Source organism: Neomonachus schauinslandi, chromosome 1, assembly GCF_002201575.2.
Source record: "Neomonachus schauinslandi chromosome 1, ASM220157v2, whole genome shotgun sequence".
Lineage (NCBI taxonomy): Eukaryota > Metazoa > Chordata > Mammalia > Carnivora > Phocidae > Neomonachus > Neomonachus schauinslandi.
This window is the reverse complement of record NC_058403.1, coordinates 104,922,666-104,985,284: the sequence shown is the minus strand read 5'-3', so window position 1 is coordinate 104,985,284 and position 62,619 is coordinate 104,922,666. Positions and strand designations below refer to the sequence as shown.

The following is a 62,619-nucleotide window of genomic DNA, read 5'->3' as shown; positions in this document are numbered from 1 at the left end:
TATTTATTTGAGAGAGAGAGAATGAGAGAGAGCACATGAGAGGGGGGAGGGTCAGAGGGAGAAGCAGACTCCCTGCCGAGCAGGGAGCCCGATGCGGGACTCGATCCAGGGACTCCAGGATCATGGCCTGAGCCGAAGGCAGTCGCTTAACCAACTGAGCCACCCAGGCGCCCAGCAACCAACTTTTAAAGAAAAGTTATTTGTCTCAATACTCCTAAAGTAAGTAATGGTAGATAGACAAGGTACAGGATGTTGGTAAAAGTCCCATTCAGGAAAGGGGAAAATGGGAAACACACAGTGGTGACTGGTCCATAGAACATCTCCAATCCTATTGGATATCTATAGCAAGAAATCTATGCCCTTGGACAGTTAATCTGTCAGTTCCTGTTTCTGTTCAGTAGGAGGACCTTCCAATTCCATTTCTTCCAGGGGTCATATTTGAGGTGGACCTTGTAGAAAATACCTTCTCTGGAGCAGTAAAATTTTAACAGTCTGAGCAGCCTAGATCCAAGAGTGGTGAGTCCAGAATCTGGTGCCATTTTTCTCTTTGGGGCAACTGACATTCTGAAAGTCATAGTGGAAAGGCTGAGAACTAGCTAGAGTTTTCAACTGCCTCAAGGGAAGTGGTTAGGGAATGGAAGGTGAAAGATTTGTGTTCAGGGCCTGAGGAAGAAAGACTTTAAATTGGAATTCCAAAGGGCTACACCCTGGAAGTAACTTTTAACTCATAACTTTTAACTATTAATCCCTGGACTAAGGTGATCTGCCCTTAATCCAAGGGACCCCCAATGAACAACACCTTCTCATATTTGTATTCATGGTCTCTTGTGGGCCCCTCCCACATAGACGCTGAGCTTGGTCATGTGCCTTGTTTTGGTGAAAGACACATTAATAAGCATGATGCAAGCAAAGGCTTGCATATAGAGGCTTGTCCTCTTGGACTGCTCCCTCTTGGAACCCTGAGATTATCATGCTGTGAGAAAGCCCAAACGAGTCCTGAGGAGAAGCCTTGTAGAATAAAACTAGGGAACCCAGCCAATAGCCAGAAGAGAGGCCCAAGACATATGGCCCTAGTTGAGCCAGGCCCAGCCGTTTGAGCCACCCCAGTTGAAGCCATAGGCATCACCAAGCAGAGATGAGCCACATGTACTATTCCCTGGCTGAATTCCTAAGCCAGAGAATCCAGAATCATGAGCAAATAAGAATTGATATTTTAAGTCACTAAGTTTTGGGATGGTTTGTACACAGCAATAAATAACTGAATCACTACTAAAAGAATAAAGAATGTAGTATTTTAATTGGTGGAAGAGAATAGAATTAAAAATATTTAATCCAAAAGAAGGCATGAGGGGCGCTTGGGTGGCTCAGTCGTTAAGCATCTGCCTTCGGCTCAGGTCATGATCCCAGGGTCCTAGGATTGAGCCCTGCATCCGGCTCCCTGCTCAGCAGGAAGCCTGCTTCTCCCTCTCCCGCTCCCCTGCTTGTGTTTCCTCTCTCGCTGTCTGTCAAATAAATAAAATCTTAAAAAAAAAAAAAGAAGGCATGAAATGTAAGGACCATAGAACAGATGAGACAAAGAGCAAACAGTAAAATGGTAGATTTAAACTTAGATACTTGTTTCTAGGTAACTCCATGTAGGAGTAGGCACAGACCAAGATATTGTCTTAATACAGTTTTTAAGCCTGAAAATTCTGTTTTACCTATTAGTGTCTGAATTCTTTCCATATCATTCCTATCTTAGTTGAATGGCCATGACTTGATGCAACTTGAAATAAGCCTGCTGAGGAGGTACTACCCTTAATCTATTTTTTGCTGGTGTGTCACCCAGTCTGGTTTAGAAGAGTTTAAGAAAGCTTGAAACCATTATCTCTATTATTACTGCTGCTTAGCTATTTTTACAGGCTTTCATGTTTTGTAAGGTAATAGTTGGCTTTTTCAACCCAGAAAGTCTCCGAATTGTGGAATTCAGTTTAGATTTCAGACCACGGGCAGAGAGCATCTCTTTGCAAGCTGTGTTCCCTTCTCCCTTTCTGCCAGCTGTTGGGGATATAGCCATAATTAACTTTGAGTAAAAGGGTCTTTCTCCTCCGATATATAGTGATTATATGAATTTAACGAGGTGGTTCTTCCTCCACCACTGAAAGGCTATTCAGTATAGGAAGGGCTTACCATCCAAGACATTTTACAATCCAGGAACTATAGCAAATTCACGTGCGGTGTATATTTTAAAGATGAGTACAAGGTGCTCTGCAAGTTCCATGAAGGCAGGCATGGCATCTGAGCTGATCGGGGCCGTAGCCTAAACCTAGCTGCATGCCTGGCACACAACAGACACTCAAATATTTGTTAAATGAATAAATTAGTCACTACAGTACTTAAGAGCTTTCCAGGACATACTCGCGCTTTTACTGTCAAAGCGCCAAAGCCAGGTTTCCCTTCTGTTAGGCTACGTTTCCAGTCAAACAGGCGCACCTGTGACCGTGTCGGGTAGGCTGCAGACCCGGGTGCGCTGCTGGGCCGACACGTCAGGCATGGGGCGGGCGACCCCGTCTGGCCGCAGCGGCGGTAGCAGTCGTTTGCCTCCTCTCGGCGTTCCGCGGCGTCAAGGGCAGGAGGCGTCTTGCGAGGAGGCAAATAAAGCCAACGGCACAGAAACGGCTCGTTCCGTTTCACATCCTCTCTCGGGTGCCTGGGTGTCCTCGGAACACAGTGACCCTCCATGTGTCTGCAGGCAGGTAGAGCCTGCCCCACGCGTCACACACTTCCCCTCCTCACAGCCGCGCGCTCCCCAACGCGCGTACACCTGGACCCGCCGGTACCCAGCCGGCGCGCGGAAGGACACGCCCCCCTCGCGGGAGCACGCGGCCGCCGCTCGCACACTTCGCGCACCTCCCTGAGAGCGAGCGCGCACGCGCACGTGGGGCGGGCCTCCTTCCCAGCACCCACTGAGCGCCCGGCCCTCTCACCCCACCCCTCTCCCCCGCTGCCCAGGCTCCGCCTCCGCGACGGGGCAGCCGAGAGGAGGCGACCGGAAGCCACTTTAAAGCAGAGCTCGGGGTGACAGGCGAGCGAGCTGGATCGGGAGTGCGGTCGCGGCTTTCTGCACTCCGGCGGCGGAATGGCCCGTGCGCTGCTTGTCGCGTCTCCGGCCTGCGACCCTTAGACGCCCAAGCCCGCTCTCCGCGCCAATCCTCCCGCGCGGACGCTGCCAGCGAGCCGGCGGTGCGGCGACTCGGCTCCTGCGGTCCGTTCTCTCAGGCTGCGCGATCAGGTAAAGGGCTCCGAGTGGGCTCTGAGGGGCGGACAAGAGACCCTAGCTGGGATGGCGGGCGCGGACGGGGGCGCCGGCCTCGCAGCCTCTCAGGGATCTAGGGTGATTGATATTTAGACTGTGCTTTTTTTTCTACCGAATTTACTCGGATCCCGTCAGTACCGGGATGGGATTGGTTTACACTTCTTAATCACTTACGGCCTCGGGCAGGTGTATAAATTGGAGGAGGACACTGAAGGGTTTAGTTGGGGTCGCCGGCGTCTCCGCGATCCCACTTGGTCTGGGTGGGCGCGGGGGGCGCGTCTCTGCGGCCTCCCCCGCCGGGCGGACCCCGAGCGCTCTGAGGCGGAGGAGCACTTCGTAGATTGAGGGGACGGGCACAGGCATCTGAGGGGAGCCTTCCGGCAGACCCGCGTTCCGGCTGCAGCCCAGAAGTTTGCAGGCTGTTTTCAGATCAACTTTGAAGGCGCAGAAGACTTCGCCTTCCTCGCCGCACCCCGAGAGGCGCGGACCGCGTTTCCCCCTGCGCTTCTCGGCTTATTTCTGTGAGCCTCCGAGACTCGCAGGACGATCCTCTCAGAAAGGTGGGTTGAGGAGGCGAGGAAGAAATTAACTGTGGAAGGCGCCGTGAGGGGTTTCTGGGATGGAGGGAAGCGTGGGCGGGGGTCGCTCGTTGGGACGAGGCTGCAGCGGAGGGTTCGGGGGCGCTCCGGTGCCTTCCGAGGGGGAAGGAGGAGGTGGGATGCCTCGGAACGCCGGGAATTGGCCGAGCCGGGCGGCGCCTCGGCTGCGCTGCGCGGAGTTGGCGCGGCCTGGGGGGCGGAGCTGCGAAAACCGCCGCGGCCGGCAGGAGGCGTCTCTCGGACCCGGGCTGGGCGTCCGGGAGTCGCGCCGCGGCTGGTGGGCGAGAGTCCTGAGTTTGCAGCGGTGGTTTCTGTGCCCGGTGCCAGGGACCGGGAGTGCCGGAGGACGGGGGATATCACGAGGCGAAGGGTGGAGCGGTAGGTCGCCTGCCGCGGGGGACCGGAGGAAGTGTCCGTCCAATCTTTATTTTTCTGTTATGCAAACTAATTGAGGAACTAGGTTCTAGTGACTTCCCTACTCCAGCCACTCCTCAGTTCTCTGCCTCTTCCTCAGTTTTATTTCCGAGCCTGACGGAGCGCAATAACAGGAAAAGTTACAGTGTGTGTGTGTGTGTGTGTGTGTGTACACACCCCTAGAAATAAAATAGGTTCAGTGTCTCTTTTCCCTTGATTGGATGTGATAGGAGTGGCGTGTGTGTGTGTGTGTGTGTGTGTGTGTGTGCGCGCGCGTGCGCGACGGAAGGCACAAGCGGGTTTAGTGTGGTGGAGAGGGAATACCACAATCTGTGCCAATTGTGCCTTGAGGCAAGAGCACCGAATGATGAATAATAACGCCTGGCTTGGCTGCTTTCCAGTTGATTTATGTCTTATGTCAAGTCCCTCCTTGTGAAGCTTTCCCTAACAATGCCAGCTCACACTGAACTCTTTTTCTGCCTTTTCCTTTTGTACTTACCGTGTGCACTAACACCTGGTTATATACAGTTGAGCATTGAAAAAAAGGGGCTTGAACTTTGCAGCGTCGCCTATATGATTTTGTACAGTACTATAAACATATTGTCTCAGTAACGTTTTCTTTTCTTTAGCTTTGTTGTAAGAATACAGTATATAATACATATTAACACGAAACGTGTTAATCAGCTGTTAATTCTGGTCAACAGTAGGCTATTAGTAATTAAGTTTTGCAAGAGTCAAAAAGTTACAAACGGATTTTTCCAGGGGTGGGTTCCCTGAACCATCCCCACTCTGGCCTTGTTCAAGGGTTAGCTGTACTGTTTTGTTTATTTCTGAGTTTGATCATTATGAACTTTTTATATGTAGATTCATGAATCTCTCCAATGAGATCTTTAATATTCATTTTTCTGGGGAGTCAGTTTTATCGTTTTGTTGTTGACCTGTAAAGGCTAACAGAACTAGTCATGTAACAGGTGCTTTTTCTTCAGTGATTCAGTTAAAAAATAGTATAGAGCACCCACTGTGTGCATTGTGCTAGGCATGGTACTGATCACCTGGGAGGAGTATTTGATGAAGTCATGGGCCCTTGCATCAATGATCTCTTTTTCTTTTAGTCAGTTGGCCAAGAGAGAAGATTAACTGCTCTTTACCAGCTCTTCCACCTCGTACAATGCTTAGTAAATATTTTCAGAATTGGTTAATGAATGTTAGCTTGTGGAGGAGACACCATTTGTCATTTTACAAAGTTTCCTTTGCTTTTTACTTTAAGTTTTAGTTTTTTTCAAGGGGTCTGATTCTTTGAAGAGAGCACTTTTTTTTTTGGTCTCAGTAGTTCATTAGGAATCTGACATTTAGTGTGTGTTTTATATTCTTGTATTTTTCTATAATATGCTTTCATTTGTTTTAATAGATAAAATCATATATGTAACTTTTCTGAAGACAAGGATAACGAGGCCCTTTCTGAATTATGAAGTTGTGTTTGGTTTCTAAGATAGCATATAGTGTTTGCTGCTGTTAGGTAGCTTCTGTTGCTAAACAAGCAACTGGTATACTTCCTCCAATAGTAATAATGTTTTGGGGATTGTAAAAGTAGACCCTTAACATCCTCAGGGAATATATTAGAATTTAGAAATGCTTCAACATGCTCCTGGCTTTCTCTCATATAACATTTCAATTGAGAGCACCTGTTTCTTGAATATATCTTTATACTTTAAATTCCCTCACTATTTAACTTGGAATTTTATCCTTCATTTGGTGAACTTTTTTTTTTTTTTTTAACAAACAGGTTTTATCACCTCGTGGGATAGGTGATAAACAACTCTGAAGAGAACACAAAGCAGAGATGTGGTTTCCGTGTTGTCATCTATTAGCCACACTTATTTCTACCCCTCACCCCCCAACACACCCTAGACTTACAGTAAAAATTCATACCCCAGCAGAATTACCAATTGTATATTGTCCACAAATAAATATCAAGAGCCTACTGGAAGGTACTGTCTCTTTACCTTTACCTGCTGTGGGCTTTTGAATAGCCTTGGCTGCTTTGGAGCCTTAATTTCTCAATAAAATTTAAAATTGACCCATAAAGATGAAATATGGTATAAGAGGAGTGACTTCAGGGACTTAGACTAAAACAAAACATTTTGATGAAGGAATGGGAACCAGTTGTTGTCAGCTTGTAAGTGATCATCTTCTTTCCTTTCCTGGTAGGATTTTTAGACTCTGAGGAGCAATTGGAGCTAATCCACACCATGGAAATGGAAACCACCGAACCTGAGCCAGACTGTGTAGTGCAGCCTCCCTCTCCTCCTGATGATTTTTCATGCCAAATGAGACTGTCTGAGAAGATCACTCCATTGAAGACTTGTTTTAAGAAAAAGGAGCAGAAGAGATTGGGAACCGGAACCCTGAGGTCTTTGAGGCCAATTTTAAATACTTTGCTAGAATCTGGCTCACTTGATGGTGTTTTCAGATCTAGAAACCAGAGTGCAGATGAGAGCAGCTTACATGAACCTATAGTGAAAAAACCCCTGGAAATCAGTCCGTCATGTCCACCAGCAGAAAATAGTATGTCTGTCCTGATTCCTGATGGGACAAGTGTTGGGGGCCAAATACCAGAAGCCCATCCTTCCACTGATGCTCCAGAACAAGTGGTTCCAATCCAGGATCACAGCTTTCCACCCGAAACTCTCAGTGGGACAGTGGCAGATTCTACAGCAGGGCACTTCCAGACTGACCTTTTGCATTCAGTTTCAAGTGATGTTCCTGCTAGTCCTGACTGCATAGACAAAGTCATGGATTACATTCCAGGGGTTTTCCAAGACAACAGTTTTACAATTCAGTACATTTTGGACACCAGTGATAAGTTGAGTACTGAGCTCTTTCAGGACAAAAGTGAAGAGGCTTCCCTTGACCTTGTGTTTGAGCTGGTGAACCAGCTACAGTACCATACTCACCAAGAGAACGGAATTGAAATTTGCATGGACTTTTTGCAAGGCACTTGTATTTATGGCAGGGATTGTTTGAAGCACCACACGGTCTTGCCATATCATTGGCAGATCAAGAGGACAACTACTCAGAAGTGGCAGAGTGTATCCACTGATTCCCAGGAGCACTTGGAAAGATTTTACTGTAATCCAGAGAATGATAGAATGAGAATGAAGTATGGGTATGTATTTATAACTACTTTAAAGCTGTTGTTAAATCCTGTAGAGAAGGTCAAGAGGCTAAATGCTTAGTAGGGTGGTTTCTTTCAGTAGTAACCTAACAGGTTTTATTCTTTTGGCTGTATGCTATCCTGATTTTTCATGTTGGTTGAATGCAGACTGTTTACCTAACCAGACAATGAAGGTTTTATGATTTGAACAATTCAGATGTCACTCTGTGCACTGTGTGTGTGCCTGAGAAGTTGCATATACATTGAATGCTATGAATCAGATACTGTTTTTTTTTTTTTTAATTTATTTATTAGAGAGAGAGAGAGAGAGAGAGAGAGAGCGCTAGAGGGGGTAGGGTTAGAGGGAGAAGCAGACTCCCCGCCGAGCAGGGAGCCCGATGTGGGACTCGATCCCGGGACTCCGGGATCATGACCTGAGCCGAAGGCAGTCACTTAACCAACTGAGCCACCCAGGCGCCCCGAATCAGATACTGTTTTAATCACAGAAGAGATCTTGCTTTTGAAAGAAAATCCAAGGTTAATCTTATAATAGCATAAATAATGAATACCAAATTTATCTATTTTGAAGTTTTGCATATTGAGTAGCTGCTGTTTTTTAAAGGGAAATGGTATTGTTTGGAGATTTTTGTGGCCCTCTTTCCATTTTGAATGGTACGGTTTTTCTGTGTACTTCTTCCCAAACTTCTGAATCATGCCCAAACATGTTAAATTTCTTTTGGTTTCCTTAAAGCTTTTTACCATTAAGTTTATTATTCTATTTATCTTACAGATAAGATTGTTCTACAATTCAGGCTGTTTTCTTAGACCTGAATAATAAGTTGGAGGGAAAATTTATGTTAATAGATATGTTTATCATTTACATAAAAAAATTATCCTCAAGTTTTTGTATGCAAGGCATGTACATAAATAATTCAGTTCTTTTAAATGTGTATGCCCAAGCAATAGTCACTCATAGGGAATTGAAACTTCCACATCTGAATTCCTATTTAATTAACATAAAAATGAAGAGGAAAATGATAGTTGCCACTTGTGAAGTCGCTAGTGTAATAATGGTGGTATAGTAAGCATTAATCTTTATGTTTCTAGTTTCTCCTATAGTATAGGAGTTAAAATACGTGATATTAATAGCTATTTGTCTATGACCAAGAGAAAGGATTAAAATTATATGAGGGGAGAAGAATACATCTGTCCATGCTACCTGACTTGGGAGACAATGAGGGCAACCTGACAGCTTCACAGATGATGAATGGCCTGATGTAGTATGGAAAGGCATGACCCTTAGGAAGGAAAAATTTGCTGAGCATCCTAACCCACAAGTCCAAGAGAAACCCTTTTTTTTTCCCTTTTAGATTTATCTATTTTAGAGCGAGCACGCGCACATGCACAGGTGTGGGGAGTCTGGGAGGGACAGAAGGAGACAGAGTTTTAAGCAGACTCAGTGCTGAGCTGGTGGGGGGTTGGATCTCATGACCCCAAGATCACAACCTGAGCCTAAACCAAGAGTAGAGCACTTAACCAACTGTGCCATCCAGATGCCCCCAAAAGAAACACTTTGTTAAGAGTCATCTTTGTTCATTGTTCACAGATAACTTGGGTTACACTAATCCAAGTGTCTGGAGAGTCAGCAATCAAATGGTGTCAGTAAAGCATTTCTAAGTTGTCTAATTTTGTTAGTCTTGATGTTAACCTGTGTTCAACGTAGTGCGAGGGCATTGTTGACATCGTAGAAACCAGGTTTTTGTTTTGTTTAAACTTGCTCCCTTCTAATATTAGGTAAGTGTTTTTCTCTTAATAGTGCATTATTTCAGTTGTATAGTACACAGATTGGTGTGTCTTTTTAGCAACTTAATTATCATGAAACTAGAACTTTGCATCTTGTGTTTCAAAAGGGATGCATGGAACAAGATAAGAAACACTATAAGACTAAACTTAAGGCATTATTATATAGGAGCCCCTTGGGATAAAAGTAAGATAATAGCAAGAATGTAGCTTAAATCATGGATGGCTCAGTCGGTTAAGCATCCAACTCTTGGTTTTGGCTCAGGTCATGCTCTCACAGTTGTGGGATTGAGCCCCTCATTGGGCTCTGCCCTCAGTGCATAGTCTGCTTCAGATTCTCTGTCCCCCTCTCTCTCCCTCTCTCTTCCTCTCTCTCAAATAAATATTTTTAAAAAAAGAATGTAGCTTTCTAATCATTAATGTATTATCTTGATAATATTAGGTATTCAAGATTCTCTCTTGCTTGGGTAGCAAAATTCTCAGATCCTGTAATAAAGCTAAGTACTTTTTTTTTTAAAGCAAGCATTGGAGGAAAGAAAAATGTTTTCCATTTTATCTCAAAAATCTTTTAATAAGGTATTGTCCAAAATCTGTATTGCCCATGAGCTAGCAATTCTAATTGGTATGTCAAGGTAATTAATTTTATATACTCTCAAAGCCACTGTAATCCTTCCATCTCCAGATTGCAAAACTGCAGAATAGTGGCCTCCCACTTCACTCTTATGAAGCAAATTTCCAGTCTGCTGAGTACTTCAGCATCTTGGTACATTAAGTTTCTGTCTGTTTGAATTGGTCAGGAAGAAACTAGCAGGATTATTGTCCAACACATTACATTCTGTTACCATGAGCAAGGCAAGACAGGTATTTTGATCTCAAAAAATCCAAGAACTCTTAGGTCAGCGGCATATTGGGTATTATATTCTTTGGTAAAATTATTTGGCTAAAAAATTAGACCTAGATATAGACCCATAAGTATATGTTGTTGGATTAGTTATAAAGTAGTTGGAGTGAGTGCTTGATTTCCAAATTTGTTTTAATGAAACTAACATTCATTTGACACTTGAGAGGAAAAGTATGAGTGAATTATTGTAATTACTAATGCTGCTGCTACATTGTTAATGATAGTAAGTGGTCCTGCTCTGATAAAAATAGCAAAAAGTATTAACAGTTAATTACTAGTAAAGTGAAGTTCTCCATAGACACCAGTAAGAAATAAGATTGTAGATAGCTAAGTGTCAAAAATTAGGCTTTTGGGAAGCTGACCTGTGGTCATTGCAACCTGGTTTTCCTTGTATTCCAAAACGATGTTGTGTTTCCTGGCAACAAGATGCAGATAACGGCATGTTGAGCCTTGCTGAGAGATTCACAAACAAGCTGGAGCAGCCCAGGTTCACATGGTTACCACATTATTTGGCTAAAGCTATTAATCTCTGTGGTCAGGCCTGTAAAGCTGGTCTATCTGTACAGATTGCACATAACCAGGAAGTGTGTGTTCAGCTGTGTATATGCCCAAGTCTGGCCCAGCAGTCTTTGGATTCAGAAATAATGAATGGCAATTGTTTATCCCACTTGTTTCCAGCAGTTTATATGACTTGGAAAATCATTATTATATACCATATCCCTGTTATTTCACTGTATGGAACTTGGGGAGAGTTCATAGTTCTGGGTCTCTAGTAGAGGCTAAAGTTCATAGTTTCAAACTGTAGAGATAAAATTCTTTGTTTTGCAAATGTATTGGATTTAAGATCTAAATCCAAATTAGATGTGCAGTGTTCATTTTATTCTCAAGAAGGAAATTGGAAAGGAAGTTTAGCTAGATAAGGTCACAGGTCCCTTCCAAGTCTTTAGTCAAGATCCCTAGGTACTAATAACATTTTTTTTAAAAAAAAAGAGGATTTCAATAGTTAAGCTTATTTGGTTCATTATAATGAAATTATTTTAATTATTCTTTTCCAATTTTGTCTTTATCCCAAAGTATGATACAATCCCACTTTGCTTTCTCACTCTGCCCTTATATATCTCCAGATATTTATTGCTGACATCAACTGGTAACTAGTTGTATGTATGAACTCCCCATATTTAGATGCCAAGGCTTCTTTTGCACACGGGATGGGCTTAGGAGAATTTCCAAATTCCAAATACACAGTTAAGAAAACAACATTGAATGTTGTGTTTTCGATTAAGAAAACACGGTCTCTGACAATTTAAGCACTCATCCTTAGTAGAAAATGATACTAAATGGCAGGACTAAGCAGTTTTGAAAGAGCTTTACTAACTGTATAGAATACTGTCGTGGATAATTGAAATTGTGAAGGATGTGCAAATTTCTCTTTAGCAACTGAGATCACCACTGTTTTTCATATTATATTCATGTTAAAGTGTGCCAGAATACAGAATAGTCTTCTAGTTACTACCACCCGTGAAGGAAAGGCACTCTGCAAACTTTATTTGTAGGTAATCTGTAGGTGAAAATAAGTCCCAAGTTAAGTGATTATTTCTAATCCTGAATTCCTGAAAGAGGAGGAGGGTGAAGAAGAAAGTTGCAGAAGACTAGACTCCATGGTTAATTTTTCTCAGAGGCCAGTGTTCTTTTTCTCCTCTTTTGGAATTAAAGCTTATTGATATGAGAGGGAGTTTTATTAGTTTATGGTTTAAGCCTAGAGTGGTGTTACAGTTTTTTTTTTGACTTTTTTTTTTTTTTAATTTTTTTTAGAAGGTTTTTTTTTTTTTTTTTTTTTTTTTTTTTTACTCTAAGGGACAATACCATTAGATGACTTCACAGAACTCCATGAAAGAAGACAGGGAGAAGTGCTATTAATGATAATATAGGGCATATGCTGCTATTTTCTATTTGACTTGCAGAGTGGATTATCTAAAGTAGAGCAAGCTCCTGACTGAACTATACTGGAATAGTTAAATTAGCCAAGTTAGCTCTGGCCTGCACAGCTGTGATGATATAGGAACTAACTCATTATGTGTTATTGATAACACTGGAGAGAGTAGAACAGCTGAAACATACTATGCCTTGTGACTTTTTGGTATTTCTTGAATATACACAGCTGGATGAGTTTGAATTTATTTTAAAAATTCCTGCCTAAGAGAAAGAGAGAGCTCCATAAGCAAGAACTGTGTTTGAAGTGACTTTCAAAATGTGTGCCTTCTGCTTTAGGATAAAGCAATCCAATGAATTATTTTCTGTACCTCTTTATGCTCTATTTACATATGAAATAAAACTAATTGGCTTCTTTCTATACTAATCCAGAGAAGTTACTGGGTCTCTGTAGAGCTATCATGGGAATCAATAGCAATCATCCATTTATTCCCTTTCTGGGTTTTTGTTAATAAGCAGATTAGACTTTTTGAAGCAGCTGTCACCTGGCTTCAGGTTAGGGTCAGTCTGTTCCTGAAGTATTTACAGTAATGAAAATGAACCTTGCAAAAGCCAAAGATATATAACTTTTAAGTCAGAGAGTTGAAGGAAATAGCTTATAAGGTTATCTGGCAGTCCCTAAAAATAATTGCATGATACAGTATGCATTTTCTTGAGTTGACTCTAGAGCTTTTATGTTTTATTGTAAATAAATGGGAAAAAATAAGAATGCTCCATTCATCATTTGAGATTTCATTCTGTACATGTGGACATGCAAAAACTGCAATTTGACTGATTAACTCTACTATGTTCCTGTAAATCTATTTCCTACTGTTACACTAGAATTTCTGGATTCTGGATTTGCATTCTACCATAAAGCAAGTAAATTTATAAATTCTATCTGTGCATCTCCGATCTTAGTTGGTGATCCTTAGTTTTATATTGGGCGTGGGGGCTCTTTCTAAAGGGTGAAACAGTATGTAGCTCATACAAACCTGGGCTACTCAAGAAATGCTACTAAAATCCAGCCATTTGAGATTGACTAGTTTCCTCTGACCTCTTTTATTTCTTATCCTCTGACTTGAGACCACCAGATTTTGCATCCTTTGTCTGATTATAATAATTTTGATTAGGACCTGAGGTCCTCTTAATGTAGATCAGCAACCTTTAATAACTATTAGTGTCCTGTTTGAGAGTTGCATTTGTCTTTTTGTGGAAGGAAAACTTAAGTGTTTGTGTGTATCATTTTTGCAAAGGAAAAAACATGTTTTGAACTATAAGATGATTCTTGATTATTCTAGCACAACTTTATAAGCCTGGTTCTGATAATTAGATACCAGTAAGTTTTGCAAGAAATTCTCTTCATAAAAGCAGCAGAATTTCTCTTTTAAAATAAAACTGGGAGTCTTAAACTGAAGTGAATATGAGTGATTTTGTATCTTTTTGGAAGATACCAGAGTGCAGAGGGTTGAGCTATGTTCTGTTTCATTCTGGGTGTGAAATTTTTAAGTATTAGCTTAAGATCTTGGGTTGAACTGTACTTTGCAACACCATAAGCACAAACTATACAAAAGAATAAAATACTTCTAAAGTTCACCATTTCTAGAAGCAAACAAGTTACATTTTAGATATGAAGAACTTCTTTAACAAAACCAAATGTATTATTCTTATATTTATAGATTATTTATGATAGTGCTTTCTAGGGACCAGGAATTATACTGCACAGACTTGCCTCTATTTAAAATCCCTGTGTTAAACCTAATCCAGCCCAGTCCCTGACACATGAACTAAAAGCCTTGAAATTCTAATACAGATTAATTCCTTGTTAATAAGGAAATTTGAAATTGCAAGGGGTAAGTTCTGAAATACATTTTGAAATCGGTGGGGAAAAAAAAGGATTTTATGTATAATAAATTCCATTTATTCAACTTGGTAGTTTATAAGGTTTATATTTGATTTGTGCAAAATTAAGGTATTGCAGTCTTGTGCTAACTATAACCAATTCTGTGATCAGTAACTTAAATTTTAGAAGTTGATGATATTAATAAACTTCTAATTGTGAAACTTACAATTTTCCTTGCTGAACTAACCTGTTCTGTTGCTAAGACAAGCATAGAAGGGAGTTAACTAAGCATTCCTATTTGCTGTGTCCACACAACAAAATGTGTCTGTCTCCTTGATCTTTCTCTGCTATGTGCTGTTTACTTACTGGTAACACCTACTTGGCCAGTAAAGAACTTTTGCCTGGTCATCACAGTGAAAGGGTAAGCTCTTAGTGAGAATGTCAGTGACTATTCCCTTTTACATTTTACAGAAACCAGTGATTTGCAAGTATGTGTGCCACAAAATGTGTCAGGAGTGTATTAGAATCTCCCATGACTAAGTTATTTGAGAAGGAGTTCAGGAAATTTGTATTCTTTATGCAAATGGATGTCCTTTATTTTGGCTCTTGCTTCTGAGCATAAGGAAGGATTTGTGAATACTCTTTATGTGAAACATAGCACTTCTCATATGACTGGAAAATATGTTTAGGCCATACTTACAGGAATTTCTCTTTGTTACAATTTTTTTTCTTTTTGAGAGTGCCTGGGTGGCTCAGTCGGTTAAGTGTGCCTTAGGCTCAGGTCATGATCTCAGGGTCCTGGGATCAAGCCGCACATCCGGCTCCCTGCTCAGCGGGGAGCATGCTCCTCCCTCGCCCTCTGCTGCTCCCCCTGCTTGTTCTCTCTGTCTCTGTGTCAACAAATTAAAATTAAAATTTTTTCTTTTTCTTTTTGGATTGAGTTTTTTTTTTAACTATCCCTTCTCATTTGATATATAGCCATAGAGTTTGGGTGACCTTCTTTACTTGAAATTTTTACCAGCACTGAATAGTCAGGGAAGAATGGCAGGGATAGAGGCCCAAGGGTGATTTTGCTTGCGGTAGTGTGTATGCTTTCAGAATCTTGCCTGCACCTTGTGATCTTCACAGCTCCTGCAGCTGATCAGGGCGTAGAGAGGGCAAATGGCACAAAATACTCTAAATAATTTCCTGCTGCGGTTGGTCTTTGGTTTCTGACTGTCACCTGGCTTTGCTCTTTCATTTCCAGGCATTGAGAGAATAAAAATAAGCACAGGAGAAATAGTAGATTTGCCTTCTGAGGTAATAAAAGAAAGACATCCTTGAATGGGGGTAGAATATATGAAACAGAAGGCACTTTGCTTGCTTACTTTCTGACGTTTCAATTGTCCAAATGCTGCCACACATCAGAAGCATTGTATAAAGTGTTCTACAATTAGTTACCAAAAAATAATTTAGGCTATTTTAACTATTGATAAAATTGAATCTGTCAGAGAAACTTGGTTTCATAGAATCCTCTCCCCTAGAAAAAGTTACTGATTTAAAGCCCTATTGAAAGGTTTTGTGGTCATAGTTTATGAAATGTAGGTAATAAAAAAAGTATCTCCTAATATGTTTTCTGTAGGAAGTCTTTTTTTTCTTTGAGAAATTTGCTTTAAAAAACTCAGGAAATGATGAATTCTCTGTATGGTTAGTTTGCACACATTCAAATCTCTAGTCTTGAGAGCTTCTTAGTCATCTCTGGGTTCTCACAATAAGCCATCAAACTGTTTATTTTTAATTTGCTCATTTGTCAGTTTATCTGTACTAAGTGGGGAAAAAAGACAAGGCTAAGTTGAGAAAATTCTGAATAAAACCCTTTTTTAAGGTGTTTGTAATTTTAAAAGATCTATAAATTAAGCTAATTGTATTTTTTACTGGTGGTTATTAGAGGATATATTTATGATAATTATAATTAGTATTTCATTTACGTGTAAATGAGTTCTGAGGTATTTGAGGTTATTTGAAAGTAATTATTTTTTTTTTAAAGATTTTATTTATTTATTCATAAGAGACAGAGAGAGAGGCAGAGGGAGAAGCAGGCTCCCCGCTGAGCAGGGAGCCCGATGCGGGACTCGATCCCAGGACCCTGGGATCATGACCTGAGCCGAAGGCAGAAGCTTAACCATCTGAGCCACCCAGGCACCTGAAAGCAATTATTTTAAAGTAATTTTAGCATTTACATAAAATTGATTTTATAATCAAGTAGAAAAATTGTATAAACAAATATATTTTAGCCCTCTTCCAATGCTGTCAAATTCTATATTCACAAAATTGAATTAATCAGTATGGTGCCCTGAGTACATGGCAAACAGTTTTTACTGTCTATTTTGAGGTAAGATGAAAACTTCACAGTTTTAAAAATATTTCATTTTACAAACAGGATATTTACTCATCTTCATAAAAAGCTGTAACTGCATAATTTAAGGCAGTATAAGGTATAACACACATTTTTAAAAAATCTATTGTGTGCTTTCTATCCCAGCTGTTCTTGTAGAAATTAAGTTTCACTTCCTCTTCAGGCCATGGTTGAGAGGTATGTCTCACTTAAGTTGCCTTCTAGGAGCCTCAGGACATGTGACTGAACTTGGCTCAAAGTTAAGGCTGTATGACATTTCTGATGTCTTCAGAGTGCAAAATTTAATCCCATGCCTCTGTAAATAGATAGCAGTGAGATCTTCTGATTTCATAGGTGTAATTTTTATTTATTAAAGATTTTAGGCTTATCCACATCTTTCTAGTAAGTAATTCTTTTGTGTTTTTTCCTTTGATCTGATAGTTTTGTAATAACAAATAAAAAGCCCAACATAACAAAATTTAGCAGGTTCTTTTCCTCAAGTGGATATTATAATTTCCTTTTAGTGGGACAGAGGGTACTTCAGTGTATGGTATTTTTTAGGGTTTAGGAAGCACTTAGGTGTACTCAAATGTGTCTTAGTACAAGGTTTTTGAGAATGAACTATGTTAGTATTTGTTTACTTCCCTACATGCTCTTGGAGAATATAGAATTACAAAAGCTTAAAGAATGAAATGGTATTCTTTCATTCTTTCAAAAAAATTTGCTTTTTTTCTCCTCTTATTTATCCTGTCATTTTTTATTTCACAGTGTTCATTTCTATAGTGACTTTAAGACCACAGTTAGATTCGCACAATTTGTAAATCAGACATGGTGTTTAACACACAACACAGATCAGTGTGATTCTAGACAGCATCCACTCACTAACTTTCTGCCTTCTCATTCACCTGTTTCCAAGATGTCTCAGGAGGCACCAGAGAGCAGCGCATGCAGTCAGAATTTTGCCTTAAAATGATCACCATTTTAAGAATTGATTCCTAGAAACTCATTGTATCTTAAAGTGAAGAATATTTTTACCTACCCAAAATCATTTGAGTATTTAGAACCATAAGCTAAATCCGTGATCCAAGTTTGTTGTTAATTGTTTTACAGAGTGAGCTAAGCCTCACCAATCCTGTCTTGATTTAGTCAGTCTCCTTAGAGGTGGACAGATTTAATTGTCAACATTTGATTCTTAGCCCACCCATAACTACTGAGGGCCATATGCGTAATAATGTAAGCTTCTAATTTTGATTTGTAGGCATGTCTGTGTCTATAGCTACTTCTGGATACAAAGGGGGAAAATCCAGTTGGTACTAAGACCCATGTCATAGTGTAGAAGTTAGATATAGAATTTTAACCTCTGCTAAATATTGAATGATGTTGCCTTGTATGTAAGCATTTATAGAAAAATTTTTATTGCCCCAATAACTCTGTGCTGTTTGAGTCAGTATTAGCAAAAATCTTAATTAGTAACAGAATAAATGACAGTTTACTATGCTTCTGAACCATAAAGTTAGAATACGTAGTCCTCTGAAGTTTAATAACTACACTGCTCTCACAAAATACGTTGGTATTGTATATGCCATGGCTTTGATTCTCATCACCTTGTAACATATTTGAAGGGATATATAAGCTGCTAGATATTCCAGCATTGCTAAATGAGTTCTGGAAACATCAAAGCCAGGTATCAAAAGCCAGCTATATTTTGTGTGCCTGTGAAATTTCTTTAGCAGCAGCAAACATGTCCCATCTGTCATGCCTGTCTCAAGTCCATAGCAGAAGAGCTTAAATAGTCTCTATACTTCATTTGATCTTTATCATTCTATTGTTATGACCCTCAGTTTTGGGAGAAATTTTCATTCTACATCACAGTAATAAGAGGACCTATTAATTGTGTCTAGTTAGTCGGCTGATTAGGGCAGGTATTAATTATTTTGAGATCACAGGTTTATCTCTTAGAGGATGGAAGACAAATTTCTGAAATCTAGCCCCTCTGGTTAAAACTGTTCAGAGTAGGGTCCAGAAAATTTATATTTAATTGTTGCTAAAGTCTGAGTTCTGTATTTTAGTTGCATCATCTTCCCACTTAAACGTGTTCCACCTCCTACAATTCCTGTCTCATGTAATGGCACCTTATCCAGTCATCCAGATCAGAAACATGAGACACATCCTAGACTCTACATTCCCTTCAGCCTCACATGTAATCCTATCTTATGCAGTTAGATTTTGACTCTTAAATACCTTTCAAAGCCTCCTTACTGTTGCCTCCTTAGGTCTCTATCATCTTTTGTCTAGTGCAGTTCTAATAGTTACAGATGGCTAAGCATAAGAATGATTATTAATAATAAACATGCTAATAAATATTTAGCAAATAAGTGCCTGTCTCCACCCTTCCCCCCCCCATTCCTCCCCCCCTCCTACTAAAGATAAAGAAATCAGTCCTCCATACCACCACTACTGGAGTAGTTTTTTAAAAGGCAAGTCTGAACTTTTTTGAAAATACACCAGTGATTCTTACTGCCCACAGAATCAAGTCCTGACCTCTTAACCCAGCATACAAAGCTTTTCATTATCTGGCCCCAGCCCAACCTATCCAGTCCAGTCTTATCTCTTATCATCCCCCTCACACACACATACACCCTGACCTCCCACATGAACTGTATGTACTGCACGCTCTTGGATCTCTCGTGCCTTGTTTGGTTGGCTTCTTCACGTGTCAGTCACTCTGCATGTGATGTCCTGCCTCCCATTGTCTGCTTGGTGGCCAGCCAGACTTGGCTCTCATTCATCTACTCTAGGATACCTCCAATGAATACCTTTCCTGACCCCTTTTCCAGCAGAGGTAGGCCCTCTGCCTCTGAATTGTTCCCAGAGCACCTTTGTGCCACATTTCACACCATACCACTGGGTTTGCTTGTATCTCTTTCTCTCCTTACTGACTCTGGCCCTTTTCATCTTATCCCCAGCACATAGCCCAGTGCTTAATCAATGTGTCTACCTAAGATTTTTTTGTTTTCACATTTCTTTCTTGGTTTCAAACAACTTACAAATACAGAGAAATTGTCTAAAATGGTTACATTCCTTACTGAGCTCCCAAATGCATAATTCCAACAACTATTTATCTAACAGAGAGATCATGTTCTTACTAATTTCTGTTTCATTCAACTTTCTTTTTTTATTTTTTTATTTATTTGACAGAGACACAGCGAGAGAGGGAACACAAGCAGGGGCAGTGGGAGAGGGAGAAGCAGGTTTCCCACTGAGCAGGGAGCCCGATGCGGGGCTCTATCCGAGGATCCTGGGATCATGACCTGAGCTGAAGGCAGACACTTAACAACTGAGCCACCCAGGCACCCCAACTTTTTTTAAATAGTTTTGGTTTTCACTATAGCACTGTTTATTATTTACATCATGGGCCTTGTTTACTTTCTTTTGTATTTGAAATATACATAGAAGAAATGATGGTTGTGGGGCATTCTTTCTGACTTAATGTGTTGGTGCTCTATGCATAGATAATAAATATTGGGAAATGTCTTACTTGGTATGTCAAGATATTTGTTGAGTAGGAGGAGAATCATTGTTATAAAGCATCTAAATTATGAGAATGGGTGTTCTTTTCAGAATTTTAAATTCGTTTTGTATCTGGATTCTTATATTGGTATGTGTGGTGGTCTGTTTGTTGGTGAAACATGTGGAAACAGAATTGGTCATATTTTAGCAATTTTAGTTCATTCTTTTGTAGCAAAAATCATCAATCTGTTTACAAGATTTTTTTCGCTGATTCATCATGATAGGGTTATATTTTGAGTAAGTCAGTACTGATTGATTTAGCCACATGATATATTTAGTCAAATCTAAATCCTGTACAGTGGCTATCTCCCATACTCTTTCTTTTCTGGCCATCCCTTGTGGGTACGTCCTTAGGCCAGATTGGGTTCTCATCTACCAGGATTATTGCACCCTGCTTTTATAGCGGCTCCCTCTACCTCAATCTCTAGCATTGTCTGTCTTGCTCAGTCTTCACACATCCTGTATTTATTGCTTCAACCCTTTATCACCATCTGTTCAATACTCTAAATTCATACTCTTAAATTTGAAGCTCTGAGACCCTGGGCTTACTTCCTCAGTTCATGGCCTGACATCTCTCATGTTGCCTATTTTACCCTGGTTCACATTTCCTTATCTGTTTTGTACCCCTATTTAAAAGATTTCCTTTTCCAGCTATTTGCACTGCTCCTGTCCCTCCCTGTCCCTACCCTTCTTCCAAGAAGCGAAACTCTTGAAGAATTATTTTTTTTCTTGTTCTTCTACACGACCCTGGTATTATTTTTCTTTCTTTACTGGCATTATTTCCTATTATTTAAACTGTTCATAAAATTCTTTCTCTTAGAGAAAGCTATCTTGGATTGATACAGTAAAGCCTCTTAACTTTTCCTGACCTTTATCCATTCCTGGATACCTATAACCACCTCCTGTCCCATAATGCTGCTTGCCTTCTCTTTATCCTCTCATTCCCAGGATGTACTTGCCACTGATGAGTTTAGATAGGCAGATGTATGGCCTCTGGTTTTATGTTTTGTTAGTTATTTCTCTCTTGAAGCCCCTGGAAGCCAGGAACTACATCTGTTTAATTCTTTGTGTATTGCCTAATACAGCCCACCATCACCATTACCACACATACATGACTTATAACTGCCTTCTCATAATAGGAAACAATGGTTCGATAAAGAAGAGTGGATATGTTGAACATTTGGCATCTGTATCGCATGCATTTTTTACTGATGCAGATGGAGGAGAAAAGAAACTCTTGGCTTTGGATTTTTTAAGCATTCCCTGTTTAAGGGAGAGCAGGTGGTAAAATTAATCTTATAAAAAGATAATTTAATGTTTTTCAAATTTGTTGTTTTGTCTCTGCAAAGTCTAGAAAAGCATATTGAAAATCAAATAGAGCTAAAACAGTACTTTGATACATCAATCCAAAGAACAGTTGATTGTAGTAAATTAGGATTTGTCATAGAAATTTCATAATGCCCAATGGACTGAAATGCACAGAGGATGTGGCAAAAGCTGCAGTTTTAGATGTCTTTCTCATGCAAATCATTATCTATGAAGTCTTAATAATACAGGCTTAAACAGAAATTGCTAGAGTGATGTCCAGAATAAAATCTGGTACTTTAACAGCAAAAAGCATTGGTTGTTTATAATGCATATTAACATAATAACTGCTGTTCTAAGAATTCCTTAAAGAAAATACTGAGGATTTAACTCATAATTGGGAACAGTTACTGGAAAATGAACTTAAAGCAAGAAAATCTATGTAGAACTGGAAATTATGTTAAGAAGGAGAAACAGGTTAGTATCTCTTGGCTCAATATCAGATTCTCCTAAAATTAAGTGAAAATTGTTGAAGCAACTTGATGTGAAGTTTAGGTATAGGAGTTGTAGTTTTCAGCGTTTTTTTCTTCTTTTTTAAAAGAATTTTTCAGAAACACTTTTTTCCTTTTGAATTAAATATCCTTATTTAACATAAAAATTGTAAACAAGTGTCCAAATGTGACTTGAAACTACATTTTATTGTCTTATTTCCATTTCACACTTAATGAAAAGTATATGTTCCTTTAAAGATCATGTCCTACTAGTCAGTACTCTTTTTCTTTTTTCTTTTTTTTTGTCAGTCTCTTTCTGAGCCAGAAATTAGGGTTTGGGGGAGCTCCTTAGGAATTTTTAAAGGAACATCCTGCTTTTTATAAGTTACGTGCTTCATGGCACCATTAGTTGGATATATGGCTTGAGTTTTGTTTTTTGGGTTTTTTTTTCAAATAGAATCTGTTTCAGAAATTACGAACATTAGGATAGAAGGTGGGAAATAGATTCTCATTCCCTGACATTTGCCAAGGGTGTTTATTGAGAGATGTTAATAGGTATTCATGGAAAAAAAGGAAGAGAGCATTGTCACAATTTTGGAAGGATACTTTATAGCCCTCATCATGGTACTTCAATATTTACCTTAGAATATTAAAGGGACTGAGGAGTGGCGTAGTAAGTAAATTGTTTAACTTTGTGTAACCAAGTTTTTTTTCAAACATTTGACCACAGAATGCTTTTTACACAGAATACCTATTAACAGTCCTTGAAACAAGTGTTCCAAGAGCAGAATTTGGAAAGTGTTGTACTAACCAACAAAACCCATAGGTCAAAATTAATACCCTTTTCAAAATTCTAATTTACAGCAAGGAAATAAGTTAATTATTGGGAAAATTTGTTCAGATACCTGGATTTCACGTGAACCAGTCATTGTGAGTGCCACTAGATCTGGAGTATCCTGTGTATTATAGACATCCATTTAGAAATTCATTGTGGAAAGGATAGAAAGATGAAGGAATGTGTTTGGAAACTTAGTCACTCTGCTGATACCTATGATGTTACTTCATGATGTATTTTCTTTTTCTTTTTTAAAGATTATTTATTTATTTATTTATTTGAGAGAGAGAGCATGAGAGGGGGGAGGGTCAGAGGGAGAAGCAAACTCCCTGCCGAGCAGGGAGCCTGATGTGGGACTTGATCCTGGGACTCCAGGATCCTGACCTGAGCTGAAGGCAGTCGCTTAACCAACTGAGCCACCCAGGTGCCCATGTATTTTATTTTTCATATGTTCTTAGGGACATTTTGAAACATACACAAAAAGAACAGTACAATGTACATTTTTCCAGTTACTTAAAATAATGGTTCAGATGTTTCAAACACTAGATGAAGATCCATTAAAAAAGAAAGACAAAGGTTTTAATTGGACCACCCATTATAATTTCTTAAAAGATACTAATTCATATAGTGGGATTTTTCCCCCAATAGTTTTGAGATATTTATGAAGTGCTGATTCAGCAGCAGCAGGCCAGATAACAAAATGACAAAAATATTCTCATAGCTGAGCTTCATAATAATCCAAACTATTTTTCTCTCCATGTCTTGCCAACTTCTCCCCCTCCAGCCCCTGGGATAAAAGATAGTATTGATATTGGGTAAAATAGCAATACTGGTCTCATCTGGGTGTTTGTTTTTTTTTTTTCTTTTTTTCCCCCCTTTCATCAGGCAATATTGTGTATTCTGTATTGACTTAGGTAAACTGATACCTCTGAAAAAAAGGGCAAGCTTCAAGAGAAGTTTCTTTTGTTTCTCTGCTTCCTATGTCAGCTTCATCTTAAAACTGACTCCCTGATTGACTGAAACACCAGGGTTTGGGGGAGGGTTGGATTATGTTGATTGGTTTAAGTCTGTGATACTGTGGGATAGCGTCAGTCAGTCCTACCATGACTCCGTCAGTCAGTCCTACCATGACTCCGTGGCCTGGAACCCTTTGGTCTTGTTAAGAAAAGGCATGTAGGAAATGGGGAAACAACCTGTAATGTCCTTTTATTCCAAATAAGTCTTGAAAATTCTACAGCACGCTATACTACTTATTTTTAATGTCTGATGAGATGTTTAGATACTTCTATTTTGCAAATGTATTAACAGTTCTTTTTGGGGGGTTCTTTTTAGAGGACAAGAATTTTGGGCAGATTTGAATGCCATGAATGTGTATGAAACAACTGAATTTGACCAACTACGAAGGCTGTCCACACCACCCTCTAGCAATGTAAACTCTATTTATCACACAGTCTGGAAGTTCTTCTGTAGGGACCACTTTGGATGGAGAGAGTATCCTGAGGTATTTACAGGTTCTTTTTCCAAAAAGTGCATTTAAATTTTTTTTGTCTTTCACTGTCCTTTCCTTCTAATCCTTCACAACAGTGACTAGACAGAACAACAAATCAAAGAGCTTACTGACGTAAAATTGAGTCTTGTTGATATTATTAACATTATTCTCAATTTTTCTGAGGATGTATTTCTTTCCATTAGTCTGGAATCCATAAATACCACTGTTATCAGAGAGGTAAAATGCTTTCCCCAGTAGAGACCAAGTATTCAGACCCAGTGCCCCTTTGGAATAATTTTAATGAGATGAGCACTGGTGTAATTCTGGCTGTTTCTGGCTCCTGGGCTCATGTTCATTGGATCATGTGTTACACTTAGCATTTCGGAAGTCTAATGGGAAACAAGCACTCTTAAGTCCCTGGAAGAAATACTTGAAAATGTTTATTGAGCTGTGGTCAGGCAAATCAGTCATTTAAAATTCTGTCATATGTGTACATGTATCCTTAGTCTGAGATGGTAAGAATAGCTCATAAATCACAAAGTAAGGTTTTAAAATGATGATGGGTTTACTTTGCCTCTGAATGAGAATTCTGAGTCAAGTTTAAAAACAATGAAATGGACTTTAGAGATTGATTTCACATTCCCAAAGATCTGACTTCTTTGATTTGATTAAATTCATTTTTAGCATTACAAAAAGGGAGAACTGACTTATTTACCCTTAGGTTTTCTTTTAAGGCAAGAGCAAAAGAAAACTACCTAGTATGTTAATTGCTTAATAATACACAATGAAATTAAGATTTCTGAGACTCTTTTAAGTAATCACTAGTATCTAATACCTTCCAAGGAGAATAAGAGGCTGTTTAAAATGTATTCTCAGAATACATGTCCCTGTGTTTTTCCTCTGAAAGACTTCTTGGATTTGGAACTTAACTAGTTTATTTGGTTTATATACGCTACCATCTTTAATCCTCTTCTGAAAATTTCCTTAAGAAATATAAACAAAAAAATCTCCAGGACATTGTTAAGGCCTCAAAATAGAGTAGTTCCCTGGCCCTCAGATGTTTCATAAGGCAGAAATCCATGCTCTTCTGAAGAAGGAACATCTTTCTATTCTGTTTCTTTGCCCCCATACCTCCCTCCCCAAAAATCGTGTGTGAAGAGAATTAATTTGACTCTCTGTAATTTATTGAAACTTTTCTGATGTTAACAGCAAGGTTAACTGTTTTTGTCTTTAGTTATAGTAACATTTTTTCATATTTCATAGTGATTGCTTTTTTCTAACTTCTTTTACTTTACCTTCTATTTTCTACTCCAGTCTGTTATTCGATTGATTGAAGAAGCCAACTCTCGAGGTCTGAAAGAGGTCCGATTTATGATGTGGAACAACCACTACATCCTCCACAACTCATTCTTCAGGAGAGAAATAAAAAGGAGACCCCTCTTCCGCTCCTGTTTTACACTGCTTCCGTATTTACAGTAAGTGTCAGTGGAAAGCCTTATCTTTACTCTCATAAAATGAGAGTACATTTTATGTAAATGTACAACTGAATGCCAAAGAGTAAAAGATTGTAAATTAAGAGACTAACTTGGTTATTACTTCTAGAATGTGAATTTATTTATTTATTTATTTATTTATTTATTTATTTATTTGAGAGAGCGAGAATGAGAGAGAGAGAGTACATGAGAGGGGGGAGGGCCAGAGAGAGAAGCAGGCTCCTTGCTGAGCAGGGAGCCCGATGCGGGACTCGATCCAGGGACTCCAGGATCATGACCTGAGCCGAAGGCAGTCGCTTAACCAACTGAGCCACCCAGGCGCCCTAGAATGTGAATTTTTGAGTTATTCTATAGGTTTAATTCTTCAAAGAGTGGAGTTCAGGTAAGCTACAATTAACCTAACTAAAAGAGTGATTATCCAATTGATTTTTTTGAATGGAAAGCAAGGAGAAGTAACATTTTTGTACAACAAAAAGTAATTATATCTGGAATGAGGCAGTTTGCATTTGCTTTCTATGTGGAAGATTGAGTTTCCTGATGATAACTGTCCATGTAATGGGACTACTTCCCAGTACAGGTAAACTTCCAGGGCAAGTAGAGAGAGTCCTTCAAGGTGGCATTCTCCAGTTCTTCTTCCTTGAGTGAATTTTCATGGGAAAGATTCTTTTCAAAGAATTTGCATTCTCATTTCCTAAGTAAGGCCCACCTTCCTGTAATACTCACTAAAATTACCTGTCATACTTCTAGATTGAGACTGAATTCAACCTTCTGAATTGTAGGTGGGCTCTTCTTCCATTTTCCCAAGTGCCATTTCTTCTTCCTCACCCCCAGATAGCCATAGATGCCAAAAAGGTGGAGCATGTTAACAATAGCATGGCCATCTTTGAAATTTAGTAACTCTAGGGAAATTGTTATGTACTCTCATCAGATATACCATATTTAGAGCCTGATTTTTAAAATAATGCTAGGTTTACTTGGTTTTATGGTCTAGAGTAATATTGGGGGAGGTCTAGAGTAATACTGGTTTTTCTCTTCTACTTATCTTAGAGATGCTGTTTTTATATTCTTACTAGGTTTTTTTTTTAATTTCAGTCTCAAACTGTGTTTTTCCCATATAATGGCAGAATTTTAATGATTCTAATTATGAGATTGCAAAGGGAACATTAAAAACAAAATATAAATGAATAAAAATCCTTGAAATGCTCAGTATCCAAAAGCACTTTTTAGTAAGGCTGATTTTAGAGATATATGTTGGCTTTGAGTAAAAGTGTGCTTTCTTCCTAGTCCAAGTGTGAAAAATTTTACCTTGTAGGTTTTTTTTTTTTTATTAGAAGCTAATAAAAATGCCATTTCCGTGATTTCACTAGCACAGCTGGAGACAGTGTCAGCGTCCAGTAGTTAGGAACATATTGTCCTCCTAGTGAGACGGTAGAACTCATTAGTGAGACCAGCAGCTTGGCATGCTGAGCCAATCAAGCAAGATGTAGCTTCTGAGTGAGAGTAAGAATGCTCATTCAAGTGCTGCATTGTTGGGGGAGTTTTACAGAATGGTGAACATTGATTGTTTCAATCCTAAGACAAATAATTATGGAATAACCCCTCCCCCTCTTTTTAAATTTAGGCTTATTTTGTAAAAGTATGAACTCTGAAAATAATATAAGCAGTAGTAGAATTAATGCCACAAATTTGGCACCTTACTATTTGTAACATAGTCTTAACAAGAGAACAAAGAAAGTCACCCTATTATCTCTTCCTTTTTCTTTCTAAAATCTTCTATTTTAGTCTTCTTGTCTGGAACAGTGATAATCAGGTATAAAGTAAGAGCTTAGCAAATCAAAGAGATTATGCAGACATTTCAATGAGAAAAGAGCAAAGAAGCAAACAGCAAGTTCACCAAGGTGGAATGGGTAAATGCAGCCCTTCAGTTCCTATCTGCCCTAGAGTCTGGGGCTATGAGGCACTCAGACTGGCCTAGTCGGAGAAGGTTGAGAGGGATTAGTTTCAAAAAGCAGACTGCAAAAACAGAGTCTAGAAAGACCATGATTTTAATCTTAGCCAGGAAGAAAGTTTTGTTTTTAAGTGTTAGTAAATGCATAGGGTCAGATTAAAACATAAGTGTCAAAAAGGCCACAGTTATCAGGAAATCAGAGATGCCTAGGAATTAGGAATGCCAGAACAGGGGAGGTGAGGAGAGTGGGCTGGCGACTTAATCTATGAATTTCCTGCAAATTTGACTCCTCATAAATGAGAGTTTCCCTGGTGCTTTTAATTCCTTCCAGTTTCATTGAGCTATAACTCACATACAACAGTGTCAGTTTAAGTTTAAGGTATACAGCATAATGATTTGACATACGTATATATTGCAAAATGATTACCACAGTAGAATTAAGTTAACATCCATCACTCATAGTTACAAAGAAAATAGTTTTTCCTTGTGCTTGCTGCTTTTTAATGAGGCTGATAAAAAGGAGCTTATTCTTTAATAATCTTGGAATACTTGAGCTGAGGCTGCATAAGCAAACAAATCTCGGATTTAGAGGTTTAGGAGTTCATTTTAGCTGAAAGGACATCTGTCCTGTACAGTCACCCTATGGTCATGGGAAAGCCTGATAGAGTTTGACTCCTCCCCCAAAAGGATAAAATGAATTAGTTTTTACTTCATCATTGAAAGTGAGTTAGGAAACATCTTTTGAAATGGCAAGGGGAGGGAAGGAAACTGTAAAAGATGACCTTGAATTTTGAAAACCCGTTCTTCAGAGGTCCTTGAGTAGAAGTTCCATACCCTTCAACTTTGCCTCTTTGAAGAAGGCTGGTACAGCACTGTGAAGCACATGGTATGTCATTGGAATACCCTTAAGCTGAATACATACTCAACATCCTCAGAAAATAAAGCCACATTTGTAACTGTGCTTGGAATATGTATTTCTAACTCATGGCAACTGGAGTGTAGAAGTCCATCAGACAGCTGTCTATGTGCATTTTTATGTTTTAGCCCAATTAGGATGTTGGCTTACTAAAAGTAAGCGTCTGTAGATAGGAATGGATGATAATTATGAATATAAAATCTAATTTAATGTTTTAGGATGGATAGGATTTACTTACACAGGCTCATCTTCAAGTATGTGTGAGTCGTCTTTGGTCAGTGCCAGGATTTCAGTACGGCTGTGACAGCAACCTAAAACCTATTTTGGGCAGAGTGGTTGGGAGAATCTTACCTTCCTCCCTCAATTCAGAAACCTCTTTTGGGGAATGCCTGGGTAGCTCAGTTGGTTAAGCGTCTGCCTTGGGCTCAGGTCACGATCCCAGGGTCTTGGGATTGAGCCCCGCATGGGGCTCCCTGCTCAGCAGGGAGCCTGCTTCTCCCTCTGCCTGCCGCTCCCCCTGCTTGTGTTCTCTCTCTCTCTCTCTCGCTCGCTCTCTGACAAATAAATCAATAAAATCTTAAAAAAAAAAAAAAAAAAAACCTCTTTTGGTAACTTCAATCCCTAATAATACTGGAAAATCGGGTAGGCTGGAACTTACTCTTTTTGGAGAGCAGGAATAGAGGGAACAGCTAAAAATAGCTTGTATTCTGTGTTTCCTGCCATTTCTCCAGAATAGTGATGGCTTTTGAAGGAGTTACCTTTCAGAATCTTATTAAAGCAGTGGGGCCTCTCTTCAGAAAAATGTGCCAGTGAATGAAGGCTCTGGAGGAATCTGTCAGGGCTTTATGAAAACTCCCCAGAGGACAAGAACTGTTATGCCTCTGTCAGGAAGGTTAGAGAAGCCAGTGCCCCTTTAAACTGACCCCTGAACTTAAAAGTACATGGGGAATTCTGTAAGCCTTGGCTCCTCCCAGAACTCTATCTGTGTCTCCCAAGGGACCTTGAGGCATGCTAAATCATCGGCACAACCACTTGAAGGGGGCAGGTGTTAGAGAAGGCAGTTGTGCTTCTATAGCTTTTTAGCTTCTTATCAAGTCATCTCTTAAAAGTCAAAAGACTGTGTGAGATGGCAGTGGTGGTAGTGAGAGTCAGGCAAACCTGCATTGCAACCCTGATATACATCCATCACTTTCAAGCCTTGAGGAGAAGAAAAAGAATATATATATGTATATTTCTCCTATATTTATATATAAATATATATATGTATATGAATTGTGAAGTGTATAGCAGTGGAAAGAATATGCATCTAGAAACTATGTAGATAGGCCTGGGTTCAAATCCTGTCTCTGTTCTTTGCTACTATGCTAGCAGTTTCTTTATTTGAAAAGTACAGATAACCAAGCCATCTTGCAGGGTTGTTATGACAATTAGTGATAAATGTAAAATGCCTGTCCATAGTATGTGCTTACTATAAGGTGGCTATGATTATGAGGAGGGTGATGATAAGATATGCTCTTGGAGATTAGATGCATGTTCACTCACGGTTGTAACCTCTGTGTCACAAAGCTCTTTTGAAAATTTTAGTTTCCTAATCCATTTGGCAGACTTACTGCTTCCTTGTGACCACTGTATGCTAAAGAGTGTTCTAGTACCCTGGCCCTGCATCTGGGTCTCAGGGCCAAGATTTCCTCTCTCTCTGATTCTTCCTTTTTGTTCTGTTTTGAAAATGGTCAAGAAATGCAATTTAAATTTAAGCATTTAATTGGGCGGGAATAACTATTCAGCTACTACTTAAAAGAAACTCACCTGTCAAAGTGTAACAGACCTGAATTTAAAGGTTCAAGGATATACATTCTGTTGTCTAAAGCTTAAAGTAATTAGCTCCATCTTAAGCACACCTAAAGCTATAAAATTTGAATACAATTGATGACTTTGTTGTTACATGTGATATTGAAAAATGAAACTAATACCAAGTGTCAGCTTTCAGTGCCTACTCCAATGATTTTTGTGTTTATACAAGAAGTATAAGCTTTTTAATTTTTTAAAAAAGATTTATTTATTTTAAAGAGAGAGTCACATGTGTACGTGCAGGGGTAGGGGGCAGAGGGCAGAGGGAGAGAATCTTCAAGCAGACTCAGACTCGCCCTGAGCGTGGAGCCTGATGTAGGGCTCAATTCCACAACCCATGAGATCACGACCTGAGCTTAAACCAAGAGGTGGACACTTAACTGCCTGAGCCACCCAGGCGTCCCTAAGCTTATTTTTAATATTTTGTGTCATCTTCCTGTAAGCTCCCTCTTCCCTGCCTACCTTACTTTGTCTCCCCATCAGTCTGTTCCCCCCCACCTACATAGTGTTTAGTAATGGTAAATTTTCTGCTTAGTACAGCAAAGTTTTTTACAGATTTTTTTTTTTTTTTTTTTTTTTGACAGAGAGAGTCACAGCGAGAGGGAACACAAGCAGGGGGAGTGGGAAAGGGAGAAACAGGCTTCCCGCCGGGTAGGGAGCCCGATGTGGGGCTCGATCCCAGGACCCTGGGATCATGACCTGAGCCGAAGGCAGATACTTAATGACTGAGCCACCCAGGTGCCCCAGTACAGCAAAGTTTGAAGAATACATATAAATTATCATTGCTCTCTAGAAACAGAGTTTCCTTAACTATATAGGCAAAAGAGAAATCTAGGGTTCAAAGTAAAGATATTTATAAATTGGCTCTTGGTTGCCTGCTTGCCTTGTAGCAGTACATTCCAGAGTTTTCTCCATAAGGAGGAGGCTAGGAAGAAGCTAATAATAGGTTATCTGTGTACAGGCAGTGTTACTTTAAGATTTTTTTAAATTTATTTTTATTTATTCATTTTTTTTAAAAGATTTTATTTATTTGACAGAGACACAGCGAGAGAGGGAACACAAGCAAGGGGAGTGGGAGAGGGAGAAGCAGGCTTCCCGCCAAGCAGGGAGCCCGATGTTGGGCTCGATCCCAGGACCCCGGGATCATGACCCAAGCCGAAGGCAGAGGCTTAACAACTGAGCCACCCAGGCCCCCCTAAGATTTTTTTTTTAAGACATAGCATTTTCTATATAGTTTTTTAAACAAGCACTTAAGCTATACAAATTATAGTTTTAGATACTGCTGTAGAGCACTATAATGTGAGATGTACTTAAATGTTTTACATTGACATTCCTTCCTCTCCCTTCTAGGACACTTGGTGGTGTTCCCACACAGGCTCCTCCACCTCTTGAAGCAACCTCATCATCACAAATCATCTGCCCTGATGGGGTCACCTCAGCAAACTTTTACCCTGAAACTTGGGTTTATATGCATCCATCTCAGGACTTCATCCAAGTGCCTGTTTCTGTAGAGGACAAAAGTTATCGAATCATTTATAACCTTTTTCATAAGACTGTGCCTGAGTTTAAATACAGAATTTTGCAAATACTGAGAGTCCAAAACCAGTTTCTTTGGGAGAAATATAAAAGGTGAGTCAGCAGTATGTAAAGTTTAAGAGTTTTTCTTAACGTAGCTAATGACAAATGCAGAACATAATAGTAAAGACTTTGATAAAACCTAGTATTTGTATTTTTTCATATGTTAACTCACATATACTCTTAAACATACCGTGTAAGTTCAGTAACTTGCCACCGGTCATACAGCTAAGATACATGCTGGAGTTTGAACCCTGGCAGTCTAGCACCAGAGGCTTTGCTCTTAATCACTTTCCTATGCTGCCTCTCAAGTCAACAAAAAAACAAAGGCAGTACAAAAAGAATACATGCAGGTTTGAGTAATCTCAGAATTAAGAGACACTCAGGTAGGTGGAATTAGACAAAGAAGTTATCCTGAGAAAGTAAGTTTGTGAACTAGATTTGAAATGGAAGAGAGAGCAAGTGAACAGGTGTTGGGGGGGGGGGAAGGGCTTTTCTTGTCTGCAGTGGAAAAGATAAGTTTAAACTTTTAATATGATCTTTGATGGCATTTTGCCCTTGAAAGATACTTTAACATTTCCTCTTCATTGAAACCGTAAAGAGAAGTCTATGACTACATCTTGCCTGTTAAATTGATCTGTACCTTCCTTCTTCTGAATTCCCTGTCCTCTCTTTGCATTAGGAAAAAGGAATATATGAACAGGAAAATGTTTGGCCGTGACAGGATAATCAATGAGAGACATTTATTTCATGGAACATCCCAGGATGTGGTAGATGGAATCTGCAAGCACAACTTTGACCCTCGAGTCTGTGGAAAGCATGCTACAATGTTTGGACAAGGCAGTTATTTTGCAAAGAAGGCAAGCTACTCTCATAACTTTTCTAAGAAGTCCTCCAAAGGAGTCCATTTCATGTTTTTGGCCAAAGTGCTAACTGGAAGATACACGATGGGCAGTCATGGCATGAGAAGGCCCCCTCCTGTCAATCCGGGCAGTGTCACCAGTGACCTGTATGACTCTTGTGTGGATAATTTCTTTGAGCCTCAGATTTTTGTCATTTTTAATGATGATCAGAGTTACCCTTATTTTGTTATCCAATATGAAGAAGTCAGTAACACTGTTTCCATTTGAAAAATCTTGGTACTGCTGAATTATTTGATAGGAACTCAATCCAGCATTTGTAGCAGGTTTTGGATGGGTGGGACAGAGGAGGAACAGCATTGGACATTAATAGGGCACTTTTAAGACCCATTTTTTAAGTGCTAGAAAGTGAAATTTTTTAAAAGAAAAACACAAGTTTTAAAATGACCACTTATTCTTTAATTATTTACTAACTGTTGTCAGTGTGGAAAAGACTACAGATTGCATACTCTTTTTATTCACACTTGTACATATAGGCAGCAATGGTATTGGAAGCATTTTTAAAAAGAAACTGAACAGCCTAACTAACTAAATGTGACCTAAGCCTGGTGAAGTTTGGCCAAATGAAATGGAGGCTGTGAGCAAAGTGAGGGTTCTATTTATTTATAATGATAAAACTGACTGGAGCTAGTACTACCATTCTTATTCCCTGTCCAAAGCATCACTTATGGTGTAGGATAAGTTCATGAAATTCTGGTGGGTGGAAAGAAATTTTTATTTCTATTGGCAGAACTGATATGTATCACCCAAACTGAAATGTATCACCCAATCAGAGAGCATCAGTGACTTTAAGTGTTCTGCAGAATTTGCCTGAGGATTCAGAGGAAGTAAAAAAAAAGAAAGAAAAAAAGAACCATTTGAAAAATTTTTGTCACCAGCAAAATTTTTCACTAACTGGTTATATGAAACATGATTCTTGTGTTGTTAAACTTCAGCCTTAGAAAACTCAGTCTCTTCCATTATCGTCTACCCCAATCTGAAGGAGTTGGGCAGCTAATTCAGTTAAAGCCAGTCTTGAGGGTTAGTAGTATTACTTTATTTTAGAGTTCCAGACCTAGGCCTTGACTGAAGGTTTTAGAGAAAGGAAGTACATCTATAAACTGAATTGATAAGGTTTATTACCGTGCTTTGCACAAAGTAGACTCTCAAAAGTATTTGTTGGCTTGGAAATATTGTTAAAGGTGGTTATCCCACCCCTATGCCTGCTTTGCCAGATGCAGCTGGGTTCCCTGGCTGACTCTCTATTTTACACTACTTAATAGAAACACAAACTTGGAAATTGTGCCACTGGCCCAGCTGGAGCAATGTCCGGTGTATATGCTAATGCCTCAGTTCAGAGAGGTAGCAGCTAGGTATACTTTGCTTTAAGCAAAGCGAATACCTGAATTTACAAAAGTGGAAGTGGTTGTTCACAAAAGAATTTTCACTGTGGAATTCTTTCGGATACCGAACTCTCCTAGTATGTTTGTGGCTATTTCATTTACACAGAACTTTTCAGGAACTCCTGTGTTGTTTAAAGCAAGATATATCTATCCTGATGTCTCAGTGACTCAGTCTGTTTAAGCACTTATCAGGGCTTCCACACAATTATTTATTTTGCCCTAGTTGATCTTGTTGTTTGCTGCCATTGGCATGAAACAGCCAACTGTGGCTGTTACAGTTGTTCTTTCATTCAATTATAACTTGTAAACCAGTGATTCCCAATCTTTTTCAAGTTAAGACACCCTACCATTGCTTATTTGATTTTATGAAACTTGTTCCTTTTTTTCTCCTTAAAGGAAAATAAAGCTTTATGACATATTTATTTTTTTAATAAAACTAAGCAAAAATAAAAGTTCCGGTAATTCTTTAAAGCTTTTGTTGTTTTAGTTCCATTTAAGATAACTGAATTCAGCACATAGTGGATGATCTATCTGTAAATGCTGGTTGATTGGTTGAATGAATGTGTGATTGAGTGACAATGAACAGACCCAGTCAGAGCCTGCTGCTTAAACTTTTGTGCTCTGGGAATCAGCAGAAACTCTTTTAGTTATCAGTCAACTGTAAGTCACAAAACAAGACTGAATATTTTATTTAGCAGGTAAATATTTGAGGAAAAGGGACAAGTTGTATATCAGCAAATAGCTATAGTGAAAAATATGAGCAGCTTGTCCCCATCAACAGGTGCTGAAGGAAATATGAAAAGGAATTGTAGAAATCTTGTCAGCTGTCAAGCACCTTAGCTTTCAGCCAACTTAAAGTAATATGATTGGTAAATGTGAGCATCTCTGACAGTACTTTCCCCCCAGTGCAATAATTTTTAAATTCCTGTATAGTATTGCATGTTGTTTTAACTAAGCAAGAGCTGTGGAGTCAGTCTAATTTTGTAATGGTTCCATGGCTTTAAAACATACTGAAAAGCATTCAGTAAATCTTTCTCCCTACTGACACAACTATAATTTACAACATTTCAGAAAGCTGGAACTTACTCTTAATTTAAACTATGGTTAAGATTGCCGGGGAGAGGCTGCAAACTCGAGATATTCCAGTGTCATACAGTCCTATAGACAGGAAGCCTTTTTTAATATGTGCAAAGTTTATAAATATTGGATCCTTTGTAATTATAAATTCTAAAACCCAGCTCTGTGCTTTTTGCAACAAACCTGTTTATTTTCGCAAATGATTATTTAGATATTAAAGAGAATCATGAGGGCCTGAAATACTGATCATTAAAGAGGAATTTTTATTATACTAGGTCTGAAAATGACTGAAAAAGAATGTATTCAACACCCAAACAGTGCTATACAGTCAATTTAAATCAGAAAGGGGATTTTCTTCATTTAAGGACGGTAATACGACCACAAAATGTTCCTATTTTCCTTACTTGGGATCAAATAATCAAAATGTATTTAGAAAATTCTGTATAACACTTCTAAAATCTAATCCATATTGCTTATGTTGTTGCTATTTGTGTGTGTGTGTGTGTGTGTGTGTGTGTTTAAATAACTTAAGCTCTTCCATTATACTATAATTTTGGAAAAATCACTTAACCTTTCATATGGTTAGTTTTCTCATATTTGAAAATAGGGTTTTTTTTTGTTTCGTGGAGTTTTGTTTTGGTGTTTCTGTTTTTTGAGAGACTACAAATAAGAATGATCCAACTTTGAGATCCTATAATGCAAAAATGTTTTGCAAAGTCCTGTACAAACTGATAGTGTTTATCTACAAATTAAAAGCCAGATACAGACAGAGGTCCCTGGGTGGCTCAGTCAGTTAAGCGTCTGCCTTTGGCTCAGGTCATGATCCTGGGGTCCTGGGACTGTGCCCTGCGTCAGGCTCCCTGCTTGGGGGGGGAGTCTGCTTCTCCCTTTCCCTCTGCCCCTCCCCACTCCCGTCCCAGCTTGTGCTCTCTCTCAAATAAAATCTTTTAAAAAAAAAGAAAATGTATTTGGTTTTTTTAAAAAAAAGATTTTATTAGAGGGAGAGTGGACAGGGGGAGGAGCAGAGGGAGAGGGAGAAGCAGACTCCCCACTGAGCAGGGAGCCCAAAGTAGGACTCCACGTGGGGCTCAATCCCAGGATCCTGGGATCATGACCTGAACTAAAGGCAGATGCTTAACTGACTGAGCCACCCAGGTGCCCCAGATATATTTTCATTAGAGAAGACAGTGTTGGGTTTTAAAATCTGACCTATCCAGTTTATTGATTTAGGGACTCTTACTGAAGGCAAGTTAAAGAAATGAAACAGTACTTTTTACCTTTTGCTAACTTTTCTCATAAGCTATCATGATAGAAAAATTTGCTATTGAAAGGTTTCATCAGCATTATTAGTTGGTCTTATTTGATATGTTATTGTTTAATTCACTGAGCCTATCTTCTGGAAGCCTGTCAGATGGAGCTCTTTTAAAGCTTAAATCTTACATGAATGGAAGTGTTTGTGTGTTAGAAGTGTTCCATGGACACTTTGCTAAACTTTCCAAGCTAGAGCAGAAGTGTCCAACCACTCTTAAGAATTTCAGAATTTCATGGACTTAACTGCTCTTAAGCACATGATGATTAATAAAAGGAAAAATGATCAAAAGCTTCTATGAATTCAGTGGTCTTTTAATGAAAATTTGTGTTACTTATCACAGCCATATCTGCGTTTGATATGTAGAATATAGTCTACAGACAGCATTTGGTGCTCAAATGGATTAATGAGATACTTACAATAACTCCCATATGCTGCTAGAGTTTATAGCCAACAGGCTAGAAGCCACTGGGCTAAACTATTTCTATATTCAAGTTTTATAACTGTATATATCTCCTTAATTATATCCAATCTTTTTTTTTTAAGATTTTATTTATTTATTTGACAGAGAGAAAGCACAAGTAGGCAGAGAGGCAGGCAGAGAGGGAGAAGCAGACTCCCCACTGAGCAGGGAGCCCGATGCGGGGCTCGATCCCAGGACCCCCAGGGATCATGACCTGAGCCGAAGGCAGCCGCTTAACCGACTGAGCCACCCAGGCGCCCCAATTGTATCCAATCTTTAAAGAGCCTTAAGTCAGACCACTAAGGGGCTCAAACTAGTGTTCAAGAGCCTCTAACCCTTCTAATACCTGGCAAGTTTTAGGTGCCAAATTATCGTTTGGCAGACCTTCTGTTTAGATGCATCAGCTGCCCTTCATAGTGTTTCACAGTACAGTAAAGACTGCATCTAATATATGTGGGTGGCAAACATACACTAAACAGATGCTTCTCGTGATAATAAGGGATTCTTCAGTGCTCATCAGTTTCTAAATCGGTTTTTGAGCAGCAGTGATGGATTTGGGGCATTAAGCCACCCTTTTCTAATGAAGACCCTACTTAAAGGTCTGTATTTCATAGTACCTTCGTCGAGAATTTAAGTCATAATTTCTAAGCTGAGTGCAATGAAATGTCCCACTTAGTAGCAACCATAAATCTAATTAGCATTGGTCTCAAGGATCTAAGCTAAATGAACCCAGTAACTACAGCTTTAGTTCCAACCACTCATAAATGTAACTTCTTTCTTTCTTTTCAAGATTTTATTTATTTGAGAGAGCGAGCACAAGCAGGGAGAGCAGCAGGCAGAGGGAGAGGGAGAGGCAGGCTCCCCACTGAGCAGGGAGCCTGCCACAGAGCTCGATCCCAGGACCCTGGGATCATGACCTGAGAATTGTCTAAGAGTGGGTTTTACAGACTCAAGCCCCCTTTGGGTGATCTTTTGTTCTTATATAGGAAAGAGTACACAGCTATTTAGAAAACATTTGTTGACTAGCTTCTAGAACCCTGGAAATTCCTCCTTGAAAGGGGACTGTGCTCCATGATCTAGAGTAGCTTCCTTTGCCTTAGCAAAGTACAGGGTTTTTTTTCAGCCTCTTTTTGTTAAGGAATATCAGAAACCCTTGTCTTTGTAAAGATTTCGTTGAAGTCTCAAGTCTTATTAAGAATAACTCCACTCCTAAGTGTCTTATTTTCTTGTATTCAGGAACTTCTTACAAAGAGACTGCATTGAGCTTTGGCTTTGAAGAAAGGGACATCCACCTAGCTTTTCTTTTCTCTGTTGTACTTTCTTCTGAAGAGTCTTGTGGAAAGGGTCAGGGTAATCAGATTGTTTTGGTAAAAATGCATAATGGTGTTTTAAATCATAATGAATATAATGAATTCTTTATCATAACAAATCCAGAACAGGTTATTGCAATATTTCCAAGGATTCTGTGTAATTCCCTTGGTTCTCCCCTCACTGTTATTGCTCTAGCCTCAAACACTGTATTTCATTTGCAACATCCAAAAATAGGAAGGGATGAGCTTCATCTAGGGCCTTTTTTTTTTTTTCAATGTCAAAAGTTGGAAAAACCTTACAAAAGCACCCCAGTGGTCTGCCATTTTTGTATTATTGTCCCAGGTTTTATCATGTGTCCATGCCTAAACCAATCCCTAGCAAGTAAGACAGAATCACTATGAATAATTAGAACTAACCAACATTCACACCGTAGGGCAAGTGAGTGATCCATTAAGCAAGCTGTCACCCAGACCTGAACAAGATTGGGATTTTGTTAGGAAGAAGGAAGGTGGCTGTTGGGGAGAAAAAACAGTAATTATCTGTCACACATACTAATTTTCAAGGTTAAGTTGAGGGATTGCATTAAAGGGCACTCCTTAGGAAGTTTTCCAATCTATTTCACAAAGACCCTAGGTATCCATTTCCTTAAAGACCAAATGGTTATGGAAGGAAAACCATTGTTCCAGAAAGCTTACAAACTGACATAAAGCTGGATTTACTACGTCTGGTCTTTGAAACTTCCAGATTCTAAATGGAGCTATTTTTAATGTGAAACTTTGGTCTTCTTAATGGACTGACAAGAAGGCCTATGCAGCATGGGGGGCAGGAACAAAAACCATTATGTTACTTAGGTTGGAATCCTAGCATCATTATCTCCATGTGGGGTAACTTGAGCAGGTTAGCATCTCTTAAGATTCCATTTCCTTATAATAAATAACCTCATGGTCTATATAAGGATTAAAGGAGAATTCATGTAGAATACATACCACGATAATAATACTGACTTCTTTTTACTTGAGTCAAGGACTCAAATGAGGCCAAATTGAAGATCTATATTTGGGAGTAGGGATAAACCCTACAAAGTTAAAGCATACATTTTCTTTGGTTTTAGACTCATAAACTCCTACTTCTTAGTAAAAAATTTTTTATTTTACTATATATTTTATTTGACATATGTAATAAATATAAAAAATTATTAAGATAATTTACATTCTTGGGGCGCCTGGGTGGCTCAGTTGGTTAAGCGACTGCCTTCGGCTCAGGTCATGATCCTGGAGTCCCGGGATCGAGTCCCGCATCGGGCTCCCTGCTCGGCAGGGAGTCTGCTTCTCCCTCTGACCCTCCTCCCTCTCGTGCTCTCTGTCTCTCATTCTCTCTCTCTCAAATAAATAAATAAAATCTTTAAAAAAAAAAAAAAGATAATTTACATTCTTTTTTTCAAAATTAGTCTTCAAAATCTGATGTATATTTTACTTTTTAATTTTTTTTCTTCTTTTTATTTTTTCTTTTTTCATGTGTGGCCTTTTTTCCAAGGTTATCTCACATTACTCTCAATTTTCTTTCTTCTTTTTTTTAAAGTAAACTCTGCTTCCAATGTGGGGCTTGAACTCACAACATGAGATCAAATGTCGTATGCTCTACTGACGTGGCCAGGCACCTGCCCCTCTCTCTTAATTTTCTTAATTCTCTACATTTTATTTATTTATTTATTTATTTATAATTCAATTCGTTAATATATAATTAACTATAATTAACAAATTATTATTTGTTTCAGGGGTACCAGTCTGTGATTCATGAGTCTTATATAATACCCAGTGTTCATTACAACCCTAGTAAAAAATTTTAAAAGTGTAAACTACAAAGATAAAATACAGGTAAGCAGAATATAATGAAAACAATAAATTAACTGTCCACCTTACCTCTCAGCGTCAAAGCCAACCCTCTAGCTTTATGGGACTACTATGAAAGTCGGGTTCTCACTCAGAATTTGGGAGGGGAAGTGGGATTGGCAATGGGCAGCATCAGAAAAGGACTCATCCTTCAGTTTTGCTGGGATATTACAGGCGTGAGCTTGTGATTGATGTTGAGATAAGCCTACTCAGAGAGGAGAAATTTAAATCATTAGCAGCAAGCACACTCAACTAACTTTCTCCATTAATGCAGGCAAACATCTGATGGAATTAAGGCCTTACCAGGCAGTATTCTGATAGAAACCCAGGAAAACCCAATTCTGGGTGTGCCCGGTTCTGCTTTGGATCAGTCACTTCAACTTCTCACAATATCTTTGAGGAGGTATTTGTCCAAAGGAAGCAAAGCAAATAAACTATTATTAGTTGGGGTCTTGTCTCCAATCTCTAATATGGTAAACTAGACTGAAGGTTGGAAGGGTACTTTGTCTATTATCAGAACTAAATGTCCTCAGATCCAGCAGGCTATGTAGGAACCTTGCCTCCACTCCACCCTACTTCTGATGCCCTAACTGGGGTATCAGGCTTTACTTCTATGACACAAAGAAAGACCAGTTCCTGCCAGCTCCTGGAAAATAAAATTATTCGTTACTTAAAGCAAGCGTTGATGAACTTTTTGTATAAAGAGGTTGACAGTAAGTATTATAGACTTGGTGGGTCATACAAAATCTCATAGCTACTCATTCTGCCCCTATAGCACAAAAGCAGCCATAGACTCTGTGTAAGTGAATGGCCTAGTTGTCCAGTAGAACCTTCCTTCTAGCCTGCGGCCACTTATGCTATATACCATTTTCATTCCATCTAAATAATTGAACCAAAGTTAGTTTATTTGATTTGTTACTTAGGATGTCCAGGTACTGTATCAAATATTTGCTTCTAGCCTCTACTGTAATTGTGCTCCTAATTACAGGGAAAGTCTATTATTACTTTCTAAAATCTGATTTCCTTTCCCTCCCTGTCCTATATGAGGCCATATTCAACTCAAAAAGAAAACTGAAAGCCTTTAGGAAGGCTATGCCTTTGTACTGATATTATTTGTGAAGGCAAGCTGCAATGCTTCTATTTTCTCTGAGGGCAGTGGTAGATCATGAGGCCATTATGCAAAGGGTTCCACCATTGCACTGATACACCCACCGGTTGAAAGGCAATCTTCTCCTTGCTGTTCTGGTTTAATAGACGCCTCTCATCAGAGGGCAGAGTAGACAAGAGACCAACTGGTTCCAAGAGTAGCAGATAGTCAGTCTCTTATTGGGATGCCAAGTGGATGGAAAACTTTTCTGACTTTGGGGTTTTCTGTCATAGGATGACCAAGGGCATAAAGAAGCCCCTAAAGGCAAGGGGGTCACTTATAATTCCCATCCCTCTTTTTCAAGTTAGTGTTGTCAGGATCGTGGAACCCCTCCCCCGCCCCCCTCCCAGGACCAGGAAATAGAGCAGGGAGTTTTTCTGGAGACACAGGGAGACAACAGGATGGTAAGGATAGAAACAGTATTACTGAACTGCAACCATATGTTTGACAAGACTCAGGATCAGCCCCAAGTCTGAAGAGGCCAACATCAGAGCCTGTAGTTGGACTGTATGGGAGCAAGAAATCAGGACTGGGACATGAGTTTTGTTCTATCCTTCCCAGAAACAGGGGCATATTTGATAAGCAAAAAAAGTGGGAAAAGATAGCTGGCAGACATGCCTATAGGCTTTCCAAAAAAAGGAACTCTAGAAAGCTGTGGCAACTTTTCACAGAATTACCATAGGGCCTCAGGAAAGCCAATGAGGAACTAGTGATGGCTACAGCGGTGGTGATCGTGATGACTGGGGTGATGATGGTGGTCCTTCATGTTGATGGTGATTGTGATGCTGGTGATGGTAGCAATGGCGACACAGGGCTGATACAGGAGGAACGTGGTGATGGTTATGGTGGTAATGGTGATAGTGATGTTCGTGGTCAAGGTGCTCATGTAGGTCATGATGGTGGTGGTGGTGATGATAGTATTGTTGCTCTTTGTCCTGGTGGTGGTGGAAAGGGAGAGAAATCAAGACCTCTAGGACCTGAGCTAAAAAAGAAATGGGGGTAATACATTTTTATGGCCTTACTCCACTGTAAAAACTCTTAGAAGGGAAGTACACGAATTTTGACCTTGATCCCTGCCTCAGAATTCAGTCTGATTACTTTGGAGTTAGGAAAGAAAAGCAGCAAACTCACAAGATTCTATTGATTGTTTAGCAAAAGATAGAGACCTGCGGTGAATGGTTTTCTATTTCAATGGGCTTCTTGATTTTGAAAATGAAGTGGTTTTTTTTTATCCACCTCCAATGCTGACGGAGAGCATCAGGGCTGCCTTACTGTACAACTCCAGGGAGCATCCACTCATCAGTGTGACAGGTACTCCTGGAGGACTTTAATGCCCAGAGTGCAGCCATGCTTAAGGCCTTGGCCTAACAGAGAGCCTGAGGAACTGGGGCTGGACCCTGAAGGAAGAGTTAAGAAGGCAGAAAGTTCTCAAAAAGAAAAAAATAGGGCCAACAACAGAGAGGTAGGCCAGGCCTTAGGCTGGACAGAATAAGTAGGACATTCCCAGCAGTGGGCAGCAGTCCATAAACTTAGGAAGGGTGTAGTGTGATACCTACATTTGGAGTTGTTTCCTGTTCTGAACTATATTTACCTTGTGTTCTCCCCAAGTCGTGAGTAAAGTCTTCCAACAGCCTTGAGTCTTAAGGAATGCTCAGAAGAAGCTGCTCTTGGAGTCATGTAAAGAAGGAATAGGACAGAAGCCTCCATGTGATAGACACCTGAGCCTGGAGAGGGACATTGGGCAACCACTACTGGTTGTCACTACCAAAAAAATGTAAGTCCCCTCTGTAGAAATTCAGGGGCATATACTGGCCTTCCCATAAATAAGTGCAATGGGAGGAACTGAGTAATTTTTTTGGATATTAAAGAAGGCTGGAGAACTTGGAGATATTTAGGTACAGTAATATTTACTCATGTTTATTGAACACTTGATAATTTTTGAACATTTGCTGTATGTTAGGCTCTGTATTTAAGTGCCTGGTGGGCCTTATCTCAATTTACAGTTGACAAAATAAAGCCTATAACAAATTAGTTTGATCAAGAGAATGTAGCCAGTGAGTGGTGGAGCTTTATTTAAATATGTGTGCTAAATTCCAAATTTGCAGTCAGAATCAGTGGTCTCCAAACATTGTGATGATACATTCCTATCATTAAAAACTTGGGGGAGCATACCCTATTGTACGTGTATTTATTTATTCATAAATTATATATATCTTCTTTTCCACTAATAGATTATATATATATTACAAGATAGACATGAAAATAGAAATAAAACAAGAAAAAGATGAAGTAAAAATGTAAAACAAAAGATAAAAAAATTTAAAAACAAGAAATGTAATGTTTTTATATTTATTAAATGTACACAAATGTTTTTGTTCTCACTAAAAAAGTACTACTAATAATAGCTGAGAAAAGTATATCACAAAGGTACTTATGGCCAATAGAAGTCCATCACTGACTATACTTCAGCTAGTAAATATTCCTATTTCCAGATGTCAATCAGTTAGTCTTGCAAACTAATATAAAAATACCACATTTTTATTTATATTGTATATATTATATATACTATATTTTTATATTTTTACCATACAGCTACAAATTCCATTGAAACTTCATTTAGATGGTGTTTAAACAAGAAAATTCTACTTCTGTTTCTGAGAATGCATAGGTGAACATTTTTATGTGATACCTTTGCCCTTTTTTTTTTTTATTCTTATGTTAATCCCCATACATTACATCATTAGTTTTAGATGAAGTGTTCCATGATTCATTGTTTGTGCATAACACCCAGTGCTCCATGCAGAATGTGCCCTCCTCAATACCCACCACCAGGCTAACCCATCCTCCCACCCTCTTCCCCTCTAGAACCCTGTTTGTTTTTCAGAGTCCATCGTCTCTCATGGTTCGTCTACCCCTCCGATTTCCCCCGCTTCATTCTTCCCCTCCCGCTACCTTCTTCTTCTTCTTCTTCTTCTTTTTTTTCTTAACATATATTGCATTATTTGTTTCAGAGGTACAGATCTGAGATTCAACAGTCTTGCACAATTCACAGCGCTTACCAGAGCACATACCCTCCCCAGTGTCTATCACCCAGTCACCCCATCCCTCCCACCCCACCCCCCACTCCAGCAACCCTCAGTTTGTTTCCTGAGATTAAGAATTCCTCATATCAGTGAGGTCATATGATACATGTCTTTCTCTGTTTGACTTATTTCGCTCAGCATAATACCCTCCAGTTCCATCCACGTCGTTGCAAATGGCAAGATCTCATTCCTTTTGATGGCTGCATAATACTCCATTGTACATATATACCACATCTTCTTTTTTTTTTTTTAAGATTTTATTTATTTATTTGAGACAGAGAGAATGAGAGAGAGAGCACATGAGAGAGGGGAGGGTCAGAGGGAGAAGCAGGCTCCCTGCCGAGCAGGGAGCCCGATGCGGGACTCGATCCCGGGACTCTAGGATCATGACCTGAGCTGAAGGCAGTCGCTTAACCAACTGAGCCACCCAGGCACCCCAACACATCTTCTTTATCCATTCATCTGTCAATGGACATCTTGGCTCTTTCCACAGTTTGGCTATTGTGGACATTGCTGCTATAAACATTGGGGTGCACGTACCCTTTTGGATCCCTACTTTTGTATCTTTGGGGTAAATACCCAGTAGTGCAATTGCTGGATCATATGGTAGCTCTATTTTCAACTTTTTGAGGAACCTCCATACTGTTTTCCAGAGTGGCTGCACCAGCTTGCATTCCCACCAACAATGTAGGAGGGTTCCCCTTTCTCCACATCCCCGCCACCTCTGTCATTTCCTGACTTGTTAATTTTAGCCATTCTGACTGGTGTGAGGTGGTATCTCATTGAGGTTTTGATTTGGATTTCCCTGATGCCGAGTGATATTGAGCTCTTTTTCATGTGTCTGTTGGCCATTTGGATGTCTTCTTTGGAAAAATGTCTGTTCATGTCTTCTGCCCATTTCTTGATTGGATTCTTTGTTCTTTGGGTGTTGAGTTTGATAAGTTCTTTATAGATTTTGGATACTAGCCCTTTATCTGATATGTCATTTGCAAATATCTTCTCCCATTCTGTCGGTTGTCTTTTGGTTTTGTTGACTGTTTGCTTTGCAAAAGCTTTTTATCTTGATGAAGTCCCAATAGTTCATTTTTGCCCTTGCTTCCCTTGCCTTTGGCGATGTTTCTAGGAAGAAGTTGCTGCGGCTGAGGTCAAAGAGGTTGCTGCCTGTGTTCTCCTTTAGGATTTTGATGGACTCCTGTCTCACATTGAGGTCTTTCAACAATTTGGAGTCTATTTTTGTGTGTGGTGTAAGGAAATGGTCCAGTTTCATTCTTCTGCATGTGGCTATCCAATTTTCGCAACACCATTTGTTGAAGAGACTGTCTTTGTTCCATTGGACATTCTTTCCTGCTTTGTCAAAGATGAGTTGACCATAGAGTTGAGGGTCCATTTCTGGGCTCTCTATTCTGTTCCATTGATCTATGGGTCTGTTTTTGTGCCAGTACCATGCTGTCTTGATGATGACAGCTTTGTAATAGAGCTGGAAGTCCGGAATTGTGATGCCGCCGGCTTTGCTTTTCTTTTTCAACATTCCTCTGGCTATGCGGGGTCTTTTCTGGTTCCATACAAATTTTAGGATTATTTGTTCCATTTCTTTGAAAAAAGTGGATGGTATTTTGATGGGGATTGCATTGAATGTGTAGATTGCTCTAGGTAGCATTGACATCTTCACAATATTTGTTCTTCCAATCCATGAGCATGGAACGTTTTTCCATTTCTTTGTGTCTTCCTCAATTTCTTTCATGAGTATTTTATAGTTTTCTGAGTACAGATCCTTTGTCTCTTTGGTTAGATTTATTCCTAGGTATCTTATGGTTTTGGGTGCAATTGTAAATGGGATCGACTCCTTAATTTCTCTTTCTTCTGTCTTGTTGTTGGTGTATAGGAATGCCACTGACTTCTGTGCATTGATTTTATATCCTGCCACTTTACTGAATTCCTGTATGAGTTCTAGCAGTTTTGGGGTGGAGTCTTTGGGGTTTTCCACATAAAGTATCATATCATCTGCAAAGAGTGAGAGTTTGACTTCTTCCTTGCCAATTTGGATGCCTTTGATTTCTTTTTGTTGTCTGATTGCTGTGGCTAGGACTTCCAATACTATGTTGAATAGCAGTGGTGATAGTGGACATCCCTGCCGCGTTCCTGGTCTTAGGGGGAAAGCTCTCAGTTTTTCCCCACTGAGAATGATATTCGCTGTAGGTTTTTCATAGATGGCTTTTATGATATTGAAGTATGTACCCTCTATGCCTATACTCTGAAGAGTTTTGATCAAGAAAGGATGCTGTACTTTGTCAAATGCTTTTTCTGCATCTATTGAGAGGATCACATGATTCTTGTTCTTTCTTTTGTTAATGTATTGTATCACGTTGATTGATTTGCGGATGTTGAACCAACCTTGCAGCTGAGGGATAAATCCCACTTGGTCGTGGTGAATCAGTCTCCATTTCTAGAGTCCTGTCTGAATCACTCTCTCTTTTTCTCTCTCTCCATCTCCACTTGCCAGTGCCCACACCACCACGCTTTCCCTCCCTCCTCCAAGAATACCAGAGAGTGTGTCCTCAAGAGCCACAGAAGTCTCCCCTGAAACCCGATCCCGAGGGCGAGGGACCCTGATCCTTAGTTAGGCCGCCCTCTGCAGTGACCCACTTTTTAATAACTTCCTCGCCAGTGATCAGGTTGTGCCCGCACTGATGACAGGGCTGCCGCCGGGAGAAGCCTCCTACAATGTTGACTCTGCCTTTCTCTCCCGGAGCTCCTGCCGCTGTCAAGACCAACGGCCTGCAAGCCAGCGTTCAGAAACACCTTTCATCCGCACCCGGCTTCGCAGAGGGGTAGGCTCTGCCAAGAACTGGTGACATTCACGGCTTGAATGGAGCTTTCAAAGCTGCTGTCCACGTGTTGCTGGTGAGCTGTTTCTGTCCTGTTTGCCCCTCCTCGGTCAGGTTGTGCTCTGACTCAGCTTCACATGCAACTGTCCTTTGGGGTGTTACCAGGGCTTTTTCTAATGAGCCATTTCTCCTTTCTGCAGCCCCACTGAGACTCAAACCGCAGGCCACTCCACCAAGTCCCCAGGCTCTGCCCCTGCATGCATTCTCACATCCACCTTGCAGCTGATGGAAATTTTGCCTACAAGCTAGTTAGCTCCTCGTGATTCGACTAGATACATATTTAATGCATTTTTAAAATAGATACTGAATGTCATTTCCATGGCTATTTCAGATTATTGATGGCACATTTTCTTTTAAATAAAACTTTTATATGTATAAATGATTTATTTAACATGGGGCAGATTTTATTCCCAGGAGAGTAGAGGTTCTAAGTCTTACTTGCTGTTCTTCCCCAGCACAGCATTGTAGGAAACCGCAGAGACGGTGCTTGGAATACAGACATCTGAAAAACATTTGACTTTCATATTTCTTAAAATTTTACTAGTAGCTGAAGACTCTTATCAGCCCATAATCACAAATGGACCAGAACATGAAATAGCTGTGAGAGCTAAGAAAAACATTCTTGTTGGAGCAAGTTCATTCTTAGAAAACAAGGTCTGTTCTAACTTAGAAGGAGGAAAATGAAAGTATCGTATAGGCACTGGGAAGTATTTTTTTTTTTTCTGTTCTTTTTTTAAGTTTTTATTTTAATTCCAGTTAGTTAACATAGAGTATCATATTAGTTTCAGGTGTACTGGGAAGTATTTTTAAAGACAAATCGTATTTTTTTCGGTTCTCTCTCTGAACACCGGTCAGGTCAGTTGTTCAGATATTTGAATGGATTAGAAATGAGTGCACAATCTTCCCAAAAGGATGTTCGTCGTAAAAGAAAATGCCTTTTCTGGAACATTTCATAAATTTACTCTCCCAGAACCCCAACCAAACCCAGGCTGTGAAGTGTCCTGATGTTGAGCCAGCCAGCAAGTTGACAACACAACTAACTTTAGGAGCTTTGGCACTTTGAACATTTAAAACTCGTTCTGGCTGGATCGGGACACATGAAGAGAATTTTGTATGAATATTACGTACTTGTTTATACTGTGAAGCTTGGATGGTCAAAACATGTTTATTAACTAGCTAAGACATGCAATACATAAAAAATGCAAGTGTCACAAAAGAATATAGAGAGCCTCCCCTTGCTAAGGCAAAAACTGCTATCAGTTTCTTGTATCCCCCTCCAAAGATAATATGTATGTGTGTATAGATATTTTATTTTATTTTTTATTTTTATTTTATTTTAAAGATTTTATTTATTTGACAGAGAGAGACACAGCGAGAGAGGGAACACAAGCAGGGGGAGTGGGAGAGGGAGAAGCAGGCTTCCCGCGGAGCAGGGAGCCCGATGCGGGGCTCGATCCCAGGACCCCGGGGTCATGACCTGAGCTGAAGGCAGATGCTTAACGCCACCCAGGCACCCCTGTGTATAGATATTTTAAAAGGTGATAGTATATTGAACACATGGTTCCTGCACATTGCTTTTCTTCACTTAGCTCATCTTGGAGCTCAACCTCTTTCTTTTTAATGATTGCAAAGCATTCTTTGCTATGGATGTTCTAAAATTTACTGATGAACTTTTGGGTTGTTTGCAGTCTTTTGCTACTACAAGCTGTGCTGTGGTGAATATCTATCTATCTGTCATCTATCTATCTATGTATCATCTATCTATACACACACACACACACACACAAACATATATATGTGTGCATTCATGCATATGTGCCATTATTTCTATAGACGAAAGTCCTAGAAGTGGGGTTGTTGGGCCAAAGGACAGTGAATTAAAAAAAATTTTTTTTTAAAGATTTTATTTATTTATTTGACAGAGAGAGACACAGCAAGAGAGGGAACACAAGCAGGGGGAGTGGGAGAGGGAGAAGCAGGCTTCCCACAGAGCAGGGAGCCCGACGCGGGGCTCGATCCCAGGACCCTGAGATCATGACCTGAGCCCCAGGATGGTGCATTTTAAATTTTGGTAGATACTGCAATGTTGACCTCCTTAGAGACAATCAATTTACCATTATTCTCCGCATATCTCCTCCCACTCAAAAACCAAAAGGTATGAGAGGACAATACTTTCCTAATCACTCTCTGCTCTATTTGAGTATTTGTCTTTGTGGAGTTGCTTTAAAAATAGAGAGGTATAGGGCGCCTGGGTGGCTCAGTTGGTTAAGTGACTGCCTTCGGCTCAGGTCATGATCCTGGAGTCCCAGGATCGAGTCCCACGTCGGGCTCCCCGCTCGGTGGGGAGTTTGCTTCTCCCTCTGACCCTCTCCCCTCTCATGCTCTCTCTCACTCTCTCTCTCTCCAATAAATAAAATCTTTAAAAAAATAAATAAATAAAAATAAAAATAAAAATAGAGAGGTATAGGGGTGCCTGGGTGGCTCAGTCGGTTGGGTGTGTGATTCTTGATTTCAGCTCAGGTCATGATCTTGGGGTTGTGGGATCGAGCCCCACGTAGGGCAACTGGCTTGGTGGAGAGTCTGCTTGAGATTCTCTCCCTCTGCCCCTCCTCCTGCTTGCACATGAGCGTGCATGTGCACGCTCTCTCTGTCTCTAAATAAATAAAATCTTAAAAAAAATAGAGAAGTATATCTGACAGAACATGACACGGTTAACATAATATTATCATTCAGGTCTCAACTAAACTGCTATTCCCTAAGCAAATCTTCCCTGACCATCCAACACACACATCCCCAGTCACTCTCCATTATCCTTTGTGTTGTCTTCCTACCACTTGTCACTACCAGAAATTACTTCTTTGTTTATTTGTTTATTTTTCCCCCTACCCTGCCACCCCGCACTAGAAGATGAACCTTAGGAGAGCAGGGACATGACCATTTATGCTGTTTACCCAGTACTTTGAACAGTACCTGGCATGGAATCAGCACGCCATACATGTGTGTTGAAAGAAACTCAGTCCAAAGGTACCCTTAGTACCCATGAATGTGAGTTTGCTCTGGAATAACTTTACAGAGCCCTCCAAGGAAGGTGGGGGGGGGGGCAGGGCAGGGGGGGCGGGGTGGTGGTAGTGCTGCTCAGAGGAGTTTCTAACCCATTCTGGAAATGTTATAGGCTTTGGAGAAAAAATAATTCTCACACCATTCAGGGAAAACAAATGGGGCTGGTGGGGACTAACTCATCCTTTGACATGGAACTGAAGAAAATTAATTGCATTGTCCTTGGTTCTGGGCAAAGTATGAGTCAAAGTGGAATAAAAATTAATATTTGTAAAGCGTTTGAAGAGTATCGAGCACTAGTGCTATGACTATTAGAGAACAGAAAGATATTCCTTAATGAAAAATAAAGTAGAGGACTTTGACTTTTAGTTTACAAAGCACTCTGTTTTGAGGAAGTTCTGGAAGGCGGTATCTGCTGTCGAGGTGATTCACTGAATACAGGTAGTAATAAATGAGTGTTTGTCAAAGGGGTGTTTCTAAATCCTCTAAGGTTCTTCGGCTGGGTCCTGGGTGGGGCTGGCAGGTTTGGCGAGGCCTAATTAATTAGATTCAGCTGTGAGGAAAACTTTGGTAATGACTGTTGGTATAAACATTTCTTGCCACCCATTCACTGGCATGGCACCGAGAAGACATGAAAATGTCATTGGAGCTTTCTAGACGTTATATATTCTGGGAGATACAGGGGATGCGTGTGAATTTTCCCACTGGAAAATCTGTCTCAGTCTTGATTAATTAAATACGTGAAGTAGGTTCGTGTTCACTGCTGAAGAATGGGCATTTCTCAGAATTCTTGGAGAAGTCTGCCACTCGGTTTCTCATATACATTGCATCTTGTCTTTCATACATCAGTGCCATGCCAGGCAGGTGGCTTTTGGGGTTTAGACCCCCATACTCCCCATTACTGTCACTTCCCCAATGCCTTCAGTGAACAGTTAATGTTTTCTCAAGCTGAAAGTGCTATGAAATAAGTGCTGTTTCAAGGACAAGTCTTCTAGCTGGCCCCCACTTCCGGCGGGATGGCTGTGTGTGAGCAGTTTTCCAGGCACCCCGGGCATGGTCCTTCACATCTACAGATACTCCAGGAAGCAGCCACTGCGGAGCGGTTGTCCGAAGACAGTCTCTGGTGGCCGCTCTCTCCTTCCTCGGCAGACATACCACCTCCAGGGAATTCATTCTTGGTGGCCTTTCATGGAGTTCCCTGCTCTGCTCTCGGGGCAAGCCCAGGGACCTAGTGAACTTCTGACTCTGTGGAAGAATGTGGCAGGATGGGGTTATCCCGTGTGGGACAGAACCAGCAGCACCAGGTTCAGGAGAATGTTCCCGAGTCTGCCAAGTGGTTTCTTTTCAGGCCCAGGCTCTAGGGGTGCCAACTTCCAAATCCTATAACACTTAACAAAATGGCCTGCTAGTCACACAGGGCCCTCTGAGGGCTAGCAGAACCCCTGCTAGCCTGGGTATTGAACCAGCGCCCTCTCCAAAGCTGGAGGAAAGTATGATGCCCAATTGGACGTGACTAGAGACAATCAGAGTTTCTTTGATACTTATGATTTCTAAGATGTAAGGACCAAAATTGATTGGAAGGGTTTAAGATGCTCCTCCTTTTCACATTTCTGCATTTTCCAGACCGTCTGTGAAATACCCTTCAAAGAAAAATGAACTGCATATTTGTGTGTAAAAAAAGTCCAAGATTTTTTAAAAAGGTAATTTAAGATTCTCCACTGTATTTCTTTACAGGTTATCACACATCCATCTGCCTACTTTAGATTTTTTGCCCAGGAAATAGGAGTTTTCCCACAAATAACTTCAGTTGCCTAGAGAGAAACACAATTTCTAGCAAGTGGAATGAGGAGTGATGATATGATTCCCATTCATAGGATCCACTGAGATTGCTTCTGAAACAAAATGCCCCTCTAATTAGGAGAGCTGCCCCACACAAAGGCTCATTTTGCCAGGCCTGACTTAGAGTTTTAACAATGTCTTCCCTTAAAATGCATACCTAACAAGAACCTGTGTGTCAGCTCAGTTTTTCAGAGCTGAGGGCACAATCGTGAGGACATGGCTTTCTCTGTAAACCCTCTACGTAACTGTTCTGCCCGAGACCTGTGGACAGGACGACCAGCGTGCCTATGGCCGAGACAAAGCTCTAGTAGGAAAGCCAGTGTGGGGTATTAGTTAGCTTGGACTGTCGTAACAAAATACCATAGACCAGGTGGCTCAAACAACAGAAATGTATTTTCTCACTGTTCTGGAGACTGGAAGTCTGAGATTGGGCCAGATTCTGGCCAAAATGACCAGATTCTGGGGAGGACCCTCTCTCTGGTTTGCAGATGGCCATCTTGTCACTGTATCAGGAAGAGAAATTGAGAGAGAGAGGAGAGAACGAGAGGGCCCGACCCAAGGGCCCCACTCCAAATACCCTCACATTGGGGGTGAGGGGCTTCAACGTATGAATTTGAGTGGGACACAAATCAGTTTAGAGCAGGAATTAAAACAGGGAGTTTGAACAAACCACTTTACTCCTATATACTTGTATAGAATAGACTAAGACAATCTGTAGCATAGAGGCCATTCTGGATGTGGTCTTCTGTGATTTCTTCAGGGACGTTCAACGGAAAGCCCATTTAAATGGCCTTTATCCCTGAGGTGGGTAAGGAGTGCCGGGCTTACAAAGGCCAAAGGCAAACAGGGCCCAGCTGTTAGCACCGAAGGCTAGCAGAACGCTGTCGAGATTCAGTCACCTTTTAGCTCAGATTTATTGAGCCCCTGCTCTGAGCCAGGCACAGGTCTAGGCCCTGGGGATACTGCAACCAAGAAAACATCAACATTCCCTGCCCTCAGGAAGCATCCATTTACATATCGCACCAAAGGGCTGGCCCTCAATAATCCTGAGACAGGTTTCAGAAAGCTAAGGTGTGAGCACTCAACCAGTGCCCGGTTTGCAAATGCCCACTGTTCAGTGTTGTTTCCCTTTGTCAAGCTTCGAGATACCCCAAGAGTATCCGCTGTTCAGAGGAGCTGGAGGTGCCCAGGATGGGAGCAGAGGAACACTGCCCCCCCCCCCCCATCCTCTTTGGCTCTGGGGCTGACATGCTCGCTGTGCGGCCTCGGGCTAGGAGCTTCTCCCTTGTGCCCATTTCTTCACTGACAAGAAGGAGATGATGCTGTTTGCCTGTATCCTGGGGATGTGTGTGCATCACCCTCCAGTTGGTGTTTGGAAAGACTACTTTTCAGACTAAGGACAAGTAAATGAAGTGAGCTCTGCAACTCACCTCTGTGCAGCTAACTTGCTCCCTGCCTCTCTGGAGATCCGTGTGTAAACACAAGACTGTGTAATTAACCTGATGTCAACACCAGCTGTACAAAGGCACCAGAGGGGGGCCAGGTGGCCCAGGAGAGACATAGCCAGGCTGACTTTGGGGGGAGAAGGAGCCCTTTTCTCTGGCTCCTCATTCCATTTCTTCAAGGGAGGAATGACCTACCAAATGTGGGCAGGCAGTTTCCAGGACCTGGTGGGTTTCATTCACACGGAAGAGAACAAAAGGTGACCCTTGGGGGGGGCCTTTATTTTCCAAGAAGCCCTGGCTAGCCAGTGGCTTCAGGCGTTTGTCCAGATACTTCAGGTGGAAGCTGCCATTGCCTAAATTACCCCCAAGGAATTCTTTGATATGGTGATGACCATTGTGCTGAGTGGGGCCTGGGAGATGCTCTATGTTTGGTCCTGTGGCTGCTGACAGAGTTGGGGGAGGGGTGGAAGTGAATTAAGTGAATGTTTAAGTTTGTATCCCCCATTTTGTCCAGGGTTTTCTTCACTTGGGGTAAGAATATGATGATGAGATGATTTATAATGAGGAAAGCAACGTTAAAATGGAAGGCATGAGAGAAAGTCACGTTGTCATTACAGTAACAAAAAATGCAAAGGTGAACTCAATACGAAGTTAAGACGTAAAGAGCTTCAAAGATTGTCAGAACAAGATGTGGCTTTGCTAAGGGATTCTCTCTCCGAGACTTTTCCACAATTTAAAGGAAAACTCTTTTTTTTTTTAGCCAACTTGTTATTCCTCCTCACCTCAGACTGAACGAAAAGCTTATCCCAAGGAAGTAAGCCGTCCTAGCAAATGAGGAAATGATTTAGGTTTAAACTAATATAAAATAGGAGCCGGACTTCTTGATAATTTGTAACTTGTGGCCAACTGCCCACCCTTCCTTCCTTCCCTCCTCCTTTCCTTTCTTTCCCTTTCCTTTCCCCCCTCCCTGCTCTTAGCCATGATTAACAGGTTTTAGTCCTTTAAGTAAACCATGACACCTTTCTGACCTCTCTTGTCCTCTGAGGTGTTCCAAGTGCGTCACATGCCCAGTGTGACTGAAAAGTAACAAGACAGAGTTCCAGATCTGGCTCTGGAGATAAGTCTCATCACTTTGTAGTCACAGGGCATTGTTTGGGGAGTTGGTGGGGGGAGGTTATCAACGTCCAGGGAGGGAGCTGGGCGGGCAGGCAAGTGACCTGGCAGGAATGTGAGTATGTGACAGACAGTGCTCTGGGTTAAGTTCACAATAAGCCACACTCCCACTGTGGAAAAGCCATCCTTCTAGAAGGCTATGGAGGCATGGGTGATGAGCCGTGGGATCAGGAGCTTTGCAGCCTTCTTCGGATGTCTGACTGCATGTGTGAAATTTCCTTGGAGGTTTCCTGGAGAATTCCTGAGGTGAGCAGTGTCCAAACAAGATAACCAAACATGGCTTCCATACTTTTGATATGGTTTGAAGTGGTTGGGTTCAGAGCCCAAGGCCAAGAAAAAAATTCTTGAGATATCTTTGGTGCAAAAAGGTGGTTTTATTAAAAGCATGGGGACAGGACCCATGGGCAGAAGTAGCTGCACTGAGGTCGTGAGGAGTGAGAGATTATATAAGATTTTCTATCCTGTGGAGGGGAGGGTGATGTTAGGGCTCCAGGAAACTGAGTCTATAGGTTTTTGGAGATTGCTTTTTTCTTGTAAATCATTAAGACAGTTGCAAACTGATGGAGACTCATGTCCTGCATGACTGTGATCTCTATCAGTTAACCATTGGTTTTTCCCTTTCCTTTGTTCTTGGGCAGCTAGGAGTGCCTGAGGAATGTCACACAGATCCCACAGTGGGGGTTGGGGGGGGTTTGCGGGGTGGCAGCTTGTGCTTTGCCCTCAGCTTCTGCTCCCTCATCGCTTTGAGTGTCTGTGTCTTCTTTTCATGGGCCCCAGACTTACCGTGATTCAGTGGGTGCCTCGGGGCTGTTACACCCTTCCCTGCAGCCCGAGCCCCAAGGAGCCATCTTGTGCCCTGGATTCATAGAAGAAGCGCTGGGTGGTGCTGAATTCTGATTCTACTCTGAAGTTAGCAGAGCTGAGTTCTGAGCTACACTGCTGGTTTGTTTCTTCCTTCCTATTTATATTTTGTTTGGGCTCAGAGTCCGGTTTATTAGGCTGATCTGCTTCCCATTCAATGGTTAACTTCGGAATAAATAAACATTAGGAGCTGTGAGTTCTCACTGGGGGTGTTAGTACATCACACTGATTCAAGAACGATGAGCCTTAGAAACAAACGACAAGGACCACATGTCCCTTTGCAAATGTGAGGACTGCCACAGGTTGTCAGGAAGAAAGAAGTCATGAATGTCCTTCACACTCTCGAATAGCAGACCTTTCACCCAGCACACCAGGCCCAGGATTCCAGCCTCCTCAGCGCTTTTGTTCTTCACCCAGACAAAGAGCGGCTCTGACACAGTTTTTTGCATGCAACATGCCGTCTGGCTGGAGGGATGGGCTGGACATGAATCCCCTTTACGGTTTCTCCAGTTTGGAGACATACTTGTCTTAGTGGGAGTTTACAATACCACTGACTGTGTTCAATGTGGTCCAGGATGTGGCCTTCTTTGCAGACATACCTGTGGGCCCAGGGGCCTGAGTTGTGATGATGAACTGTGTATGGTTAGAATGGTGTCTGAGGAGAGTCACCATCGTTTATCTGTCAATGGGATGCTGACCTATAGTGGGTTTTTCTAGCGTATGTTATCCTTCTTCCCCAAAACTGTAGCATCTGTTCTCAGAAGGTTTAAAATACCAAGCATAGGTTACCGTGGGGACCATTACTTTTCTTACCACTTAAAAAACTGAACAGAATTACAAGAAGGTAAGGCAATATGCCGATCCTTGTAAAGGCAAGGTAATAGGTACAGGAAGAGTTATTATACTATTTTATGTACTTTTATATATGTTTGAAAGCATTTCTTTCTTTCTTTCTTTCTTTCTTTCTTTCTTTCTTTTTCTTTCTTTCTTTTCTTTCTTCTTTTTAAAGATTTTTAATTTTTTTAAGTAATCTCTACACCCAGTGTGGGGCTCAAACCCACAACCCTGGGGTCAAGAGTTGCATGCTCTACCGACTGAGCCAGCCAGGTGCTCCTGTTTGAAAGCATTTAAGTAAATTTTTAAAAAAGATTCTGAACACCCATTTGAAATGATACAAAGACATTTGGCATGTGCAAATTCTTACTCAACACTAAGAAGAATTATCGTTAACTGAGCACGTGGATCAGAGAACCTTGTGCCAGGCCTTTATGTGCATGATTTCCACGAGCACAACAACCCAGCAAAAGCAGGACAATTAATCTGATTTACAGGTGAGACTCAAGGAAGCTAAATGCTTAGCTCAAGCCACTTGTCAAGTAACAGAGTCAAACATCGAACACAGATCTCTTTCCCTAAAGCAGCATAATTTTCTACAACTCCACGAGACCTTCAGCTTTGTGTGGGTGTAGAGTGCCATGATTCTCAAGCCCAGCTAGTCACAAAAATGACCCAGAACACTGACTTTTAGATTCTCTTCCTAGAGCCCTCAGGTCAGGAGTAAGGCGGGGGAAGGGCATGTTTTATGCACAGGCTCCCACCCCAGCGATTTTCATGGGGAGGAGAATTTAGGACATTCGACCTCGCCCCTAAAAAGAAACTTATTCCTACAAAGTGCCCCCCTCTTTAGAGGTTGTCTTTTAAAATGCATGGTTTCATGTCAGCATAAAACATTACAACACATTCCTAATTCTTTCCCTTTGAATTCACTTATTACATAGCCTTGTTTTTTCCCTGTTGGGAGAGAATGTCCTTACAGCAGAGACATCTGGGGCAGGGGAGTCGCTAAGAGGTGGTAAAAAGTTGCAAAAAAGGAAGATGGGGAAATTCAATGTCCTTTCCTTCATAATTTCATCTAGCGCCAGCCAACACCACACCCCTAGGGGTGTCTGTTCTTTATGCACTGTAAAATCTAAAAATAAAAGAAATATCTTTGAAAGAGAATATTGTGCCCAGATACAGCAGAGGGTTCGAATTCAGTAATCAGTTGTATTTTTCAAAGGACAATTTTGATATTTGGATCTTCTTCCTCGACGCCTCTTCCTTGTCCTGTGCAAGTGTTTCTAAATGCATATGCAAGGGTCAGGTCCAGGCCAGAAAGAACAATGGGCATATGAGAATTGCCAAGGCTCAGAAACTGAAGCATTTCACATAATAGGTCTGAGTTCCAGGAAACTGAAATTCCTGAGCTCTTTGGAGATACTGGCATTCAAAGAGGCATGGATCATTCCAGCTTCATTTTGGGCCTCGGGGGACTGCACTGGGTCGTGAAAATCTGCAAGAAGGAACACACACACCCTATCTGTGAAAACCGCATAATCTCAGTGACTCCGACAGTCTTGGAAAAACGATTATCCTTCCCAATACCACATCCACCCCCACTAGGAAGGATCCAGAAGGGCCTCTTAATTCGCGCTGTGAGAGAAGAAAACACACAGTGGATTTCCCCCCGCTTGTTTGCTTGTCAAGGTTAAGAAAACATTGAAGCCAATGGCTTCTTCTCTCAACTGGCTAAACCAAGGGCAGGGGAGCAAATGAAAGCAGGAGCCTCAGTAATTCCTGCATCTGACCTCAAGTCCAAAGACGACGACCTTCTTCAAAGGAAGAATTCTTTGAATGTGTCCTGTGTAATCTTGAGACAGGGGATGAGGGCAGCTGAGGTCTGTGGGCACCCGGAGTAGGAATGGATCTTGTGTCCTTCCAGCCAGGATGCCAAGTGGGCCAGAGAAATATAGCTGGAGGAATCAGACCCACCGTGGAGATGCCGGGGGGCCGTTATTAGCAATCATCCTGAAAAGAGACTGCATTGTCCACCACTGTCCCAGACTTCCCCCTTCCGAGCCCTGACAGGGAACTCGGAAGGCAGTTCCAACAGACAACCCCCTCAGAACCATTTCTAAAGTTACAGAATCTCAGGCCCAGAAGGCACCCCAGAGCCGCCTTAGTTTGCCTGGCCGTGGGATAAGACAGATCTTGGAAGTAATATCTCCACTTACCCTTTTATGCCCTAAAAAGTCTCCGGTAAAAGCCACTTTTCTAAATGACGCTACCTACTAACCTGTTTTGTTAAGTAGGTGTCACCAAGCACAACGACCTTTTCTTAATACCTGACATCACCCTGAAGCTTCAGTTTTCGCCTCTATGAAATGGGGCAAACAATAGCCCCGACTTTATAGGGTTGCCAGGATTGAATGAGACGTGACATGGAAAGTGCTAAAGTGCTTCCCTAGCACCAGAAACAAAGAGCAGCGAGAACCAGGACGCAACTGCAGTCTGAGCACCTCAAACCGTCAGGTACCTTCTTTGCCGGCAACGCAGTGACTCCCTGCCACACCCCAATCAGTCTTTTGTTTCTTATCTGCCACTGACTGGGGAGCTAGAAGAATCAACCACGTCCCAAACCACATGTTTATATGCTCAGAATCAATAAGCCTTCAAATGAGTGGTTAAATGTACAGCTGTGTGAGTGCTTTATCTGATCTGCAGAAATGTTTCCCCACCCAGGAACACAGTCTGTATTTCAAAGGGTTGAATACATTACCAATCAGCCATCTAGGGCCTGGACGAGTGAGCTGTTACTGTATTTATTATACCCTACTTATACAAGGTCATATTTCTCTTTAATAAAGTAATTTTAATCACGCATCTTTAAGGGCCTGCTGGGAAGTTACTCTCTTTCCACCTGCTGCCAAGAGACACACTACAGGACACTGGAAGTCAGGTATTGTGATCAGTATAAACCAAAGCGTGGCCCCTTGAAGCACCATCCAGATTTAGAGATATCAGAGAAATCTCTAGCCTTGGCTGTGCAAAATAAATCTCCCAGAGGAATGTCTCTGTCTGGTTCTGTAGGAAGGGTAATGGAAAACCGTGATGTGTTTCTGGCTTGGAAGTTTGGCATTGTCAGTCTTCATAAGGGGGTGAGTGTAATGTGATATAATTTTCTGTTATGAAAGCAGACAGATAGGGATGTGCTTATGTACTGAACGGTGGTTGATTTTGCCAGCCCAGCACCATTCACCCTTTGTTGTTGTTGTGACAGCCACCTAGTCTAGGGATAAGCAGGTGACTTAAGCCTGGCCATCAGTACCATATTCGAAAGAGATCACAGTGATTGGTTGAGAAATATATATTCTAGCCAATGGAAGCCAACTGGGATTTTTGTTGGTGCTAACAGGAAAGAGGCAGTCTCTTTCTCTTAAACTGGAAATGCAAGCCTGGAGCTACTGGTGGCCATCTCACTACCACAGGAGGACAGCAGATCTGAGAATGAGACAAAACCCTGGGGATGTCTTTGAAGCACCTCCATCCAGTGACACCAAGACTTTTCAGTTATATGTGCTAGTAGACACATTCTCTTTTATTTGATTTTTCTTGAGACAAACCTTAGATAGATTTTGGTCACTTGCAACTGACAGATTTCCCATCATACATTCTGATAATACGTAGCACGTGGCTCTATGTGACCACGTGGTAGCCAGCCTCCAAGATGGCCCCCAATAAACTTTGCCTCCTAGTATTTCCTGGTATTCATGGAGTTGAACTCCCTCCCACACCAAATTAGGCCTGGTCAGTGTGACTACAGAATATAGCAGAAGTACAAGTTTGTGTGACTTCAAAGGCTTGAATCTCTCATTCTGGGGCAAGCCAGCTACCACGTTGTGAGAACACTGAGGAAGCCCATGTGAAGAAGTCCACATGGAGAGCCCTCAGGCCTCCTACGAATAGCCAGCACCAATTAGCCAGGTATGTGAGTGAGCTACCTTGGCAGCGGACCTCCAGCCCCAGTCACGCCTTCAAATGACCGCCACCCGGCTGGCATCTGGACTGCAAGCCCATGAGAGACCCTAAGCTAGAGACACCCTACCAATTTGGTCCCGAGTTCCTGACCCACTGTGGGAAACGGTGAGGGATAATAAATAATGATTGTTGTCTTAAGCCAGTAAGTTTTGGAGGAATTAGTTACACAACATTAGGTAAGTACCAGGCCACTCCTGCTACTTTTCATCTCCCAGTGAATAAAAAAAATACTGCAATGCATCCGTCCCAGGCCCTTGTCCTTCAGAGCTCACGCCGTTTTTGAGAGTTCCCAGGAGGGAATTGCCATAGTGGGATCCCTGCCACCAGGCGCTCTCACCACTCCTGAGTCCCACCATCACCTCCCTGGGGACCAGTCTCTGCCAAGTGACCGGGCTGTCCCCTCCCTCAAATTCCTAAAGCAGAACTTAGGCATCAGGGCTCACCGTGTCCTCTGCAGTCCTGGGGCTGCTTCTTGTCCTCTCTCTGTGACGTCACTTTACCTTTTGACTTGTCCATGAAGTTTGGAATTTGTCATTTTGACCATACCAGATGATAGCTCAGAAGTCCAGCTTGGCCATTTTCTCTGCCATCATTGGAACAAACAGCTTTTTCTCGGAAACAGAGCAGCCTAATAGAATTTTTTGCCACGATGGAAATGTTCTATATCTTGACTATTCAACACAGTAACCACTGGCTGCATGGGATTACTTAGCTCTTGAAATGTGACTAGTATGATATAAGAGGTGAAGTTTTAATTATATTTAAATCATCACAGATGGCTAGTGGCTTCTGATTTGGACGGCACAGCTTTGGATGCAATGGTTGCCAAGCAAAAAACTTCTCACCTTGAGCACAGAGTTTGCACGGAGGTAAAGGCGACTGCAGAGCAATGCTTTAGCTCCAATATCGTACCCAATTTGAATGGAAGTTTGACTTGCAGCACCTCCTCCCCTCTTCCCCTCAGGACCCAGACAGGAGCCCAGGATTGACTAACCCCACCATGTTCCAGACGTGCCCATACAAACCTGAAGCCCGGCAATGGGTGTGGCCCTCTTTCAGATGGATACCCTGCTACAGTGAGATCTGGCATCTGGTGGGGGGGGCGGGGGGAGGATCTGGAAGCTTCTCTAGCCCAAGCTTCCATGGGCCCCTCACTGCTTATGATTCCATAACTGTTCACTGAGCAGGCTCAACTCAGTGGGGTAAAACATGAAACGGTTTTCATTTTTCTAATCACTACCCTCAAATTGGATTTGTTCCTAGCCAAACAAAACAAACTAACAAATGAAAAATGAAAAGCTTCTCCCTTAGCACATCTGGGGCAGATTCCATTACTTTCTTGTCACTTGCAGTCCAATTAAAAACCTCATTCACATGCTGAATTCAGAATTCCCTGTCAGGCTCCTTCTCTTGCTCAGTTTTAAGATCCTCCAGGCTGCTGGGGTAGGAAGGGGCAGGACGAAGGAACACACTGTTGCCTGATGTGGGCCAGCTAGCTTGGTGAGGCCTCTTCTGCTCTCGCCCAGTTCTTGCTGCTGGGTTCCTTTGCCAGGCGGCAGCCCTCTGGGTAAATCCTAGAAGACAGCTCAAGACCTTACAGAGCCCCTGTCACCATCTTCCGCTCAGGTAGGCGAGGGGGAGATCCGCAAGAGCGAGCCTAGCAGATGTCCACCTGGCCAGTGAGATGCCATCCTCCCTGCAGCCCGTCCCCTCCCACTTCTTCACCTTGGGGCAGGGGTGGCCGGTGGGGCACAGGGAGGGATCCACTTCTCACTGTGAACCCTGCCCAAGGTGGTTGACCTACATGACTCCTCCTGCTTACCCACCCCCGCCAGCCCCCCACCCCCATAAAGGGAGCAGCGAGGTGATGGTGGTGGCTGTTGACTGGGGACTGTGGAACCTAAGATGTTGCCCCGTAGGAAACCCAGGGAGGTGAGGGCAGGGGAAGAAGCAGATCTGGCTTTGGGTTTCTAATAACTCTCTTGGATGTGAGGCATTTAGCACCTCTTCTTTTCAGCTGGGACTCTAAATGCCAGTTCCAGAGTAAAAGGAAAACTCTATTCCATGCTCCCCCCCCCGCCGCCCCCCCCCCCCCCCCCCCCC

General features: G+C 41.1%; 1 protein-coding gene across 1 annotated transcript; it reads left to right on the top strand.

Annotated features, from left to right (window-relative positions):
- The first annotated feature begins 3,069 nt into the window (after positions 1-3,069).
- LOC110591637 (TCDD inducible poly(ADP-ribose) polymerase) lies at positions 3,070-34,565 on the top strand. The gene is made up of 6 exons (XM_021702552.2): positions 3,070-3,271; positions 6,517-7,474; positions 23,882-24,050; positions 25,353-25,513; positions 31,594-31,872; positions 32,501-34,565. Exons 2-6 carry the CDS (start codon positions 6,558-6,560, stop codon positions 32,946-32,948), a joined length of 1,974 nt encoding a protein of 657 aa, XP_021558227.1. The 5' UTR covers positions 3,070-3,271; positions 6,517-6,557; the 3' UTR covers positions 32,949-34,565.
- Positions 34,566-62,619: the final 28,054 nt, after the last annotated feature.

Coding starts and splice junctions, on each gene's coding strand:
- LOC110591637 (XM_021702552.2), top strand. CDS start 6,558: ATGGAAATGGAAACCACCGAACCTGAGCCAGACTGTGTAGTGCAGCCT. Junction 7,475..23,881: donor AGAATGAGAATGAAGTATGG/GTATGTATTTAT, acceptor GGTTCTTTTTAG/AGGACAAGAATTTTGGGCAG. Junction 24,051..25,352: donor GATGGAGAGAGTATCCTGAG/GTATTTACAGGT, acceptor TTTCTACTCCAG/TCTGTTATTCGATTGATTGA.